The following is a 72089-nucleotide window of genomic DNA, read 5'->3' on the forward strand; positions in this document are numbered from 1 at the left end:
GTTCTCTGTCTTGGGTTCTCGGCCATACAGTTCGCTGTTGGGCCCTGGGCCTGAGTCCAGTTAGGCCCTGATGGAGAACAGTTGGGCCTGAATTAACTAAGTCCATAAATGTTAAGCCCATATCTAAATTAAGATAAACTAGCCCATTGCCATGAACTAAACAAACAAGCCCAACTTAGGGAGCCCGTCGGTAAACCAAAATACCAACTTAACTAATTATACGGTTAAATAACATATATACATATTTAACAGTTAGCCGAGCTCAGTTAAAGAAGGGAATAACAATTAACGGCTAATGCAACAGGATCCAGGTGAGTTTCTAGCCTCATTTCCTTGTTATCTTTTCGGGGCTGTGTGCATACTCGATGTGATAGTTAATAAACTTACCTTAATTGGTATGTGTATGCCATGTATGATTTATGTGATAGATATTATGTTATGTATGTGAACGAAAGTTTGTCGGTACGTGAACGATCTTCGGATATTGCACGTATTGACAAGGGAGGTATGCATATGAAAGATGAATGTGTATGATATAAATATATGTACAACATATGAGTATGTAATAATGATTAAAGGAAGTATATGTATGTTGCGGGTATGTAAAGACAGTATGTACGAAGATGAAGAAGCAAGGGATCAGACCCTAATAATATCTGAGATAGATAAGAAATGGATCATACCCTAATAATATCTGAGATAGAGAAGTAAAGAGGGACCAGACCCTAATAATATCTGATACAGATAAGAAATGGATCAGATTCTAATAATATCTTAGATGGACAAAGGAAAGAGGGATTAGACCCTAATAATATCTGAGATAGAAAAGAAAATGGATTAGACCCTAATAATATCTGAGATAGAATGGACAATAAACATAAAGTATGAAAGTAATAAAGTATGTACGTATGTATGAAAGTATGAAATGAAAGTAAATTAGTAAAGTAATTATTATGTATCTTCGGATGTATGATGGAAGGTAAGTGTATGTATTGTCTGATGTATGATTAACTTGAACTCACTCAGCGTAGCTGACTTTTAGTATGCACGCAGGTGAGTAGAATGAGACAGCTGGCTTGAGCGGGGACACGTGGCAGAAGAATGAGGGTCTGGCATCTGAAGACCTACTATGTTTTATAAGTTATGTTTTGATTTTAAAAAGACAAGAAGAATGTTTAAAGACATGTTTATGATTTGATGTGTAATGTTTTATGAAAGTTTTATATTCCGCGTAAGGTTTTAATTAACTCTGATATAAATAACTGTGTTTATGAGTAAATCCAACGACCAAATGTAAGGCACCGGCAACGGGGCCTTACAATTATTATTATTATTATTATTATTATTATTATTATTATTATTACTATTACTATTATTATTATTATTTAAAAGGATAAAAGAAATAAACTTAAAATTTTTGTTTATTTTTGTTCATTACAAAAACATATTGTTCATTTTGGTCTTAGCTTGCAGTTTGGTCTTGTGGTGTTACTTTGTATGTGATGTTAGTTGGGACATACGCCTTTGGACATCCAGATGATCCAGACAACTTTCGAACAACTATTTCCGTGAGTATCATTTCAAACTTTTAAGAATCATTTTAACAAAGTTCAGTTGTGTAATTAAGCTCGGCTTGATTTATGACAGCGAATACTTGGTGTTCAGTACGCAATTCTGGATGAGGTAGAAATTTTTTTGGAACACAAACATCTTCTTTGTCAGATATTTGTTGCCAACCTTAATAAGGTTTCTAATTTCATATTTCATATATGAGTCGAGGTGCCAAAATGGATGGGTTGGATAACGGGTAAATAGATAGTGGCCTGCTCAAAATCGGTGTCACACCCTCAAATTCCACTAACGGAGTTTTACCGTCAGAGGGTGTGAACTAACAGGATCGGATTCATTAGTTATAATCAAATCATAAAACAAAGTTTCAAAACCATCAAAACGTTTACGAGTATTTAAATGCGGAAGCGTAAAAACCATAAAACAAAATGTTGCGTCACGCAGGACGACTTAAACCCAATGATAACAGTTTTAAATTAGTTTGCATAACAAAAGCGTTTTCAAGCAATGCATGATCCTATACCGCGCGCCCGCCTCGGCTACCTGAGAATAACATACTAAAAGTGTCAACACGGGGTTGGTGAGTTCACAAGTTTATATAAAATAAAGCGTTTAGCGTTTTGCGTTCAGCGTTTTGCGTTCAGCGTTTTGCGTTACCAGATAGTGTTATGTCAATTATATATCTATAGGTAGCTAGCCTATAAAACAAGTATTACTAAGTGTTCGACACCGAAGCTGACTGTTTATCATTTGCCTTGCCACCAGGTCTATCCCGACCATGGTATGTGTTTAGCCAAGATTACACCCACTCGACCTCCAGTCGAGTTTAGCGTTGGGTGGGGTTTGTCAAACCCAGTAGTACTACTCAACAATGACTCGCTATTATCCAATATTAAACGGTTCGATGTGAATGAAGGACTTTAGTTATTGCGTTTGCCACTTAGTCTTTACAAGTGATATATAATCTATATTAACAAAATCTTAAATGCGTTTTCGGAGTATGTTATCTCCCAGAGTGAAAAGCGTTTGAAAATAGTTTAAAAGGTGTAAGTGAACTCACTGTTTGCGAAGAATTCCCAAAATAAATCACCAAGTGATGCGCGTCACAGAAAACTCTCTCTAGCGTTCTAAAACAACAAGGAGATTTTTCTAAGTATCGGAACTAATATCGACTCTCTAGACCCGGCACATAATTCCTAAGCACAAGATACGTTTCGTGTTTATTTGTGAATCGTGTGTGACTTAACAAGTACATTTGTGATAAGACACATGTGTGAACAATTATTTACGTGTCATGTATTAATAACGTATATCACTAGCAACTATTCCCCGCAGGGGCAATTTGGTCAAAATACCACACTTATTTAGCAACTATTCCCCGCAGGGGCAATTTGGTCAAATCATAACAATTAACTAGCAACTAGCACTGTTCATGCATTTTCACAAAGTTCGGCAGTTAACTTTACCGAGACAGAATTCTACTTGAAAGATTATACAATTCCACCGATCATGGCATCTCAATTAATTCATCAAAAATCATCACAAAAGCATACATGTATTAGGTTTCCAGAACATGTTTTATTTTACTTTTATTCCTCATAGGTTTCTCACAATGATCAAAACATTACAGCAAACTCAGAACAGTCAAATTCATGCGCAACAGAATTTTATTTGAAATTCCCGTTAAATGAAAAATCCAACAGATGCAAGACCACTTAGGTTAGGTTCCTAACTCAACAAGTCAAATTCCAGAAGTGGAACCAACCCAATAGGTCTCGTAGTTCATGAGATATAATATTTACAATACAACCTAACAGCAGGTCTAACAACTCAGCTTTGCACAATGTTTTTGTAAAATCATAAAGGTTAACTTTTACACGTCCAAAAATTGCAAATTTATATTATTTAGAAACTAGACTCAACCTAGTTTACTTTAGTATCAATAATCTCAACCAATTCTTACATTAACATTTAGTTACAGTTGTCTAACCATAACTTACAATCTGTCCAGTACCAGTTTTGACCTTTAATCGCATTTAAATCGTTTGACCAACCAAAACACCTCCAAATTAGGCGTGGTTGGACTTTCTGAAAACTAGACTCAGAGTACTACCTTGTAGACTCATAATTAGCTCAGTTTGCTTTTATACTCAACAAGTTACACACCGTTCAATTTTAACAATCACTGCTGTCAAACTCAGCAAGCATAAACAATCATCTAACATGCATCCTAAGCATATGACATAACTCAAAACACGCAATAAACATTATTAATCATAAAAATCAGTAGTAACCCTTTAGGGTTTACAAACAATTAATGATTCATCAATCTTTCACCGTTCAAAATCACATATGACTATCAATATCAATCACTACACATAATCAATCATCCTCTAGCCATAATCAATCATAAAACACTTAATATATGATATTCAATAGTTAGGGTTTCATATATATACCTTAAAAACGCAGAGATAACCAAGAGAAACGTGAGAGGTGCTTAGAAACGAGTGTAGGATGCTCCGATTATGAAGAATCAAGCTTTAACGGGTGTGATATGTGTGTGTGTGAGGCTGCCGATCGCGAGAGAGGGGAGGGGGAGGGCTGCCGTCGGGTAGAGTGAAAGAGAGAAGAGAGAGTTAGGGTTTATTATTATTAATAATAATAACATGTTACATCTAGGTCCCTCAACTACCTATTTATCACTTTTCTAGCTTAAATTAACTCGTTTGCATCTTGAGTTAGCGTTTTATACAATGTTATCACATAACACATAAGTCTAACACATAATTATCACATAATTATTGTTTTGACGTTTTTCGTTTATTCATCAATGGTTTGCGTCAATTCGTTTGCGTTTCGGTGCAATTCCCGAAAGACTACACATGTAGTAAGTGTCAAGCGTCATTTAAACCCTAGTTTAAATGTAATGAGGTGTGCGTTATAGATTCAGTGATCTTTAAGTTTGAATTGACGGAATTGAGTTAACCTGAAATTGACGATTGTCACATCATTCCCATGTTAAAGAATTTTCGTCCCGAAAATTTGAGTCAAGTCGTGATGAGTGTCTGAAAAAGTAAGAAAAATTTTCAGTTTGTCATATCATCCCCTAGTAGAAAGAAATTTCGTCCCGAAATTTAATTCATACATCCGGTGATTTCTGACGGTTTGTCGGGTTTCGTGGTTTTCTGTGTTTGGTCAGCCCTTCAAAAAGGTGAGGATACTTTTTCATCATTTGATCCTCGCGTTCCCACATGAACTCCGGTCCACGTCATGAGTTCCAACGAACCTTAACGATTGGAATTTTGCTGTGCTTGAGTGTTTTGGTTTCCCAGTCCAAAACTTCAACTGGTTCTTCAATGAAGCGTAGCTGTTCATCAATTTGCAGTTCGTCCAAAGGGACTACTTGGGTTTCATCGGATAAGCATTTCTTCAAATTGGATACGTGGAAAATATTGTGTACACTGCTGAGTTCCGCTGGTAAGTCTAGTCGGTACGCCACCGGACCAACGCGTTCCGTTATCCGGTAAGGACCAACGTATCGTGGGTTGAGTTTGTTTCACTTCCCAAAGCGAACCACACCTTTCCAAGGTGAGATTTTGAGTAACAAATGGTCATTCACTTGAAATTCGAGAGGTTTTCGGCGTTTGTCGGCGTAACTCTTTTGGCGATCTCATGCTGCTGCCATGCGGTTTCGGATTTGAACAATCTTTTCTGAAGTTTCGAGTACCAGTTCTGGACCAGTGATTTGGCTGTCACCCACCTCTGCCCAGCAGAGAGGTGATCGACACTTCCGTCCGTACAGTGCTTCAAACGGCGCTGCTTTAATACTTGCGTGGTAGCTGTTATTATACGAAAACTCTACCAAAGGTAAGTGAGGTTCCCAACTTTTTTCCGAAATCCAACACACATGCACGCAACATGTCCTCTAAGGTCTGAATAGTTCGTTCACTTTGCCCATCCGTCTGAGGATGGTATGCTGTGCTCATATCAAGGCGTGTGCCTAGGGCATTCTGTAGTGACTTCCAAAAGTGCGAAGTGAAATGGGAATCTCGATCAGAAATAATTGAGACAGGCACTCCGTGTCTAGACACTACTTCCTTCATGTAGACACGAGTCAACCTTTCCAATTTGTCCGATTCCTTAATCGCCAAAAAGTGTGCCGACTTAGTCAACCGGTCAACGATCACCCAGATGGTATCGCATCCCGTCGGTGTCTTAGGTAAACCCGTGATAAAATCCATTGAGATGTGCTCCCATTTCCACATTGGAAGTTCCAGTTGTTGCAGCAAACCAGATGGTTTCTGGTATTCTATTTTGACTCTGGCACAAGTCAAGCATTTGCTCACGTAGATGGCAATGTCGGCTTTCATGTTCGGCCACCAGTAAAGTGCCTTTAAGTCATGGTACATTTTATCTGAGCCAGGGTGGATAGAATATCGGGACTTGTGTGCTTCGTCCATCACTAGAGTTCTCAACTCTCTGTATCGTGGAACCCAAATCCGGTTCTCAAAGTATCGGACCCCGTCCGATTTGGTTTCAAGTTGTTTGTTCATGCCCCGCATGAGTTCTGATGGAAGATTTTTATCCTTCAAAGCTTCGAGTTGCGCCTCGCGAATTTGATTGGGTAAGTTGGCATGAATCGTGAGTTGCAATGCTCGCACTCGTCTGGGTTTATCTGTTTCTTTTCTGCTGAGAGCGTCGGCCACTACATTGGCCTTGCCCGGGTGGTACTTGATTGCACAATCATAATCCTTAAGCAACTCGACCCAACGACGCTGTCGCATGTTCAGCTCCTTCTGATCGTATATATGCTGGAGACTCTTGTGGTCGGTGTAAATGGTAAACTTGGTACCGTACAAGTAATGCCTCCATATCTTAAGGGCAAACACCACAGCTCCGAGTTCCAAATCATGGGTCGTGTAGTTCTTCTCGTGAACCCGCAGTTGTCGAGAGGCATAAGCTATAACCTTCTCGAGTTGCATCAGCACACAACTGAGACCTTGTATCGATGCGTCACGGTGTACCTCAAAATTCTCCGTTCCCTCGGGTAGGGCTAGAATAGGGGCGCTACAGAGTTTGGTTTTCAACAGTTGAAAAGCGGATTCTTGCGCGTCACCCCAATTGTACTTAGTACCCTTGTGAGTCAAAGCGGTGAGGGGTTGAGCAATCTTTGAAAATCCCTCGATAAAACGTCGGTAGTAGCCGGCCAGTCCTAAGAATTGCCACACCTCAGTCGGAGTCTTAGGTGATTCCCAGTTTTTGATGGCTTCTACCTTTCCGGGATCGACATGGATACCATTCTCATTAATCACATGTCCTAAAAAGTGAACCTCGCGAAGCCAAAATCCGCATTTCGAGAGTTTTGCGTACAGTTGTTCCTTCTTCAATAATTCCAGAATTACCCTTAAGTGTTCCTCGTGGTCAGCCTTGTCCTTGGAGTAGACGAGAATATCATCAATGAAAACAATCACAAACTTGTCGAGGTACGCCTTGCATACGCGATTCATGAGATCCATAAATACGGCTGGTGCGTTAGTTAAGCCAAAAGGCATAACCGAAAACTCGTAGTGACCATACCGTGTTCTGAAAGCCTTCTTTGAGATATCTTCTTCGCGCACTCTTAGTTGATGGTAACCAGATCGCAGATCGATCTTCGAGTAGTAACTCGATCCTTGAAGCTGGTCAAACAGATCATCAATTCGAGGTAAAGGATAACGGTTCTTGACCGTCACCTTGTTCAACTCCCGGTAGTCGATGCACATGCGGAAAGTCCCGTCTTTCTTTCGGACAAATAAGACAGGGGCTCCCCATGGCGATGAGCTAGGTCGGATAAAACCCTTATCCAACAAATCTTGCAACTGAGTGGACAGTTCCTGAAGCTCCGCCGGTGCGAGCCGGTACGGGGCTCGGGCTATGGGTGCTGCACCGGGTGTCAACTCGATTTGGAATTCGACTTGTCGTATAGGAGGGAGTCCAGGCAAATCCTCCGGGAAAACTTCCGGAAAATCTCGCACAATCGGTATATCTTCAATTCGCTTCTCCTCCGCGGGTTTTTCAACAATATGCGCCAAAATTGCCGAGTGACCCTTTCGTAGATACTTCTGCGCCTTCATGAGGGTAATGACGCTGGTGGTCATGCCGTTTCTCTTGCCCCGGATCGAAATGATCTCGCTGGAAGGGGTAGTAATGTGGACTATCTTGTCGTGACATATAATCTCCGCTCGGTTCTCAGATAACCACTCCATGCCGACAACGACATCGAAACTTCCAAGCGTAAAAAGTATAAGGTCGATATCATAAATATGACTTGACAGTTTTAACTTACATCCCGCAAGTACATGAGTCGTTTCTATAGACTTTCCGTCGGCTAATTCTACTGGAAACTTAGCATCTAACGGGGTTGGAGTTAAGTCTAAGAGTTGACTAAAGGCTTTCGACACAAAACTCCTATCAGCTCCAGTGTTAAACAAAACAGAAGCAAAACAGTCGTTCACAGGAAACTTACCTGTCACCACATACGGATCATTACGGGCTTGACCCGACCCAATGACGAAAGCTCTTCCTTTACCATTGCTTCCGCCACCGCTGCTGCCTCCATTGTTCTCGTTCTGTTTTAGCTTGGGGAAATCTTTCCTGAAATGACCCTCTTGACCACATTCGAAACATCCCTTCGTCATCATAGGTGGTTTAGGAGCACCCTTTGCTGCAAGGTCTCCTCTACATTCCTTTGCCTGATGACCCATCTTTCCGCATCTCAGACACTTGACACGGTCACACGGGCCAGCATGATGATAGTTGCACCTGTTGCACTTAGGATATTTCCCAGCATATCCGCTCGAACCCTGCCCGCCACCGTTGTTATTGTTGTTGTGACCCTGATTGTTGAAGCCCCGAGTGAATTCGGGCTTACGGTAGTGTTGTTACTGTGGGGGGTTCGAGGATGAGGATCTGGTGTTGTCAAACTTTCTCTTTCCATTGCTCGGGTTGTTGTTGTTGCTGTTGTCAGTACTCGGGTTGTCACGGGCTTTAGTGGTTGAACCCCTAGGTGGTAACGCACCTTGGGTCACTGTTTGATCCGTTAGTTTGTGAACTAACCGAATCGCTTGTTGAATCGTGGCTGGTCTGGAAGACGTCACCATGCCCTGAATTTGCGGTGCTAACCCATCAATATACATTTCAATCCTCTTACTCGGCAGGTCTACCATCCGTGGACACATCACAGCTAACTCGTGAGAACGGGTGGTGTAGGCTTCGATTTCCGAACCCACCATCTTCAATGACCAAAACTCAGATTCCAACTTTGCAATCTCCTCTCTCGGACAGTACTCTTCTCGCATCATATTCTTGAACTCCTCTCAGTTCATAGCGTTAGCTAGTTCCAATCCAAGAATTTGCACATTTGCACATCGTCTGAGGACACCTCTGAGTGTGCCTCTGGCTCAGCCGGTTCTTCCTCCGGTTCCTTTTCGGGTTCCTCCTCGGGATCTTCCTCGGGATCCTCCTCAGGCTCCTCTTCGGGATCTTCTTCGGGTTCCTCTTCGGGCTCTGCCTCAGGTTCGGCTGCGTTCTGAGTAATTTGCATTTGTAAGACATCGCAACGCTCTAAAGCTATCTCGGTTCGGGTCCTTGCTACTTGGAGTTGCTCTTACAAGTCTATCATCTCGGCTTGCCTCTTTCTCATAATCTTCATCTGTTGATCACTAGCCTCTTGCATTTCCTTCATTGCCGCTGTCAGGCGGGAAATTTCCTCTTTAGTTTCGGTTCCATCTCTTATCAGTCCGGGAATTATCCGCTCTCGCCGAGCGCATAAAACCCACGTTACGCTCTAAACAAGAGACAACAGCTGCGAGAACTCGCTCCACAGGTTCGGTAATGGGTGGTAGGGTGTTAGGGTAAGCAGGATGGTTCGGGTGAGGTAGCGGGGGAACTTGTTCACGATAGACCATACGTCTGATCATATTAGGGTACCAATCTCAGCTAACTTCGTTTTCGTACATGCCTCCGGATAAGCGATACCTCTTCGGTGCAGGAGCTTCGAGCTCCGGGACTACTCGGGGTGGCGATGAGTTGGGAAGATGCGGTTCCTTTCCAGGGGCGTGAGACATCGGGTCGGATGATGATGACGATGGCGTCGACATCCTTACAGGTAAGCCGTGTATGCGCGCGTATGAGTGAAAGAGGTAAAGAGATAAGATAACAAAGACTACACAAACTTATGCAGTGCGTATCATTATAACAAATGGGTCGTCGCGGTTATAGTCTAGTATGCATGCAGCTTCTAGTTCGCTATAACCTGGCTTTGATACCAATCTGTCACACCCACAAATTCCACTAACGGAGTTTTACCGTCAGAGGGTGTGAACTAACAGGATCGGATTCATTAGTTATAATCAAACCATAAAACAAAGTTTCAAAACCATGAAAACGTTTACGAGTATTTAAATGCGGAAGCGTAAAAACCATAAAACAAAATGTTGCGTCACGCAGGACGACTTAAACCCAATGATAACAGTTTTAAATTAGTTTGCATAACAAAAGCGTTTTCAAGCAATGCATGATCCTATACCGCGCGCCCGCCTCGGCTACCTGAGAATAACATACTAAAAGTGTCAACACGGGGTTGGTGAGTTCACAAGTTTATATAAAATAAAGCGTTTAGCGTTTTGCGTTCAGCGTTTTGCGTTCAGCGTTTTGCGTTACCAGATAGTGTTATGTCAATTATATATCTATAGGTAGCTAGCCTATAAAACAAGTATTACTAAGTGTTCGACACCGAAGCTGACTGTTTATCATTTGCCTTGCCACCAGGTCTATCCCGACCATGGTATGTGTTTAGCCAAGATTACACCCACTCGACCTCCAGTCGAGTTTAGCGTTGGGTGGGGTTTGTCAAACCCAGTAGTACTACTCAACAATGACTAGCTATTATCCAATATTAAACGGTTCGATGTGAATGAAGGACTTTAGTTATTGCGTTTGCCACTTAGTCTTTACAAGTGATATATAATCTATATTAACAAAATCTTAAATGCGTTTTCGGAGTATGTTATCTCCCAGAGTGAAAAGCGTTTGAAAACAGTTTAAAAGGTGTAAGTGAACTCATTGTTTGCGAAGAATTCCCAAAATAAATCACCAAGTGATGCGCGTCACAGAAAACTCTCTCTAGCGTTCTAAAACACAAGGAGATTTTTCTAAGTATCGGAACTAATATCGAGTCTCTAGACCTGGCACATAATTCCTAAGCACAAGATACGTTTCGTGTTTATTTGTGAATCGTGTGTGACTTAACAAGTACATTTGTGATACGATACATATGTGAACAATTATTTACGTGTCATGTATTAATAACGTATATCACTAGCAACTATTCCCCGCAGGGGCAATTTGGTCAAAATACCACACTTATTTAGCAACTATTCCCCGCAGGGGCAATTTGGTCAAATCATAACAATTAACTAGCAACTAGCACTTTTCATGCATTTTCACAAAGTTCGGCAGTTAACTTTACCGAGACAGAATTCTACTTGAAAGATTATACTATTCCACCGATCATAGCATCTCAATTAATTCATCAAATATCATCACAAAAGCTTACATGTATTAGGTTTCCAGAACATGTTTTATTTTACTTTTATTCCCCATAGGTTTCTCACAATGATCAAAACATTACAGCAAACTCATAACAGTCAAATTCATGCGCAACAGAATGTTATTTGAAATTCCCGTTAAATGAAAAATCCAACAAATACAAGACCACTTAGGTTAGGTTCCTAACTCAACAAGTCAACTTCCAGAAGTGGAACCAACCCAATTGGTCTCGTAGTTCATGAGATATAATAAAAGACGAAATATATCGCAAAATATAATACAATGGTGAATAAAATATAACATAATGTTGAGTATTACAAACAATATCAAGAAAAAAAGGCACAATGCCAAAGAAAAAAACACAATCAATAATGAAGATTGATTATGTTTTTATATTTTCAGTGTCTTTTTTGTCTTCAACATTGTGTCTTTTTTCTAAGAACGAGAAAGACGGTGGAAACATTTTTATGTTTTTATATTTTCAGTTTTTTTATTAAATTTTAAGTTATGACTTTTTAATTAGTTTTTTAAGGGATGCTTTACGTGTCTACACATCCTTCTCATTCTTTTTATTTTTTTTTTTATAGAATAACTTGACCCGATAATAATATGTTTTTAAACATGTTAAATATACCATAGTTATTTATACAACGCATGCAAAATAGTCCAAACAATTTAGATGCCAAAAAAGGTGGTATTTTGTGAGCCTACAAAAACCAAAAGAATCAAGGAAAAAAAACCTATCCTAAAAATTATTTTCAAGCTCCCACTTGCTTTAACACTCGATTTATGGCAACGAGACTCCTTTTTCAAAAAATATCCGAGAGCTTAATATCCCGGTTATATTGGTTTTATTTAGTCAGAATAACATAAATGGTCCTTTATGTTTGCACTGAATTTCAGTGGTTATCCTTTATTTTTAAAAGTAACATATTTTATACTTTACGTTTTCAAATGTTACACCGTTTGTCCTTTAGCCCTAACCCAGTTAGTTGATATCGTTAAGTTTGGTCAAGTGCCTTGCACGTGAGGGTAACTTGGGCATTTTACCAACTTATTAAAAAAACATTTTAAAATATAAAAGAATAATATATAACATATAAATTCAAAAATCTCTCTCTCTCTCTCTCTCATACACCACACCACCATCGTTTCTCCGGCGAGCCTCCACAGCCACCGAAACCCCTACCCCAACAACCTCTCTCTTTCCCTTTTAAACATTGGCCGTAAAATCACCACCATCGGAAACTGTCGCCGCACCGTCGTCGTACCCACCTCCCCCATGACCTACTTACATTAAATCTACCACAACAACCTTTTATCACTTTTCGAGTTTCCTATTATAAACCCCTTTGTCCGACCTTTCTGTCTCCCATCGACAACACCATCTGAAAACCTATGGCCATAAACACCGTCGTGCCTTTGCGGTGAACTCTTGGTGGCGACTGCGGTGTCACTTGTAAATGGATTTGCAGATCTAAAACTCATTTCTCAAATAATAGATCCGAAACGACTTAAGGAGTCTGTCGTAGTGGCTGACGAAGGTTTGAGTTGGTTGCAAGGTTATGGGTTATCACCGGAAAAAAAGACCTCTTTATACAGGTCCGAAACGACGACGGTGCTGCGGCGGTTTCTGGTGGTGGTGGTTTCCGGCCAATGTTTAAAAGGGAAGGAGAGAGGTTGGTGGGGTAGGAGTTTCGGTGGCATGTTGAGGCTCGCCGGAGAAACGGTGGTGATGATGGTGTATGAACGAGAGAGAGAGAGATAATTTTGCATTTATATTATATATATATATATATATATATATATATTCTTTTATTTTTTAAAATGTGTTTTTAATAAGTTGGTAAAATGACCAAGTTACCCTCACGTGCAAGGCACATGACCAGACTTAACGATAAAAACTAATTTGGTTAGGGCTAAAGGAGAAACAGTGCAACATTTGAAAACGTAAAGTATAAAATATGTTACTTTTAAAGATAAAGGACAACCATTGAAATTCAGTGCAAATATAAAGGACAATTTCTGTAATTCTGTCTTCTATTTATTTGAAAATTACTGTCATGGGACAATTGTGAAAAAAAATGAGTTTGATGTCCCATGGTCATAAATACTAGTTAGCACATCAATCTTTACTTAAAAAACCCCTCATATTATATATATATATATATAGTAAGTATACAATCAAACCCATCATACATATAACACATCAACACAAGTGAAGATAGAAACCAACTCCTCTACATAGAGATGTTCAAAACGGTTTGGGACTAGGAACCAGAACTGGTTCCTAACCGGTTCCTATATTCAAAACCCCATTATAAACCGGTTCCAGGCTCGAACCGGTTAGGGAACTGAACCGGTTCTCCCACCCTCGGACCCCTAACATATCTAACCGGTTCTTACCGGTTCCTAAACCGGTTCCTACACTGTAACCGGTTCCAACCGGTTACAGTGTAAAAAAAAAATTTTTTTTTCGTTTTTCGTTTGTGATTTGGATTCTAAACTACGATTCGTATTTGTATAGCATGAAAAATAAACAAAACAATTAACATAAAATTCATTTTATTTACTTTAAGAAGTTCAAAAAAAAAAAAAAAGGTTACATGTTTTAAAATCTTCAAAAACAAACTAACAAAACATTAAACTTATAAATATAAAGTTGTGACATATTATTTCTAGAAAAGCTTTCTTGTTCGTCGTAGTTATTGAGCGGCGACTTCTTCCTCGGAATTACTTGTAGAAATGCCTTCTTGTTCGTCGTGCACTCGAACATCAAGTGGTGTTTCATCTTCTAGAGTGGTTACGTGTTGAATACGATCGATTGAGTCCAAGTGATCCTTTAGGCAAATGCACATCTCCACCGACTCCGAATTTAGTCTTGTTCTTTTCACCGATATTACCCTGCCACTAAGAGAAAAAGCGGATTCCGAAGCTACCGTAGAAGCTTGGACGGTTAGTAAATCACGGCCATGGTGGCAAGAATCGGAAACTCGGTTTCCTTTACCTTCCACCAAGCCAAAACATCAAAAGTGCCATATTCCTCTTCGGATAAACCGGTAGAGTAATCATTTGCACTATACCTTCCTAGTTCGCTTGAAGGGGTGTTACCCCTTTGTTTTTTAGCCGTTACGTTGCGAACGGTGTTCATAAGGCTAATCATGGGATCTCGTACTCTAGTAGCACTTGAACCTGATGAAGACCCCCCCCCCCCCGGCATAGGCATGTGTATGTTTGACCCATATTTATTTAAATAAAAGTCATACATAACTTTAAAATTCAAGTTAAAATAATTTTTTGCCTCTGTTGAAAAGTTTGGGTCAATTTCATGCATATCTAAGGCTGAAAAAATTTCGTCTATCACACATTCAACCCCCGTAACATTTAACATTGGGTTTAAAGCGGCGACGCAAGTAAAAACCGGTGGCAATTCAAGAAAGTATTTTTTTAATTTAAACTTCATTGGTAATATGATGTTTGAAAACATTGAACTTTTATTTTCAAATTCTTTAAGATTGTTAACCATTAAAAATAACTCCGAAAGAACCAAGGGACTTGTCGGATAATACGTTCCCGATAGTTTCGTAGTTGATGTTTTAAAAACTTCAAGAAAAGTCGATAAGTCATTGATAATTTCCCATTTCTCATTTGAAAAGGGGATTGCCAAATCATTCTCGGCAAGACTAGAATGAAACATTTGTAAAGTTTCTCTTTGTTCCAAAGCACTTTGAAACATTGTGCAAGTGGAATTCCATCGATGAGGTACATCCCAATTAGCTCCCAAAGCTTTTCTTCCCGTATCTTTACAAAATTTTCTATAATCCATTTGTCTTTTTTTACTTTTCTTAAAAACTTCATGTAGCATTAGTCTAAAATCGTTTATAACCGATGTAACCTCATCCGAAGCAAGTCCGTCTTGCACGATTAAATTAATGATATGTGCAACACACCTTGAGTGAAAAAATACACCATTGCAAATCGGCGTATATTTTAATTTTAATTTATCAACCGCCGATGTATTATTCGACGCGTTATCAAATTCCATTGAAAATATTTTATTTTCTAGTTTATAAGTTTTTATAACATAATCTAAAATTTCAAACAAATTATCTCCCGTATGTGGATACTCAAAGAGTTCGAAAGCAATGGTGCGTTTCATCATTTCCCACGATGACGGGTCTACCCAATGAGCGGTGACACAAAGATAAGATTCGGGTAGACCATGTGGAGCCGACCAAACATCACTAGTTAAGTTTATTCCCGTATTTATATTTTCAAAATATGCAATTAGTACCTCTTTGGCCTTCTTCCACAATTTTAAACAATAACGTTTAAGAGTATGACGACTTACGTGAGTGTATTGTGGTTGAAGCGTATCTCGAATCATGGCGGTTAAGCGAGGGTTGTCGAAGTGGCTAAACGGCAAAGCTTCTTGAATCACAAACTTCGCCATACGATCTTGAACTCGATCAATTTGGTATGTAAATATTCCGCCTTCACTATCCATTTGCGTTTGTTGCGAATCGACGTTCTTTTTCAACGCCTTGCAATACGGTTTTTCGATGTGTTTCTTCAAATTTGAATTCGAAAGTGGGTTTAAATAAACCCCACAAAACTTGCACCGAGCCTTCAATGAATGGTCACTCAATTCAACCAAATCCCAATTGCACCAAATCTCTTGATTACGATTATGAGGTACAATACGAGCGAAACTTGGTTCGGCGTTGGAACCTTGACCAACCGATGATTGTGAGGCAGCCATAACAACAAATATGAATATAGAAGAAGAAAAAACAAGAGATTAGAGAACTCAAAACGTTGTAATAGCGTTTTTTTGTATTTTTTTGCGTTCGGGTTTGCGTTTTGAGTGTTGTGATGAACCCATGACACCAAATACCTATTTATACTAGTAGTGGGGTGCTTGGGGAGCCAAAAAACGGCTATTTTTGACCCCAACGGCCAAAAAACGATTTCCAACGGCTTAATCGATCCAACGGCTAGAACCGGTTCCTAACCGGTTCCGGTTCCTACCCGCCCCCACTCAGAAACGCAAGAACCGGTCACGGATCATCGGGTTGAATCAGATAGGGTCCGGTTCCTACCAAAAACGGGTAGGAACCGGTTCGGTTCCGGTTCGGTTCCAGGAACCGGTTTTTTTGATCAACTCTACCTCTACATACCAAACATGATAATGAATGCTACAGTTAATAGGTAGCCAATGAAGGGCCTCGGTTTGTTGGATGTAGATGGCATGTTCGCAAAGGGAGGGTTCGCGCCAAAAGCTCCAAGTCCCATTGGATCAGGGATTCCTATATTGGACCCTGGTACTGGTACTGCTGGTGGAGGTGGATATTGTGCCCTACACAAATAAACATACAACAAATTAATATTACAAGATAGAGTAAACGTCATTTTCGTTCTTGTGGTTTGGCAAAAAATATGAATTTAGTTCAAAAGGTTTATTTTTTGCATATGAACCCTCCACGTTTCCCAGTTCTTGTCAATTACATCCAAATCACTAACCCGGTTAAATTTTATCGTTAAGTCAGGGGTAGACATGTCTTTTCACTCTCTCTTTATTATAATACTTATTGCAGTGAACCGTGATTTTCGTCCTTGTGGTTTGTTCGAATATGCGGTTTTAGTCCAGTAGTTTCAAGTTTGCAATTTTCATTCTTGTAAGTTCATTTCACTTGCAGTTAAACTCGAATTCCCTAATCTTGTTAAGTTTGGTCGTTAAACCCATAAGTGTGTCCTTCACCATAGGGGCAGTTTTGTTCCCTCTTTTTTTCCTTTTTCCCCAAATACACCGCAGCCCCTCACGTGAGCAGGGTTGTGAATTCGGACTGAGGTTTATTTGGGAAGAAAAATGAAAAAACTGATCGTCACATGAGGGGCACGCAAATGGGTTAACGACCAGACTTAACGAGGTTAATAAATTCGGGTTTAATTGCAAGTGACATGAAACTCACGGACGAAAATTGCAAACTCGAAACTATTGGACTAAAACCGCATATTTGGACAAACCCCAAGGATGAAAACCGCAGTTCACTGAAATAAGTATTATAATAAAGAAAGAGTAAAAATACATGTCTACCCCTGACTTAACGATTAATTTTAACGGGGTTAGTGACTTGGATGTAATTGGCAAGAACTGGGAAACGTGGAGGGTCCATATGCAAAAAAAAAAAAACTTTTTGGACTAAAATCGCAATATTTGTCAAACCACAAGAACGAAACTGACACTTTACTCTACAAGAAGATATAACTTCATCAAACTGCGCATCCTTCCAAAAAAAAAACATTAATTACCTTGGACCAGAAGATGATGTTGTAGGGGGTGCGGTGGGCAAAGATGTTGGATTAACAGGTGCTTGTGTTGTAACTGGTGCTGCTGCTGATGATGATAACGGGTAAACACATGAACCTGTGCCTGTGTTTGAACCATATATAGTCAACGTTAGAAAGGCAAAAAGGCATCCTAAATAGCTTTATATAAAAATTCTAGTTATTAATATGGTTACAACAAAACTAGGGACAATTTATACATATATCCATATAAAACTTAAAATATCATAGGGGAGGGATATTTTGAGAACCATGTTGAGTTTTAAGAACTTAAGAACTCAATTCTAGGCCACGCATTTCTAGGCCACACATTTAATTAAATGGATTGAAATATGTGGTTGAGATTAAATCTGGCAAAAAAGTCAAAGTAGGAGAGAGAATAAATATGTAAGTTGTTATACTAACTTTTATGTCCGTTACACATGTGTAAAAAGTCGACTCGGTGCGTAAAAAATTCTGTAATTTTTTTACGTGTATGTAACTTACATATATTACGCATGTGTAAAAAAAATTCGAAAAAAAAAATTGTTACACTGAGTTCTTTCGAGTTCTTAAAACTCAAAGAGGTTCTTAATTGAAATCTCCCCAAATATAATATATGTCTAATGTCTTACAAAGTATTAAAAATATAAAATATACTCTGTTCAATAAAAACAATTTTATAAATGATCATTTTACCCTTGTTTTCTAAACCTTTAAAATATCATATACGCCCATCTCTATCTTCAAATATTTTCATTTACTCATTTTTAACTTCAGGTTTTTTTTTACCCAAAAAAAATAGATTTCTCAAATGTTGTATCTTTCTTGTTTTCTTTTGCACCGTACATACATTCAAGTTCGATTATGTGATTCGAATCCATATTCGATAGTCCAATTATTTGTTCTCGAGAGAACACAAGAAGAGAGCTGATTGTACGGTTCACTTGCTTATATCATTGATGTTGATCAAAATCAAACAAAAGCAAGATTAAACACATATAATTGAAGGGGTAGAATGGTCATAAAGTAAAAGTTAATTAAAAGTTGGATATATATATATATATATATATATATATATATATATATATATATATATATATATATATTCGAGCCGGGGGTCTTACTGGAAGCAGCCTATCCATCCCTATGGGGTATAGGTAAAGCTGTCTATATCTTATCCTCCTCAGACCTTACCATAGTTTTGCTATTGGTGGGATATACTGAGTACGATGATATATATATATATATAATATATAAACGAAGACCCAAAAATCCTACGTGTCGCGATGTGGTCGTTCACCCCCTTTTATGGAAGCCACCAGATTGTTTGATTTTTAAATGGAGGCTTCTCATGCATTTGACCCGAATTCACGTGTATGGGTCTTACCAAACCCACATATTCCTTAAACGGGTTATAACATCTCATTAAATTGAAACTTAATCTCACCAAATATTTGATGTAAAAATCCAATAAAACAGGGATATATTATAAATTAATATATGATTTTTTAAATATATTATTATAAATAAGAAACAAATAGAAAAAAAAAATAAACGGGTCTTGGGTCTCACCAAACTCATATAGCTTTTAAACCTGGTTATAACATCTCATTTATTTGTAAAATATTTTATCATCAAAACATAAGTATATTCTTAACTTACATACATTAATAAAATTAAAAATAAAAAAATTAAAAACAAATAATATAAAACAACCCTCGTAATAAAATTAAAATTCAAAAAAATACATAAATACTAAAAAAAAATAATACAAAACAACCCCCGTAATACGGGGGGACAAAAACTAGTGTGTGTGTGTATATATATATAACGAAAGCTCCCAAAATTCTCTCAAATCACCAGAATGTTTTATTTTTAAATGAAGGTTTCTCATGCATTTGACCCGAATTCATGAGTATGGGTCTCACCAAACCTAGATAGACCTTAAACGGGTTATAATATCTCATTATATTAAAAAAGAATCTTATCAAATATGATATGAAAATCCTATAAAACAGGGATATACTAAAAATTAATATACATCTTTTTAAAAAAGATATTATTTATAATTAAGAAATAATTTTATAGTAAAATAAATAAATAAGCGGGTCATGGGTCTCGCTAAACATAGATAGCTTTTAAACCGGTAAAACTGTTGGAAAATATGTGAATGGATATTTCGTGGTTTTATTAAATATGACTCTTCAAGTGGTGAATTAAATACTATACTCTTAATTGATGTTTTATGTCTCTTAACTTGAGTATTTTTGTCACTTTATTAGAGGTTTAAATTCTAATATTAAGTCTTTAATTAATAAGAGACTTTTCATTCATGCATGGCTCTATATAAGAGTTCTTTTGTGTCTCATTCAATAGTGAGAAAAAGAATTCTTAGAGAAGAGAGAACACTTGAAGACCCCATATGCGAGAACCTATAGAGAGGAGTACTCTCTACCAGTTTCCGTCACCATCTTATTCTTACTTATTTCTTTTCAAGAACACAAATATACCTAGTGCAATCTCGGGTGCGAGTGTCATCTCCGGCAGTACACACACTGTTTCTGTTGTTGTACTCTGGGAGATAGACGACTCTTTAGTAGAGACCTGAAATCTGTTTCAAGAGAAGCGTATTTAATACATGCCTCAACCACGCTCAATATATATTGTTTCGTACATCTTTTGTTGCAGTCAACGGAGTTGGGTCAAGAACAAGAATATATAGCCATAACAAAGAAAACTAAGTCAAAGGTGAAGATATTCAATGGGTAGACGACTCAAGTCAAGAAGTTTATGTTGAAGCTTTTACCAAATACGTCAGTTTAAATATTCATATTTATATAAGTTGTGTTTTATATTTATTTCTTTTTCGCTTTTGTACACAGTATTTCCCTTATATAATGAGAGTATCGTTATATTAATTTTGTTTTAAATAAAAAGTGAACCTATGTCCTACAATCTTAAAACCTTATTTATAAGGATTTTTTGTTCACAAAAGAACTGATATAAAAATTATTGAATTTTTTTTTCTGAAACTTTTAAAAAATAAATTTGGGAAATATCATGTGTAGTACAACATTGATTTTAGATATTTTAAAAGATTGGAGTACAATCATGTATCTAAAAAAATACCGTGTTACATAACGAAATGTTTGATTGCCCTTTTGGTTTAGAAACGATTTTTGTAATCGTTTGTAGTCTAACAACAATTTTAGAAACGGTTTTTGGATAACTGTTAAGGTTTTACTTATTTATTTTTAAACAATTTTTGTAATTATTTATGTCTAACAATTGTGTTAGAAATGGTTTTGAGTAAACCGTTCATTTTAAAACGATTTTTGTAATCGGCTGTTTTTTAAAGTCGTGTTAGAAACGGTACATAAAAAAACATCTGTTTAAAACCAATTTTGTAATTGGTTACTTTTCTAACTTATGGGTTAGACTGGATGTATTGGTATACAACATATGTTTAAATATCTAATGTAACATCCGGCCCCTCGCACCACCAATATTGTCCGCTCTGCCCACGAAGAGCTCACGGATTTGTTTTTGGTTGCCCAGATAGAGACTTCCCAGGAGGTCACCCATCCTAGTACTATTTTCACCTAAGCACGCTTAACTGTTGAGTTTTCATGTGCTCCACAGCCAACTAAGCCCAAAACGCGTTGTTGATTAAAAAGGCAGGACATTTACTTATGAACCAAGGATCTCTCTTGTCCACGGCCGATGTGGGATTTGTCTAAGAGTGGGACGATGTTGTGTTTGCCAAGGGTGTTACAAACAACCCCCCCCCCCTTTGGACTCATCGTCCTCGATGAGGCGTGTCCCATCATCCAGAACGACGCAAGAGTGGCTCTGAAACCACGTGTAACATACTTGGCAAACACAACATCGTCCCACTCTTAGGAAAATCCCACATCGGTCGTGGACAAGAGAGATCCTTGGTTCATAAGTAAATGTCCTGCCTCTTCAATCACCAACGCGTTTTGGGCTTAGTTGGCTGTGGAGCACATGAAAATTCCTCGGTTAAGCGTGCTTAGGTGGAAGTAGTACTAAGATGGGTGACCTCCTGGGAAGTCTCCATCTGGGCAACCAAAAACAAATCCGTGAGCTCTTTGTGGGCAGAGCGGACAATATTGGTGGTGCGAGGGGCCGGATGTTACAGATTGGTATCAGAGCCGTAACTATAAGATAGGTTGTTAGACGTATCGGCCTAGTATAGTTATAGTTTATTTTAGGGCCCCGAATTGCATGTATACCCTATGTGCTATGTACCCGCACTTTTATTAAAAGTTCATTCATACGCTCGAATTTATAATGTTTTATAGCGTCACCTGTACACATAGAATACACACAAACTCCAAGGCTTATGCCTAAACATTTATTTCATTTTCTATTTATTTATTTATTTTATTAAAAAACACGATTTTCAATCCTCTTATAGATGGTTCTACGTGACGGGTATGTCGTAACTGGAAGGGTGACACACTTGTTTTTCGAACCCTTGACACCAAGGTTTTTAAACCTAAGGATAAGCAATGCGCATAAATCCCAATCAGACACGGGACCCGGTTGCTTAAATGGAGGGTTCGAAAAGGGTGCTGGAACCTATTAGGCCAAATCATACCACACCAAACGTCATATGAACCATAACTTTAAGTTGTCAAACGTGGCCATTTTCCTTTGTGAAAAGAGAATGGTTGCACTCTTGCTCTTAAATTGCAAACAACTTATGATTTCAATATAATTTTCATGTGATTTTAGTATTATTTTATTAAAATGGTTTAAGTATTCCACTACTCGAAATCGTCACTTGATAACTCACGCGCGTAGTACTCTCTTGTCAGCATGTCTTCTCATTTTCCTCGTCATCCCGCAATAAACTCCAGCCGCAAGATGACAGCCCAGATCACTAAGCAACTGGTTGTTGTGCTCCCGGAAATGGTGGCTCAAATGCACCAAACCATTGCTTCCAATCCGAACTCAGCCACTTCGGGTTCGAACTCCAACTCTTGTCGATACAAGACCCTCACATATACGAAACCTCTTACGTTTGATGGCTCTGAAGGTGCCACTGCCCTACTGGAATGGTACCAAAGTATGGAGAGTACTTTCCTCCATATCGAATGTCCCGAGGACAAGAAGACACGTTTTGTTTCAAGTGTCTTCAATAAAAGAGCCTTAACTTAGTGGGTGCAAGAAAATCCACTTGTGGTGCTGATGCAGCCATGGCCTTGCCATGGGAGGAACTTAAGGGAATCATGACCGAAGAGTTCTGTCCACCCAATGAACTCATGAATCTTGAGGTGGAATTTTGGAATCTTAAGCAAGAGGGTGGTGATAACGCTACTTACACCGATCGCTTCAACAAGCTTAGCGTCTTGTTGCTACATCTGGTCACCCCTCTTTCTCATGGGATTATCAAGTATGTTCGGGGTTTGCCAAGGCATATCCAAGACTCAGTGCAAAGCAGTGCTCCCAAAACTCTTCGCGAGGAGGTTGTCCTTGCTGCATCCTTATATGACAACCACGTTAAGGTGGAAGCCTCAAAGGCAGCAAGAAGACTGTTGAGAAAACAGAGGCTGAACCTTCCAAAGAGGTCAAGGCCGAAGCCACACCCAAACCAAACCGCAACAACAACAACAACCATTCCAAAAAACGAAAGCTAAACTATGCCTTAACCCAACAAAACCCACCTCAACCTCAATACCAACAAATCCAAACCCAAAACCTTCAAGTTCCACCCCCAAAGAAACCCTACAACGGACCACACCCGTTTTGCCAAATCTGCCAACGACACCACCAACTCGGCATCCCTTGCCAACAATGCACCCATTGTGGCCGTTTTGGACACCTGCTAGGCACATGTTTCGAATTCATGCGTACCCAACCGACCCTCACCAAACCACCCCGCACTCCCCACGCTTTCAACCAAAACCGTGTTTTAACTCAAGCTCAACCCATTGCTCAAGCCTACCCCACCCCTCGAGCGTGTTTCAATTGTGGAGATCCTAGTCATTTTCGCAGCGTGTGTCCCAGACTCGCATATCAAGTCCAAATGGCCGCTCTGCCTATGTACCCTGCTCAAGCCTATCAAGTTCAGGCCTTTCAACCAGTTCCGTAACTTATGCCCAACCAGGCTGTTCAACCATTTCAAGCCAATCAAGTCTTGACTTCTCAAGCTACACCAGTCGTCCCCAATGCTCGCGGGAGGGCATTCTTGATCAATGCAAATCAAGCTCAACATAACAATGATGTGGTGAACGGTACGTTTTTGGTTAATAACGTTTATGCATTCATTTTATTCGATACCAGTGCCGATATGAGTTTTATGTCATTTGATTTTGAGCCTAAGCTTTCGTTGTCTCGTTCAAAACTCGAAAGTTCCTTTACGGTTGAAGTCGCGAATGGTAAAACTATCTTAATTGACTCGGTTATTCGTGGTTGTACTCTAAATCTCAACGACTATGATTTTTCTATCGACCTCATTCTTATGCAACTCGGAAGTTTTGATATCATAGTAGGCATTGATTGGCTAGCTCAACATCGTGCCGAAGTCGTGTGCTTTGAGAAGTATATTCGTATCCCACTAGACGAGATCAGATTTTGCGTATTTTCGACGGAAAGCCCTCCAAGGGGCTTAAGCTTATGTCGTGTACTCAATCCCAAAAATACTTACGTAAAATATATGTGGCTTTTCTTGCCAACGTCTTGGAAAAGAAACAAGAAAAGAAGACAATGAAAGACATTCCGGTAGTTCGTGATTTTCCCGAGGTTTTCCCTGAAGATGTTTCTGGTTTACCTCCTACTCGTGAAGTGGAGTTTCGTATTGATCTTGTGCCTGGGGCGAACCCTGTCGCCAAAGATCCTTATCGTCTCGCACCTTCGGAAATGCAAGAGCTAGCGAGTCAACTCCAAGAACTCTCTAGCAAAGTTTTCATCCGCCCAAGTTCGTCACCTTGGGGCGCACCTATTCTTTTCGTTAAAAAGAAGGATGGTTCCTTTCAAATGTGTATCGATTATCGTGAACTCAATAAACTCACGATTAAGAATCGTTACCCTTTGCCTAGAATTGACGACCTTTTCGATCAACTTCAAATGTGCATCTTGTTTTTAAAAAATCGATCTTCGTTCGGGTTATCATCACCAATTGCGTGTTCATGAGGATGATATACCCAAAACCGCTTTCCGAACTCGTTACGGTCATTACGAATTTATGGTTATGCCTTTCGGCTTGACCAATGCGCCTGCGGTGTTTATGGACCTCATGAACCGCGTATGCAAGCCTTATCTTGACAAGTTCGTGATCGTATTTATCGACGACATTCTTATTTACTCGAAATCTAAAGTTGAGCATGAGAAGCATTTATATGATATCCTCTTGATGTTGAAGAAAGAAGAACTTTTTGCCAAGTTTTCCAAATGTGAGTTTTGGTTAAAAGAAGTCCAATTCCTTGGTCATATCATTAACGAAAAAGGTATTCATGATCGTATTTATCGACGACATTCTTATTTACTCGAAATCTAAAGTTGAGCATGAGAAGCATTTATATGATATCCTCTTGATGTTGAAGAAAGAAGAACTTTTTGCCAAGTTTTCCAAATGTGAGTTTTGGTTAAAAGAAGTCCAATTCCTTGGTCATATCATTAACGAAAAAGGTATTCATGTTGATCCTGTTAAAATCCGTTAAACATTGGAAGACCCCGACTTCACCTACGAAAGTTTGATCCTTTCTTGGTCTCGCTGGTTATTACCGTCGTTTCATTGTGAACTTTTCCAAGATCGCTTTACCCCTCACCGCTTTAACTCATAAGGGTAAACCTTATGAGTGGAGGGCTAAGCAAGATGAAGCTTTTCAAACCTGAAGCGTATGCTTTGTGACGCTCCTATCCTAGCCCTTCCCGAAGGAAACGAGGATTTTGTTGTCTATTGTGATGGCTCGAATCACAGTCTCGATTGTGTTCTCATGCAACGAGGCAAGGTCATCACCTATGCATCACGATAACTTAAGGTTCATGAAAAGAATTATACAACACACGACCTTGAGCTCGGTGTTGTTGTATTCGCGTTGAAAATTTGGAGACACTATTTGTATGGAACGAAATGTGTGGTATTCACCGACCACGAGAGCCTCCAACATATTTTTGACCAAAAAGATTTAAACATGAGGCAACGACGATGGGCCGAACTTCTTAGTGACTACAATTGCGAAATACGTTACCATCCCGGTAAAGCAAACGTAGTAGCTGATGCCCTTAGTCGCAAAACCCATGTCAAAAGTATTCTTCTTCTAAGCGTTGTTATCCAGACCGATCTTCAGTTACGTATCTTTGAGGCCCAACACATCTCTGTCACTGAAGGCAATTTGTACAAAGAGATGTTGTGCGGTGCTGAACTCCAACTCGAAACCCATCGTGATGGTTTACTCTATTTTCTTGACCGCCTTTGGGTCCCAGATCGTGACAATCTTCGCACATTTATAATGGACGAAGCTCACAAGTCACGATTTCTATCCACCCTGGTCCGGATAAAATGTATTTCGACCTTCGAACTACTTTCTGGTGGCCCGACATGAAGAAAGATATCGCTATCTATGTCGGAAAATGTTTAACATATGCTAAGGTAAAAGCCGAGCATCAAAAACCTGCTGGTTTGCTCGTGCAATCTTTTATTCCAGTCTGTAAGTGGGAGAACATTACGATGGACTTTGTCACAAAACTTCCAACCACTAAGAGGCAACATGATAGTATTTGGGTAATCGTTGATCGATTAACCAAATCAGCCCATTTCATTCCCATTCGGGAAAAGTTTTCGATCGAACAGCTCGCTCAAATCTATGTCAATGAGATTGTTTGTCGCCATGGTATACCTTTGAGTATTATATCTGACCGTGATGGTCGTTTCGTGTCTCATTTTTGGAATTTGCTTCAAATCGCTTTGGGAACCCGTCTAGATCTTAGCACCGCTTATCATCCTCAAACGGATGGTCAGTCTGAAAGAACCATTCAAACCCTTGAGGACATGCTAAGAACTTGTGTGCTTGATTTTTGTGGTAATTGGGATACTCATCTTCCGTTGGTTGAGTTTTCATACAATAACAGTGATCATTCGAGCATCAAAATGGCTCCATTCGAAGCGCTCTATGGCCATAAATGCCGTTCTCCTATTTGTTGGAATGAGATCGGTGAGACTCAGCTCACTGGACCCGAAATGGTACAAGATACCACCTACAAAATAGCTCAAATTCGTAATAATCTGCTTACTGCTAGAAGTCACCAAAAGTCTTACGCTGATAAGCGACGACGACCCTTGGAATTCGAAGTCGGCGACCTTGTCCTCCTTAAGGTTTCACCTTGGAAAGGAGTAGTCCGTTTCGGTATGAAGGGTAAACTAGCCCCCCGTTTTGTTGGTCCATTCAAAAACCTTGAACGAATCGAAGATGTTGCTTATCGCCTCGAGCTCCCGCAAGAGTTTCAAGGCATCCATCCCGTGTTTCATGTTTCGAACCTTCGAAAGTGTCTAGCCGATGAGAACCTTCATATCCCTCTCAATGAGGTACGTATCGATAAGACAATGTACTTTGTTGAGAGACCGGTGGAAATAGTGGATCGAATGGATAAGGAAACCAAGCGTAGCCGAATACCTTTGGTCAAGGTTCGTTGGGAATCTAAGCGCGGGGCGGAGGTCACTTGGGAACGTGAAGACCAAATGAGAATAAGTATCCGCATCTTTTTGCTACGGATGTTAATTCATAATTTTGGGACGAAATTTCCTAAAAGTTGGGAATGTTGTGACATTCATCAAATTCGATTTAGTCTTTGTACTCGTTTATGTTATTCGGTTTTATCTTCATTTACGCGTGACTCGTATTAAAATATTTTTAATTGTTTAAAGTATCCATTACGTGCGCTTATAACCCTTACAATATACTGTTTACCACAATTGATCACCAAATCAATCTTGAGGGACCTTTTAGCAATATAACAAAACCATTATTCCCCCCCCCCCTCCTTTTTCCCTTCTTCCCGTCGCACCATCAGACCCCCCCCCCCCCTCCCTTTCCATTTTTTTTGATTCAGTTGACCCAGAAATCACGGAATTTGATTAATTAGCTTGATCCTTATCATACACGCTCCACCTTGTTATGGTATGACGCGTAATTAACAACTGATTTGTATTGAATCGTATCAATTTCATTAACTCCTTGAGCGCGGCTGTTTTTGATCTTGTTAGCTTATAAATACAAGTCCAAAATGCAATTAAATGAGCATACACCACCTCCTCACAATCACGAAGCAAACCCCTAAGGTAATTGCAGCCAATAAACTGTTATAGACCTCGTTTGATTCCATCTTCTGGCCGCGAACCCTAGCTCATCGTTCTCCTACCTTTCGTAACCAATTAAGGTAATTAAATATAGCATCCAGGTCGTTTTTTTACAGTCTTGAAAACCCCTCTATTGATTTTGATTAACAGAGAGCATAAGACCCTCGATTGAATTTTAGGGTTCTTGAGGTTATGATGTGATTTGGGTTAATGGTTAAGTATTTTATATCTCACAGTTTAAACAAGTTAATCACTGGCATGGTTGGCTAGTTTCTTTCGTGATAACACTTAGACCCGGTCAGGGGCATGGGTTCGAATCCCCCTGGTCCGGTTTTGTGTGTTTTTTTATTTATTTTAATTTTTTTCATTTCTTTTTATTTAAAACTTTAATAATATCAAAAACCAATACTTTCTTTCACTAAACCGAATCCCGTTAAACTTATAAAATAGAAATCCTTAAAATGTTTTCACACACACACACACACACACATATATATATATATATATAATTCGGTAATTATATTTTTAAATATTAAACCTTATAGTTTCGTTTAATAATCAAATATGATTTTTTTTTCTTTTACTATATTGATTAAACTAATGAACTATTATTTCAGTTTATCAATTATTTCATAAAATATAATAAACCCTTTAACAATCCCCAAATCTATTATAAACCTATTTTTGTTTATATTCATACTTAGTTCGTTCTTTTCGCTTTAGATATTTATGTTGTTTATACCTTATAACTAGGACAAATTATCGGAACTTCTTGCGGAACCATCTAGTTTCTTATATCGTTACTATCTCCTTGTTACCGTATTCCCTATTCCAAGTGAGTTATTTATAACCCCGTTTTATCGTTTCTTATATCGTTACTATCTCCATGTCACAAGTTTTATCTCGTTAGTTATGTGCTTATTTATAAACCGATTCACAATTAGCGTACATGTTAATATTATTCTTGCATATTGTTTATGATTATACGTGAACTTGCTTGCAACGTGTTTACTATTCTTATGGTGGAAGTTACGCAAACGCATACACATACACATAGTGGGAGGGTCCGACGGGACGTACCTACACCGTCTAACTTTACGACTTCGGTTGTTCGTAAGGTGGTTCTCATTTCCCCTATTACTACGGCCTCGGCCAAAGGAATGGGAGGACGACATTAATTGGTTCATTTACTTTACGCTTGAATATTTATTACATTACGAATGTTGAATTGTGCCTTTCATATGTACGTATACTCAAAAACATATGAAAACTCACCAACTTAATTGTTGACAAATATATTATTTTCAACGTGCTACAGGTTGAATCGATGGCATGCTAAGGATGAAAATCATTAGTATACCTTAGGATATTTGAATAAAGAACTTATTTATTGTTTGGATGAAGTGTTTCTTTTTTTAATTATTAATAATTGTGTACTTGTTACGTTATGAAATGAAATGATATAATTATTACCGCTTTAATAGTGTTACGAGCTATGAGTGATCTGTACGTTACACCCGGGCGTATTCCGCTTAAATCCGGGGTGTTACATCTAACATGCGTGCTAGATACGGTTTATTATATATATATATATATAAGCATATGTGCTTAAAACGTTTTATCTAAACGTTAATTTTTGATGTGCGTGTTTGAAATATTGCACAAAAAACTTTCACGTGTCTCTACTCACATTCCTCCCATTAAGTTACCTATAATTCAAGCATTAACTCGATGTTAGTGGAGAGACTTTTGGGCTATACATTAGAAAAACCTACGATTTAAAGGTTTTATCTCAACGTTTAATGATTCATGTATGAATAATGTTTCCTATAACGTGCATATTGGATTGTTTATGTTCTAACATGTTTGTTAGAAATTGTTCATTTTATAAACCATACTGATCGGAAATGTTTTATGTAAACATTCAATTTTCTAGCGTGTGCGTTAGAAACATTTAGAAATGGTTTATTTTATAAACTCTATCTTTGGAAAACATTATATGTAAAAGTTCAGTTTATATTGTGCGCATTATAACATATTTTTTTAAAACATGTGTGCTAGAAACTGTTTTAGTACATGGATTTTAAATCTTAACCATATAAAACTGTTTGATGTGTCAGGTTTTGATATTTGATTTTATAAACCCCTATTGATATTATTATTATTATTATATATTGCAAAACTAAGGAAATGATTTAGAATGATTTTAAACAAAGTTTTGCGTATTTTAAATTTTAGAAAATGGTTCGTTACTTTTGCTAAAAGTAGTGTATGTTAAACTAAGATAACGTTCTCAATGATACTTTATGGTGGAAAACAACTTCGTGTTGTGTGAACAAGATAGATTGTTCAAGCTTTGCTACTTAAGTGTAGTAATTGTAACAGCTTGATGTTATTTTGAACATATTTGTTTAAGAGTATGATTTCAAAATTGAAACGAGGATATGAGGATATGTGTGCATGGATTTCTGTTTGAGGGAGTACCTTAATACATAAAATTATATCGTTGAGATGATTTTGATTGGATGATGAAAGTGTTGAAATTAATAACACTATTTGATGTCTAAATGTCGTATGTGTATCCATTGATTGAATTTTTAAAAGGTGTGTTACACTTTATGTTGTAGTTTCGGTTGTATTATTTTTTTTTGTGTTCAATATCTTCGGATAACACATGCAGTTTTACAACCAAATACAACAATATTTATTGTGACATGTAAAATTATTTTATAGGATTTTTTTAAACGAATTGTTTTTTTAAAAAAATATAATTTTAAATTGATAGTTCAAAAGAATTTTGCATAAGAAACAACTTGTGAGTTGTTACGTTTACTAAAGTCTATGACGACACATCAAATGTATAACCACATCATGAGAGGGTCATGAAATAACGTGGTGAGTGTATTAAGATGAAATACATAAGATTATTATATTCAAATCCTTCAAATATACTAAGTATGAATCATAACATATGAATTAATATATGTTAATGACAAGTTAAACTTCTTGAAACTTCGCTAAGTGTGAATTAGAACATATAAATTATTTCTTGGAAATTCGCTAAGTGTGAATTATAACATATGAACTAATATATGTTAAAAAGAAATTAAACTTCTTGGAAATTCAATAAGTGTGAATTATATAACATTTGAACTAATATATTTTAACAAGAAATTAAACTTCTTGAAAATTCAATACGTATAAATTATAACATATGAATTAATATATGTTGATGGTGTATTTAACACCTTGGAGATTCACTATAAGTGAATTGTTATGTAATATCGTTAATGAGATATTTATATCATTGGATATTCATCTTTGAAAATTCACCGAGTGTCAATCATAAGAGATCTATTATGTTATTATTGTAATTGAATTTAAGTAAATCTTAATAGATTTATTATTATATGATTACAATAGCGATGAATAGATAGATGTTCCTACTCCCATCCATTTTTGAACTATGTGAAAGTTTGTCTTTTATTTGAGATAGTATCTCAATAAATAGTTTCAAGAGACAACAACGAAATGTATAAATCACTTTATGCTAGTGTGAATTCCAAGAGTTGAGTGTCAATCTAGTTGACTTATCTCAACATAATAATGATTGTAGACAAGTGGCGTTTATCTTGTTGGTAATAAATGTATTCATCAAAATGATTCGGATTAAGACTTATAAGTCAATGGTGAAGCCTTGAATATCAAAGACAAAAAAGTTATGCTCCTTAAATGAATGAAAAAAAAATTATATATGTTCTATATACAATAACTTGTGAGACCTTCCTGAATATTAAGGTTTGGGGATTGTGAATAGGTCTCATAATTATATCTAAACAAAGGGTTGAGTGTTTCAAAGTGATATTATAATGGCTGTGAAGGATCAAAATGATGCATCTTTTGTTCACATGCTAAAGTATTGTAGTCTAAAGCATGCTAGACTAATACTTGTTAATTATGGTGCTTTATGGAGACTAATTAACGCGAAAATTTGAAGCATCAACAACACAAGAATTGTGTATAGACAAATTTAAAGAAATTTTCATTCAATATAAAGTAACAATATAACTTATGAGGATCTTGAGAAGACCTCAACTTTCTAGGGTTTCCTTAGAGAGTGATTTAGAATCCTTCTAAGTTGGGGATGTTTGATAACAAACTTTTGACAAGTGTTACTTTATTAGTAAGCAATGATGAACTCATTGATACAAAGACATGGTCTTGTTCAAATCATGAGTGCCAAGTTGTCTTCATAAGTAAAGTTAAACAGACTATATCAAAATGCAAGAAATGTGTGTGTGTGTGGGGGGAGTCATTTAAGAAACTACTATTTAAAAGTGTGAAGAAATGGTACTTGATATGATTTATCAAACTTGTGTAGAAAAGAAGAACCTTTGTTTACCCCATTATTTATCCAAGAGCACTTAAATGTGAAGGTGTATTGCATTTGAACTTGGAAGGTTTATCAATGAGGACTATTGTAATCCAATCTAACATTAGAAACACACGACTTAGTGGAGGACAAAAACGTCGTTGTGCATAATGGAGATGTGTTTGCCTTAATGATAAGCGTATCTTACAAGACAAATATTATAACCAGATTCAGGTGGCCACTGAGGTTATAGTCTTAGAAAGTTGACAATAGGCAAAATTAACTTATAAATTAAGAACACATCACGACAACTGATCTCAACTATGCAAGTTATCTGTAGTGACTAGACAGAGTCAAAGATAATGTTATGGATCCAACAACCTGAGGGTTTAATAGAGATCAAGTTGTGGAATGAGACTAAAGCCCATGAAAAAGGGTATATAAAGGAAACCTAACTTAGTTGACTGGAGATCCCAAGATCTAAGTTCAATAGGACAACCTAATTATATATCTAAGGGTGGTCACTATGGGGGCGCAGCTTATGTATAAGTTGACACATAAGATGATATATATATATATATATCCTCCTAAATTATAAAGGGAGTCTAATTACTTCCTAGTCCATTCCTATAACAACAGTGACATGTTGTGAGGCTAAGCATAATATATGGTTAATGATTTATGTAAATCATTATAACCTTAATGCTTTTAATGATTTGTGGATAATCACTTATATGAAAGAGAAGCGGGGTCGCTTCGAATGAAATTGTGGGGTGCGCAGTTCCTAGAGCTTTCACAGAACCAGTCTAGTGTTCCAAGACCATAATGGACACGACAATGAGGGGATGTGCCCGGCTAGGGAGAGTATTGTGTGACGTTTATTGTTGTCAACACAAATAGGGGTTTGTTCAATGACATCAAGTCTATAGACCGCTAGGAGACTAAATATGCTTCGCAAAGGAAGGTTCAAAGCTAACACCTACCTATCCCGCAATACTCAACTGTCGAGGTTTCATTGGATATTTTGTATGTTTTGATCAATCTCCATTCATGTGGTGGATTGTTGGAAAATATGGTGAATGGATATTTGGTGGTTTTATTAAATATGACTCTTCAAGTGGTGAATTAAAGACTATACTCTTAATTGATGTTTTATGTCTCCCAACTTGAGTATTTATGTCACTTTATTAGAGGTTTAAATTATAATATTAAGTCTTTAATTAATAAGAGACTTTTCATCCATGCATGACTCTATATAAGAGTTCTTTTGTGTCTCATTCAATAGTGAGAAAAAGAATTCTTAGAGAAGAGAGAACACTTGAAGACCCCATATGTGAGAACCTATAGAGAGGAGTACTCTCTACTCGTTTCCGTCACCATCTTATTCTTCCTTATTTCTTTTCAAGAACACCAATATACCTAGTGCAATCTCGGGTGCGAGTGCCATCTCCTGCAGTACACACACTGTTTCGGATGTTGTACCCTGGGAGACAGGCGGCTCTTTAGTAGAGACCCGAAATCTGTTTTAAGGTAAGCGTATTTAATACGTGCCTCAACCACGTTCAATATATATTGTTTCGTTCATCTTTTGTTGCAGTCAACGAAGTTGGGTTAAGAACAAGAATCTATAGCCATAACAAGGAAAACTAAGTCGAAGGTGAAGATATTCAATAGGTAGACGACTCAAGTCAAGAAGTTTATGTTGAAGCTTTTACCAAAGACGTCGGCTTGAATATTCATATTTATATAAGTTGTGCTTTATATTTATTTCTTTTTCGCTTTTGTACACGGTATTTCCCTTATATAACGAGAGTATCGATATATTAATTTTATTTTAAATAAAAAGTGAACCTATGTCCTATAATAACATCTCATTTATGAAATTCTTTTATCATTAAATCTTAAATATATTATTAACTTCCTTACAATAAATAAAACTAAAATTCAAAAAAATATATAAATATTATATACGAATAATGTAAAACAACATATGAGGATGTAAATAAATTACAATACATGTTGCGTGCAAAAATAAAAGGAAAAGAAAAGAAAAATTATAAAACTATAAATTTTAATCTTAAATATATATAAACGAATCCTTTAAAAGCTCTATGGTTGCTTCTTACATTCTCTAAAGCCACCAGATTGTTTTGTTTGTAAATGAAGACTTCTCATGTATTTGACCCGAATTCATGGGTATATGTCTCACCAAACCCAGATAACATTAAACGGGTTATAACATCTCATTATATTAAAATTTAATCTCACCAGATATTTGATATGAAAATCCTATAAAATAGAGATATACTAAAAATTAATATCCAACATTTTTAAGAAAAATATATTACTTATATTAAGAAACAATTTTGTAGTAAAAAGAATAAAATAAATGGGTCATTGGTCTCACCAAACACATAGTTTTTAAACATGTTATAACATCTCATTTATTTGTGAACCTCTTTTATCATCATACCCTAAGTAATTATTAACTTTCTTACAATAAATAAAATTAAAATCTAAAAAAATATATATATTAGACACGAAAAAGAAACACAACCTCCGTACTACTAGTGGGGATAAAAACTACATATATATATATATATATATATATATATATGAAATTAATACATAAAACTATGTGGTTGTTTGGGATTCCTTATTTTTGCTCCTTATAACTTATGGGTTATAAGTTATAAGGTGTTTGGAAAAGTTGTATATTGTGAGTGTATAAGGTATAAGTTATACCTTAAATAAGGTATAAGGAGGTAAAATAAGAAATCTCAGACACCCCTTATATTTACTAAAAGAAAAGAAAGACTTACTTGGATTGGTGGAGGTTATAGCAGCAGCACCTCCAAAATCACAACTTTTGGGGGGCGGGTTCTTTTGGTAATAACTGTTGAAGGCATATGAAGCATGATTTTGAAGGGTGGCTGGTTCATAACAGCTGGAACCCTGCTGGATACTGGCACAATCAGCACCCCCGGTGCCACATGCATAATCAAGAGCGGCCTGTGATGTTCCACTCTTTGCTATGCACCACTGGCCCGATCCTGTTGGTGTTGTACTCGGGGTAGTCACCGGCACAGGTGGATTTACAGGGTTGGTGACCGGTGGATTCACAGGGTTGGTGACTGGAGGTGAGGGTATGGGTGTCGTTGGGGGGTCAAGTTGTGTGATTCTATAGCGGAAATACTCTATCAGTGCGGAATGACTGTTTTCGTTTTTTCTCCCAAATAACCTCAGAATGCTTGGCATGAGGAAGAGGAATGTATGAGCTTCTAACTGCTAAACCCAGTTGGTAGAAAGTCATACAAAGGTTGAAGAATCAAAGACTTGTGTCAAGTTGATATGACACCTAACCTATGAGCTCCGTCAGATTTTTAATTTCTTAAAAAAAAGTGCACTAAGTTACGCTCCAAAACTAGCTAAGTAAATATAAGTTTGAAATGTTAGAAACTTGACTAATGTAATGTGTAGTGATTTTGTAAACTAAAACCCACCCTGCTTATTTTGCCTAAAACTCTCAAAAGTAAATCCAAATTGAAATTCAAGAGGGTTACCTGTGTTGCATAAAAAGAGCATGAAGAAGAAGAAGAAGAAGAAGAAGAAGAAGAAGGAAGGTCCTTGAGCCATGATCTAGCACGTGGAACATGAGTACAAGTAGTAGTTATATAATTATATCCGTTGGATAGTGTGTATGAGTATGATGATGATAAAGTTGAGAGGAAAGCAAAAGAGGGAAAAATATGTCAAGGAAGCTCAAAAGTGATTACTTTGGTACCAAGACTCAAAATTATTTCAAATTTTTCAATCTATCAAACAACTTTAACTTTTATTTCACACACAATAAAATAGTAATTTTCATTTTAAAATCTATCCAAACAAAACTTCATATATTTCTAGCATCGCTATCATTTTCCACTTATTTGTCCTTTAGAAAACATTATCAATTAAAAAAAATATCTTAAAAGTTATTGGAAAATGACTAATTTTCTATCATTTGTCTAGAGCATCCAATGCAAACATATCGTATCTTTTTAATGCTTGTAGACACTCCCTCAACACATATGGGTCCAGTTATTGATGTTGTTTATGTCAAATATGAAATACAGTGCATCAACAGTTGTTGCTAAACCTTAGTCACAACATGGACCTTAGTTGGCATTGATGTTGTATGTTTTGCAACAATAAATATAGTTACTGCAGATGAATTCAACAGCTTTCTTGTTGTTCTTGAAACGTTTTTTTCAATCTCTCTAAATCTATTTTAGTATCAGCAAGAACATTATTTAGCTTTGTTAGTCCCAGATTAGGAACATTAGTTTTAGCTATAGCACATTTGCTCTATTAACCTTTTTTATGTTGCAAATTATTTAAGAACTTGTTTAAAAGGTTGTAGAAGCAATCATTGGCAATATGACTACATAAAACATACCTTTACTCTCTTGTTTTGCAATTTTTGAGTCTTGGGGGAATGGTGTTCATAGTTTTTTCAATCACTTCCTTCTTCTTTGGAGCACTAACGTGTTGACGAACATCACATTTTGAAGCTTGTGTAGCAAGCATCGTTGACAAGACAAGCATCACATTTTGGAGCTTGTGTAGCGAGCATTTTGTTGCTTCTATTGATCTTGAACAAATGTAAAAATTTTAAAATAATTTAGTTGCACCTTTCTATGTTTTTTCCTAATTCCTCTTTTGTTTTGGGCACTTCGACAATTTTTTCTTTAGCTTTGATGATGATGGTAATGACTTGCTACTAATCATTTCAAAATTCTATATATATTTTTAAATTTTTCTTTTTATCAAAATAACTTTGCCAGTTAAAAATTATACTAAATAAGTTTTTTTTTTCTTTACAAAAATATATATATACAAGTTTTGTTTTGAAAATTGTTTAGAACCCTTTTAATCATTAACTTAAGGGAATGGAAAATTTTTTTTTTCTTATTTTGTTCAACTTACATGCATAATGCATAGAGATAATATAAAATGACGAAAAATAAAACCACATAATATCATATGCACAAAAACAAAAATATGAACTATAAGCGAGACTCTAACTCAATCACATGGACAAAAACCATATCTAACTATATTTTTTTCCTCATAACTCATTTATAGTCCGTACTAATGCGCTCTAACAATTAGTTTTATTTAAACAAAATAATCTTTGGATATTTTTTCCTTTTGGAAAATAGTTGGAAAGTTCGTAAAGATGTGAAGACATGTTAGATTTCAAAATGCTTTTGAAAAGTGCAAGATTTCTATCATCTTTCCGAACACTGTCATGATGGATTGTTAAATTAGATGATATTTGTTTCTATTAACCGGTATTTCTTTGTATTACAAGATGATTGAATAATCCTTCATTTCTACACTGCTACGAAAATACATAAAACAAGTGTCAGCCCGTAGGCAAGCAAAACCAAGCAAGGATTTTAGGCCCACAAATTTGTTTCTAAACAGCTAATATAATTAAACGAAAAAGAACTAGACATATTGTAACAGCCTTTAGGCTCACACTTAAGGCATCTAAATCCATAAACAACATTAAATTAAAAAAATTGGTTTTTATTGGTCCCAACTATCTTCTTTTGGTCACCGCCGGTCCCAACTAACGAATTGGTTGCTGACGGTCCCAACTTTTAACATATATGTTCCTAACGGTCCGCGGCTAACAGAATTCTAACGTCGTTAGTTTCAGGTCACCAGAAAAACATTTTTGGTCGGAAAACGCACATTTTTTCCCGAAAACTCAACAATTTTGTCATGGTAACTTTGTATCGTACTTTTATGAACTTTTTTCTAGTAAAAGTCCCAATTATTGAGGTTGCCGAAACCCTAGAACCATCGTCGGAATCAGTTGATGGTGCTTAAGTGATGGTGGTTGGTTGATGGTGAGTCAATTGGTGGTGGTTGTGGTGTTCAGGTGGTGTTTTCCGACAAAAAAATTCACTTTCCCGGCCAAAAGTTTTTCCGGCGACATGAAACTAACGGCATTAGAATTCTATTAGCCACGGAGCGTTAGAAACATATACATTAAAAGTTGAGACCATCAGTGACCAATTCGTTAGTTGGGACCGACAATGACTAAAAGGCAATAGTTGGGACCAATAAAAACCAATTTTCCTAGATATTATATAACAAGTAATGTAAACTCAAAATTATGTATTAGTTTGATGAGAAACTTATGTGCTACTTATCTATAGGTCAAGAGTTTGATAGCAGATCTAAGTAGTTTTTTTCTCATCAAAGGGCTATAAAATCTTACTTCGATTTAAGGTTTCAAAATCGTTAAGCCAGCCTTGCATAAAAGGCTTTCATTTTTAATAATTTATTTTTCTTCAAATCCTTTCAATATTTATCAAAGAAAAAGCAAAGATAAGAAAAATGATGCATGAACTAAGAATTAACAACCTAAAAGAAAGTCAGCAATATGTGGATTCACATGCACACCATCAACCTTTTTAAATTACTCTCCACTTTCTGAAATTCTTTTCAAAGCTAAAAACTTGCATAAGAGCATTCTCATCCCACCTCCTATCACCAAACCAAAAATTACACTAAAACTTACTTTATTTTCTCTCTCCATTTCAATTAAATAATATTTTTTATACATTTTATCATTACCTTTTCTCTTTCCTTCACTCACAACCACTTTCAAAATATATTAAAAAATTATATGGGATGAACAGTAACTTTTCAAATATACAGAAAAATCACTACTTTTTCTAAAATATAAAAACTCTTCACTCACAACACCTTGAATCACTCTCTAAATTATAAAAACACCCCTCACATAATATGAGGGGTTGGATGAGAATGCTCTAATCTATTCTTTTTAAACATTACTAACAGCAATTAAGTCACTGAAAAAAGGATCAATCACCAATTCTTTCGCAGACTTGTACCCGTTTAAACGCTTTTTAAACAAATGTAACTCCCGGTCGTCTCTAGATGTTCGATCCTATCAAATTTAACATCATATTAGATATATAATCTTAATTTATTCAATTATTCACAAGGACTTACATATTCTTTCTTCTGCAACAAGATGCCAACCAGGTACTGCAGCCACAACACATTCGTCTTCGGGAAACTGTATGCATCATCAAATGAAAGTGGTTGTTTTGGTTGATATAAAACTTTCAACCCATTTGATTGTAAATGTGCAAGTTGTATATCTATGGGCCCAACAGGTACCAAAGAGTTTTTAATGCATAAAATAAGCAAAATGCCAAGGTAATTGTTGTATGCTTTTAATGCATAAAATAGGCAAAAATTTGGCCCAGATTTTTTTATTCATAAAATAAGCAAAATGCCAAGTTAATTGTTGTATGCTTTTAATGCATAAAAAAAGCAAAATTTTGGCCCAAATTTTTTTTGGAAAAGTGCTCGGTTTCAATTCAGTTTTCCCATATAAGCTTAAAGCTTTTGGGCCAAAAAAAATGAATTTGCGTCTAAAACTTTTTGCTTAAATCTTTTTGTTAATAAACGGTTAATCGATTTTTATACATTTCAGGTAAAATATTTGGGTTACACTATTTATTAAATTCTTATAAATTATTTAACATTCAAAATTAAAAATAAAAATCCATAAGTTCGCTTTAGCTCGGTTTAAAATTTCAGTTTCATGCATTCCCCTACCAGTTAGCGTGGTAGTAAATTCCTAGTTTCATACCTTCCCTCCCAGCAATTTGCTGCAACTTGTTTCATTTTCCGATAAGTTTCTGACTGCACACAATATCAAAGAATTGAAACTTTAGAATAAAACAAAGACACATATAATATAGTGGTTACTTGTGTTTGAAGCTACCTGTTTATCTCCTTTTGGGCCTTCAAATAGTCCTGGATCCACAGACAGATCCAAAAACAGAATACTTTCGCCTGCCAACACCACATATATGGCATGTAAAAAGCACATTACTTGGATTAGGGTGTGCATGAAGCCGAATAAACTGACTCGGAACCGAAAAAACCAACCTGAATTAGAAACCAACTGTGCGGTTTTGTTTTTTATAGAAAAAATCGAAACATTGGTTTAGTTTCAGTTGTGTTTTGTGAAAAACTTAACCGAATCGATAAACCGATTTGTTGAATTACTTTTTTGTTGAATCGTTTATGTTCTATAACCTTGGATATTTGTTGTATTTTTAACGCTAATCGGCTTTGTTAATTTTTTAAAAATCATAGGCCCAATTTCAAAATATCATGGGCCAAATTTCTTTGGCCCAAAAATTACTAGCCCGATTAGCAAAACCGAAAAAACACCGAATCTAAAACTGAATTGAACTTGAAAACCGAAACTTTGGTTTTCAGTTATGTTTTAACCCAAAGCCGCACCGAACTTCAACACGCACACCCCTAACTTGGATTATAGTTAATTAGTTATACAACAAACAACAAGAGTACCTGTATTAATCCTAGAGAGTGTAAAATCAATTATCGATGCAGACAGTCCGTATGTCTTGAAACACATTGGTTTCCCATCAAGAATGAAGTTCAATGTTTCAGAACCTTTTCGTCTCAGCAAGATGTTGCCCCTACGTAGTAAACAGTTGACAAAAACTTTAATGCTAACAATAAATATATAACTGAAAACGGTTAATTAAAGTTACTGTTTACCAGTGCAAATCTCTGTGTTCAAACTCAAAAGCAGCTTCTGCCACTGCCAACGCCCCAGTAACCTGAATACATGTTTGTTTTCCGTTAGACCAAAACTAGTGTCACAAGATTGCTATGCAATTAATGCAGAAAAATATCGGATACCAGTCGATATGTGAGATATCGGTGGGATCTCGGTAATTTTAATATCATGCAGAATTTATATATACTCTCCTACCACTAACAAATTAACCTTTTGCAACTTACAAAAGACTAACAATTGTAGCAACTGGGAATTGATTAAGACTTAAAACATCAACATTAAACACTAGGAACTGGCAATTAAAACTTAAAAGACTGATATAAGGAAAATCGGTGATATACGTCCCAATATCACCAATAATATCAGGACCGATATTTGCACAGATATTTTACCAAGGGCCCGATAACCAATATATCAGTGATAATGTGATATATCGGCGATATCGACTGCATAGCAAGATTGTCCCAAAAGAGATAAAATTGACTCATTAGTCATTAATGAACATACCTGAAGTAACAAACTGCGTGCTTCATTGAAGTTGAGTAGCACAAAGCTCTCAAGATCATGTCCTCCGTGTTCTTGAACAAATACAACAAAACGCTGTAGTAAATATGCATAGGTTTGTTAGAAGTTTTTTCCTTCAATAAATGGTAACAGAATCCTCATAGTAATTATTTGAAACCTGCTTCTTAGCAAACTCGGTAGGATGATCGTTCTCCGAGAAATGCTTCTTGTCCCATTCTTCCCATGCTCTAATCATGGCATCATCATAAACACCATCACATACCCTTAAACTGCATAAAATGTGTGCAATTATCAGTTGTTAATGTACTCCTGTTGGCCATAATAATCATATAAATTACTAAGCCAGACAAATAAAAACACCCATGAACAAACAAATACTACATCAGGCGATTGCCGACTAAAGAATTAACAAATAAAATTAAAAAATCCATTCACCTATAAGCTGTATTCTGTACTATATATTTAAAAAAAAATATTAATACCTAAAGATGACCAAGATCACTAAGGATCATCCTTAACAGATAGATAAAGGCATAAAATTATGAGTTACAAGATAAGGATTACTTGTTTGGTCATATGAATATAAAATTCTGAAATTAAAACTAATAAATAAACAAATTCACATTACAACAAATAAACATATTTCTAAAACTCGGTATAAGATCATATAGAGAACTAAGAGAACATAACAGATTTCACTCTGCTGGTGTTTTAAACCATTCAAATTAATTATCTCACCATCAAGCAGCTGCAAATCAATGCCCAAATAGTTTTTTTTTCTAGTAGCCCCATCTTGGGTGTGTATGTATTGCAATACCATTCTAATACTTAAAGAGAAAACTTGATTTTGGTGTAATTTTTAAAAATATAATAATGTACAAAAAAGTAAAAAAGATCGACAAAAGTTGATAAAAAGTCAAAATTGGTTTTCTTCCAATTATAGGATTTTGTGTCTTTTTACCCGAACCTCATTCTATATACTCTGTGAATAAAAGATTCAAAGGAAGAATTACCTTAACGTCCGTATGAATGTAGGACAAACATTATGAAAATGAGTATCATTTCCCCTTAAATCATTGAGGGTCAGAGAAAGCATAACTTCCTCAAGCAATTCTTCGGCTTTTTGAATTTCTCCATTGACTAATGAGTCGCCATCAAATGGAACGACTTTGCACACAGTTTCACCGGCAATAAATACTTCCCCATATGTACCTTCACCTACCTTGGTTATACTTTTGTATTCACAACACACCCATGTTCCTTTTAAAACTTAGCTCATTTTAAATGTAAATAAACTAAATGGTTTGAAACGAAAAAACCAACCAATACTCAGATATCACATCTGAAAACGTCGATGGAGACGACTGCCCACAAACTTTCAACAGCTCCAATAACGGGTCCCACTCTTGCTCCGACAGAGAATCTCGTGATGCCAAAGAAAGATTCCAAATGGCAAAACCTAAATCTTCAGAATCTTTGTCTGCTTCTGTTTCTTCAATTCAGAACCAATGAAAGTTGAGTTATATTTAGTTTGACCTTCAAAATCCCGGGACATCTCTGGAGTTTCCAGGATCTTCGGTTACGCAGCCACTTCCTCAAGACTGTCGATATATGGGATGGAAGAAGACTGTTGTTGGTGCCCATAACCCATGTCTTCTAACAGTTGAAATGCATCAACCTCATCGAAGTATGCACGCTCCTTTTCATAGCTATGAGGAGGCTGTACGCCTTTTGCCTACATAAATTTGTTTCAGAAGAATAATAAATTTAAAAAGAAAGAAAGAAAGGTAGTACTTTAGCAAGAGGAGGTTTGTTGTTTTTTCTTATTGGTTTCTCCTTTTCGGGTCTATAGTGATCACAGGCAATACTTGTTCTTCCTCTGGAAATAATAAAGAAGATTAAATGTAACAAACAGAATGGAATGAATTATTATGTTTTAAAATGTAACTCACGCGAATGGAACAACTCGCTTGCTTCCTGTAAGCAAGCAATAAGTTCTAAATACTTCAAACTTACTATTAATAATCAGATTGGATTAGTAAGAAATGACTGACGCAGTTGGTGGGTTTTCCTTTTGGGGGTTTCGCCGCTGGCGTCTGTTTGTTGATCATCGGATTCGGTGGCTATGATTTGCGACCAGAGATCATCTGCACCCTTATTATCACCTGAAAAGGTTTAATACATAATAAAAATAAAACTAGTATAGTGACTACAAACAGACTGAAATCTACGAAATTCATTTCATTTACCTGCCATGTATAGGATATGATGCGCAATTAACTGAAGCCTGAACTCTATGAATTGAAAAGACAGATCTAGTTTTAGTTTTATTTTGAATTCAGAACGACAAGAGTATCAAGGGTCTTTGTTTAATTGTATTTTGGTATTAGATAATGTATAGGGATATTTTAGTCATTAATGTAAAGGTCCATTTGTTATAGAGTCTTTAACGAATGTGATCCTCGTGTTTTAGACCTCATTCTCTAAGCATGTTAGCGAATGAGTGTTCATTCGTTAGGTATGTCTAACGAGGGAACCCTTCGTCTATATATACCCTTTAATATTATCAAGTAATTAATAGTTCTTATTTTATCCTCTCGTGTATTGATTTGGCTTAAATCATTGATTTCGATTTTAGCGGGAAAGTATTCCAAAGTATTAATGTATTTTGACTGTTTTGAGTCAAAATTGGACTGGTATAAGGATAAATTAGGTGTTCGGAATGGATTGAATAGGTTCGGAATGAGTTTACGAGTGGATTGGTGTGATTTGGTTGAGTTTGGACGAGTTTGGATTAGTTTGAATATGTGTGGATTAAGCTTGGATTTGGAATTGTTGAAGATGATGAATGCTCACTCGTTAGTTTCTTGAGCACATTCGTTATCTTTGAATCACGTTCGTTAGACGGTTAAAAGGTTGTTGTGACCCGTTTCGAACAACCCATTAGTTCAACTGTTCACCCATTCGTTACACTATTCACTCATACGTTAAAGTTTCTCATTTGTTACCTTATTTGTTCCTTGTTACACTTCATTCGTTACATTCTCATTCGTTATTGTTCAAAAGTTTTCGTGTTTACACATTCGTTAATTCACATTCGTTACCTCAGTTTCTAAAAAATGTCACTTATGAACTTTCAAATTGTTAACATCATGGCAAATTTTTATAGTTTGGCCTCGCAAAACGTAACCATGCAACAAATGTTAAATGTTGATGTTGAGATCGGGTCTCATGCTAAATGCATGAGGCTCAATAAGTTGTGTGATTTTCCTAAATGGGAACCAAGGTTTAAAGCTCATTTGGGAGCAGTTCATCCCGAGTGTATGCAAAGTTTGGATAATGACTATGTACCGTTGATAGTTAATTCTGTTACACTTGGTAATATTGGGAAGTTGTTCTCTCAAATGTCAGTCGAGGAAAAGAAAGCCTATGAATTGAGACAAAGGCTTATTCTAAATTGACTATGGCATTACCCGAAAATATTTTCACCTGCTTAGTCATATCAAAATTTGTGCTCATTTGTATCAAGCCCTGAAATTAAGAAGCATGGGTAATACAAAAGAGAGTAAAAAGTCAATGTTAAAGTATCAATTCAGAAACATTAACCTCATTCAAGGAGAAACTGTTGGAGAACTGATAACAAGTTTTTGTCATTTAACTGTTGAGATGAACAAATTTACTATGCTTCCAGTTCACAATGATCTAATTGACACGTTGAATAATTCCTTACCTCCTTCTTATTCAACTTATCTGATGGTTCTCACATAGAACGGGTATTTCAAGAATGAAGAACTATTTGCAATGGATTTTGTTCAAAAGTTTGAAGAAAGGGATTTTGATTTAAAATGTCAAAGTTCATCCAATGGTAATCAAGATCCTACTTTATATGGTGGAATAAATCCAGTTAGCAAGAGTGCATCTACACCAATTACTACCTTTTATTCTCAAACAACTCAAGACATTCCTCAAGAAGCTGTTGCTGAACCTAATGTATTTCCAAGTTCAACTGGTTGTAATATTGGTTCAATTCCTCATGTCACACCATCACCTAATGCAAACATAAAATATGTATAAATGCATTTTGCTTTCATGAGAGCTTTTATGGCTTCCTATAAACAGATGGTGTGTGACATATGTCAATTTTTATTTATTTGTATTTGTATATGTACTCGTTAAACCGGCCCGTTTTGTCGTTTCAATGTATTATTATTATTTGTTGTTCGTCATTTATATATTCTTCACGATGATTTATGGTATAGTTCGTTCGTTTCGTTCGTGTTAGAGCATTATTGTCTAATGCTAGGTCTTATGGGCTAAATATGTTATTATTGTATTGATAAGAGGTTGAAATTGTCAATATAGAATTCTGTTAAAGGACTGTGTAAGTTTAACTAGCATATAAGACTTATACGTGGCATATAAGTCTTATACGCCAAACCACTTATACGGTCCTATAGGTAAGTGTATAAATAGCCTTTAACATGTCATATTTGTAACAGTTATTGGTTATCTGATCAGAGAGAGATCGTCAGTTTGTACTTTAAATGTTATATCAATATAAGCTGATTATGAGTGAATGTGTTATCAATTCCTTAATTATATGTTTCCGCCATATGATATAGTATAGTAATCACAAATTTTATCAATCCGTATTGTATCGCTCTACACGTATATGATGATGTATATGATCCGTAACAAGTTCTTTCAAGTGGTATCAGAGCTTTTGGCTCGTGTTTGCTACTAAATTTAACACATAAACTTGAATATTTGAAGATTACAAAGTCAAGTTCATACCCGATCACTATCTCTTCAATTCCTCACTCATTTACGGACAACTTTAAAATTTCTTTGGTGATGATACTCGTTTATACTGGTTAATCATTTCTGCATGAGTGGATTGATTCAATTCATGCAAATAATCATGTTACAGATCGTGAAGTTTGAATAGAAAACTCAGCGTATAAGTTGGTTACTGATATCCGTATAAGTTGGATGTGGTCCGCATAAGTTGGGTTATACGGTGTATCTTGCTTTCCATATAAGTTGCCTTGACCGTATAAGCTTCTGGTTATACGTTGCTAAGTGTTATACGTTGAAGTTTGGTCAACGTATAAGTGGTTACACGCTTCATTAGACATATACGCTGATACTTACACGCCACATAAAACATATACGCCAGTAGTGCTGTTTTTCTTGATTTTCGTGCAACGATGGAAGATTTAAATGCTTTTGTGACACACCCGCCACCGATACTCCATAATATCAATTTGGAGAATGAAATAGGAACGTCTACTAAGCCCCCGGAGCTTTTAAGGATGGAAGATTATCCAAGTTGGGATGATAAGTTTGAGACCTATGTTCAAGCTGTGAATTATGATGCTTGGGAAGCAGTTGAGGTGGAATACATTATTCCACAAAATGAAAATGGTACATGATATACGTCTATTTATACATCTCGATTCCCTTGTAAAGTTATGTTTACTTAATGTTTTGAGTTTGGTTTGATTCATGTTTCGTTAATTTTTTATTATTTAAGGTCTTGAGTCAAGTTTATTTGATATTTATCGTGTTTTTAATGTCACACCCCGATCTTGATGGCGGAATAATCGAGGCGCGGCGACTAAGTCGTGATTGTTGAGCACAATAGTATAAAAGTCTAAATGCTTAAACATAACCAAAATGTCAAATATTACACCATCCAGGTAACATGAAACAAACTGTTTTAATACAAAATATCAAGTTTCCAAACAACTCCTAGACTAGCCTTCATCTCTCTAAGGCCTCTAAACTTGCTAGGGATTTCTTGCTGCATTATTTCCTGAAAACATGTAACAAACTGTCAACTACATAAAGTAGATGAGTGAATTCATAGGTTTAAAGAAAAAGAGTTTATACACAAACATACTAGTATAGGTTGTAGGGGTTTATATATAGGGTGTACCTGCGGCTAACCCACCACTCCTACAACTTATACTACTATGTTTGGATATAATACCCGGTTTTAAGATGGTTTGTAAAAAAAGGTCTCTTGGTTTTCCCAAAGAGGTTTTTGTAGTAAGTAAAACATGAAATGTTCTCCTGGACTCTCAGCGGGCTTATTATTCTCCCATTAGAGTCGTTTGTGATAAGATTACTCAAAGATTTGTGGTCTCCCAACGGTACATGTAGCACATAGCAGTTAAGCATAAATAAGGACATATAGATTTGAGCATGCTAAGTTTACTAGATAAACCAACACCAAGATCCCACTGTTTACTAGTATCCAAGATGATGGTGAATAAATGATGATGATGATGAATGATGATGAATCCCAATGATCACACAAGACTTGATTGAACCCACGCAAGACTTAAACCAAGACTACCTCGTTCTTGTCATCCAAGACTCAGCTAGGTTCTACCGAGAGTAGGATAGACTCCCCAAAGAATCCTGGGTTCCCTTGGTCCCTACCGAGACTAGTATAGGTCCTCAAGAGTTATGGATTTCACCGAGACTAGTATGAAATCCCATGAGTTACGAGTGCCACCGAGAATAGAATGCCACTCATGGTCGCGAGTTCTACCGAGAGTAGAATAGACTCTCGGGTCCAATTCAACTCATGATGCTTTGATCTCTAGATTTCCATGCTGACACAATGACTATGATGATATGAATATGATTCCCATTCCCATGATGTCAATGTTCATAGAATTTCCCATACTCATTGATTTCCGATGTTCTTAGATCTCCATAAGTTGATGGGTTTTCCCCATGTTCATAGATTTCCAAAGTTTATAGATTCTTAAAAAGCTTGTGGATTTCCGCACGTGTGTAGAAATCCAAAAGTTTATAGTTTAAAGAGTGTTTGCATAAATGATTTTATCCAAACGTGTAAAGTTACCATGTTTCCACCCCATAGTTTTGAAAATCTTAAATAGGGGCTATGAACTCACCTTGATCTCGGGTTAGGATGGTGCTACAATAGATCTCCTTAGCCTAGAGTTGAACATATATATAAGGTTAACAACGTGCTATAAGTCTAAGAAAACGAGCTTACGCGGCCTCGAGCAAAAACTGGGTTTTAAAGACGAAACAGCTTGGTTCTGGCTTGATTCGATCGAATAGGAACACGTTCGATCGAATGGACACACATTCGATCGAATCTGAGGCACACTCGATCGAACTAGAAACACATTTGGTCGAACCAGTTGGAAAAACTCGTTCGGTCGAACATGGAACTTGTTCGATCGAATAGACACTCGTTCGATCGAATACGAAACTCATTCGGTCGAATGAGTTGGAGACCATTCGGTTGCTTTCCTATTCGATCGACTGGACTGATTCGATCGACTGGTTCGATCGAATGAGTTGAAGACCATTCGGTTGCTTTCCTATTCGATCGACTGGACTGATTCGATCGACTGGTTCGATCGAATGAGTCTGATTCGACTCCTTCAAGCTGGGCGACGGAGAAACCTACGGGTTTTTCAGATTTTCCAGATTTTTGACCCAAAATCGAAGTTTTTGACATGGAAATGCTCGGGATTGAAAGGGCTATCGATTCCTAGTGATTTTAAACACAAAAGCCTGCATTTTGACACCAAAACAAGACGGTTTTTGACCCGAAAACTCTAGAAACGAAAATGGGTGTTTTTGCTCGATTTGAGGCCGAAAATGGTTATGAAAATGGATGATTTTCAAGAAGATCTTACCAAGAATAACAACAAACAGATTTGTGGACTCGGATTTGAAGTTTGAAGACTTTCTCTCTCTAGTTTCTCTCTCTAGAATGAGAGTGTTTGGGTGGGAAGTGTTGGTGGAAATGAAAGAGATGGTGTAAGAATACTTGATTTTCCGCTTAAATACTCGGGTGACTCGGGTTCGGGTTTAGGCTACTGACGGGTCAAGATTAGTCGAGTTCATAAGTTTTTAAACAAACTAAAACTTTTTCAGCAAAACTTTTATAAAACCATTTTCCGAATAATTATTTGAAATCTTTTTTTTTTTTTTTTTTAAATAAGAACATTTAAATTTTTCGAAAGCATTAAAAATTAATATTTTTCAGGCGTAAATGTCGTTTTTATAAAATAAACATTTTAAATGATAAAAGTAGATTTTTTCCAATGATATGGGTTCCGAACTTATCGTCCAGAATCCCAAAGTCTATAGTTTCCGATGATTTCACGATCCTAGTTTACCAATCGAATTTCAGGGTGTTACATCCTCCCCAATTTAGAGGAATTTCGTCCCGAAATTTAGAACATAGTATAGTTGATGCAATGATGTTTTAGATTAAATGATCCCATGATGACCACTATTTTCCACTACAAGGCATCACCTTCAAGCTTTACATCAGACATATTCATTTCGGATTGAAGGGGTTTATATATAGGGTGTACCAGCGGCTAACCCACCACTCCTTCAATCTCCAATGGATAATTCCCTCAATAACTCTTGAATTTAACGCCTCACAGCTGCCACGCTAACTATGAGTCCCTAATTCCAAGTCTCGCTTCAGACATAATCAACTTGTGCCGAAGGGGTTTATATATAGGGTGTACCAGCGGCTAACCCACCACTCCTTCAACATTCATTGATTAATTCCCTACACGAAGCTTGAGTTCACGACTCATAGTTACACAATAGCATATTGTTTATACACGTATACACCTGTGAACTTGATGTAATTATATTCCGGACTATAATTACGAGTTCACCTTGTATCAATGTATAAACTCCATTGTGTGCGGCTAGAAAAATCGACACGACACCACACACACACACACAACCATGCTCCATGAATGCTAGAATGATGACAAATTTTGGCTCAATGATACATAGTTTACCCCAATGTTTACATGATTAAGTATGCACAACTTGTGTTTTCCAGCACGAGTCATGGGTAGTCAAATTTGGTGTTATGCAAATAAGAGAATATTTATAAGCAAATAGGAACAACATGATACTTCATTGATTGATATTTGTCCCTGATTACACGATTACGATTACATAGACTCCAAGATTTCTAGAATTACAAAGATGATGACTATGCGAACAGATGAGGGTATTCCTCCTTCATCTTATCCTCTCGCTCCCATGTGAACTCGGGTCCACGATGGTTGTTCCAACGTACCTTGACTATGGGTATCCGGCTTCGCTTAGTCCTTTTGACTTCTCGATCTAGGATCTCGACAGGTTCCTCAACAAAGTGTAGTTTGTCGTCGATGTGAACCGTGTCGATCGGGATTTGAGCGGTCTCGTCAACGAGGCACTTTTTGAGTTGCGACACATGAAAAACGTTGTGAACACGGCTGAGTTCTGGAGGCAATTCCAAGCGATAGGCTACGGGTCCGACCTTTTCGATGATCTTGAAAGGTCCTACGTACCTTGGAGCAAACTTTCCCTTTTTCCCGAAGCGAACAATGCCCTTCCAGGGGGAAACTTTGAGCATTACGTGATCGCCTATTTGGAACTCCAGAGGTTTGCGGCGTTTGTCAGCGTAAAACTTGTGTCGACAGCGGGCGTCCTTAAGTCTTTGCTGAATGATGGCGATACTGTCAGTGGTTTCCTGTATCAGTTCCGGGCCGAGGATTTGAGAATCTCCGGTCTCGGACCAACACAGTGGAGAACGACATTTCCTGCCATAGAGTGCCTCGAATGGTGCGCATTTGATGGTAGCATGATAGCTGTTATTGTATGAGAACTCTGCAAGAGGAAGGTGAGTCTCCCAGCTACTACCGAATTCAAGGATACAGGCTCTGAGCATATCCTCCAGGGTTTGTATGGTCCTTTCGCTCTGTCCGTCCGTTTCAGGATGATAGGCAGAGCTAAGTTTCACACTTGTCCCAAAGGCTTTCTGAAATGACTTCCAGAACCTTGACGCAAAAGAGGGGTCACGGTCAGACGTGATGCCCTTAGGCACACCGTGACGGGTTACGATCTCACGAATGTAAATCCGCGCCAGCTTCTCCGTAGTGTAGTCCTCGCGGACAGGGAGAAAGTGGGCAGACTTGGTCAAGTAATCCACGATAACCCAAATCGTGTCATAACCGCTGGGTGTCCGCGGGAGTTTGGTAATGAAGTCCATAGCGACTTCGTCCCACTTCCACTGCGGTATGATCGGTTTTTGTAACAGGCCAGATGGTCTCTGATGTTCAGTCTTGATCCGCGAGCATGTTAGACACCTACCGACGTACAAAGCTATGACTTTCTTCATACCCGGCCACCAGAAGTGAGACTTGAGATTCTGATACATTTTATCACTGCCCGGGTGAATAGAGTATCTGGATTTGTGCGCTTCATTCAGGATAAGTTCTCGAAGTGGTTCAGAGTTTGGAATCCACATGCGATTTAAGTAGTAAAGTATACCATCAGACTTGGTTTCAAACTTCCGTTCGGCACCGCAAGATAGCATATTTTTGAGATCACCACCAGCAATCGCTTGCTTTTGAGCTTCAAGAACCAAGGAGGGAAGATTGGACTGAATACGGATCGCATGCAACTGGGTCCTTTCCTTGCGACTTAACGCGTCAGCCACTACGTTAGCCTTTCCAGGGTGGTAGCGGATTTCGCAGTCGTAGTCACTTAGGAGTTCAACCCATCGACGTTGTCGCATGTTTAGCTCCCTTTGGTTGAGGATGTGTTGTAGGCTCTTGTGGTCGGTGAAGATGACACATTTCGTACCGTATAGGTAGTGTCTCCATATTTTTAAGGCAAAGACCACAGCACCCAATTCCAAGTCGTGGGTGACATAATTCCTCTCATGACTCTTGAGTTGGCGCGAGGCATAAGCGATGACCTTACCGCGTTGCATTAAGACGCAGCCTAGACCTTGGCTCGAGGCGTCGCAATAAACAACAAAATCATCGTTACCCTCAGGAAGTGACAGGATTGGTGCATGACAGAGTTTATGTTTCAATGTTTGGAAAGCCTCTTCTTGCTCTTGGTTCCAAATGAATGGTTCCCCTTTTTGAGTTAACATTGTGAGAGGCAATACGATCTTTGAAAAGTTCGAGATGAATCGACGGTAGTACCCAGCTAAACCAAGAAATGAACGAATTTCGGTTGGCGTTGTAGGCGCTCCCCAATTTTTGATGGCTTCAATCTTGGCAGGGTCGACATGAATGCCTTCCTTGTTAATGATGTGACCTAAGAATTGAACTTCCCTTAGCCAGAATTCGCATTTGGAGAATTTGGCGTAGAGTTGCTCTTTCCTCAGCAGATCCAAGGTAAGTCTGAGATGAAGCTCATGGTCGGCTTTAGAGCGGGAATAAACGAGGATATCGTCAATGAAGACGATAACAAACTGGTCCAGGTATGGACGACAAACGCGATTCATGAGATCCATGAACACCGCAGGGGCGTTCGTCAAACCAAAAGGCATGACTAGGAACTCGTAGTGTCCATAACGAGTTCTGAAAGCGGTTTTCGCGATGTCGTCCTCCATGACGCGTACTTGGTGATAACCTGAGCGTAGGTCGATCTTGGAAAAGTAAGTGGCTCCTTGCAGCTGGTCGAAAAGATCGTCAATCCTTGGTAATGGATACCGATTCTTGACCGTGAGTTTGTTAAGCTCACGATAGTCTATGCACATCCGGAAAGATCCGTCCTTCTTCTTGACGAAGAGGACTGGAGCTCCCCATGGAGATGAACTAGGACGAATAAAACCCTTGTCTAGTAGTTCCTGTAGCTGGCTCGATAATTCCTGCATTTCTGACGGAGCCAAACGATACGGAGATTTTGCCACGGGGGTTGCACCGGGAACTAATTCGATGTGGAATTCGACTTGTCGGCTAGGAGGTAGTCCGGGTAAGTCTTTAGGAAAAATGTCTGGAAATTCACGCACGACGGGGACATCAGAGAGCTTCTTCCCCAAAGATTTCTTGATGGAGACATGAGCTAGGAAGGCGAGACACTTCTTTCGAAGGCATCGCCGAGCTTTAAAGCAGGAGATTAATTTCAGACATCTGCCTGATCTTTCTCCTTGAATAATTATGGACTCGCCAGAAGAACAAGGAACGCGAATGAGCTTCTCAGCACACACCACTTCCGCGTGGTTGATGGACAACCAATCCATCCCAACAATTACATCGAAACTTCCTAATTGCATAGGGATGAGGTCAATGTTGAGAGACGTCTGATCAAACGTAAGCGTGCAATTGCGAACGATTTTGTTCACTTGGGTAGACTCTCCGTTTGCCATTTCGACAGAGAAAGCGGGGTCTAAGACAGAGGTTCCTAGATTAAGCAATGGGACCAACTCGCTAGAAATAAAACTCCTATCTGCACCCGTGTCAAATAGAATAGAAACCCAGAGATTGTTAAGGATGAACGTACCAGTAATGACGTCAGGATTTTGGCGAGCTTCAGCAGCGCCAATAGTAAAGGCTCGGCCTCGGGCCGGAGGAAGATTTGCAAGACGAGGACACCTGCTCCTGAAATGGTCCGTGGCTCCACACTCGAAACAGCTTCGAGTGTTGTTGGGTTGGGAACTGCTGCTCTGTATTGCCAGTTGATTACCTTGAAATCTGCAGCGTTCCGCTAGGTGCCCCAAACGTCCACAGTTCGTGCATTTCCAGCACGGGGTTCCGGCAGGGTGATGAAATTGGCAAGTGCCGCACTTGGGGTGAACCCCAGTGTACTCCCTCTTTGGCCTTCCAGAAGGGGTGGGAGCAGGAGCGACAGAGCTGATTGGGGTTGCGGGAGTAACCATCGCGTAACTGCTAGCCTTACGCTTTTTGATGCGGTTGATCTTTTTGGATGAGCCCTCAGCGGCCTTGCCCGTACCTTTGGCTAGGACCCCAGTCTTAACCTGGTCCTGGGTCAGTCGGGCAGCTAGTTCAATGGCCGCTTGTAGGGTTGATGGGTCAGCCCCGATAACGATTCCACGGACAGTGTCAGGTAGGCCATTGATGTAAAGCTCAATAGCCCGGGAGGGAGGGGTGACCAAGTGTGGTACGAGAAGGGAGAGCTCGTGAAAACGCTCCGTGTACCCTTGGTGATCAGCGCCCTTCATCTTGTGCACCCAAAACTCAGCTTCAAGTTTCTGCACCTCACTGCGAGGTACGAACTCGCGGGTAACCAAAGCTACAAATTCCGACCAAGTCATGGCCAAGGCAGCCTCACGCCCGCGGGTTCTTATCTCGTTGTTCCACCAGGTCAGCGCGCGTTTAGACAACATGCTTGCCGCGTGCGTGACTTTCAGTGTCTCAGGGCACGAGCTAATAACAAAGGCAGCCTCCATCTTTTCGATCCACTGGAGGAGACCAACGGCGCCTTCTGAACCGCTGAAGCTGGTGGGTTTGGTAGCCATGAAGTCCTTGTATGGCTTATTTGCTGGTTCATTTGCGTTCTGAGCTGGAATTTGGTTGGCCCCAGAGGTTCCTTCTTGCCTCAGCCCCTGGCTGATGGCTGTTACCATGCCTGGTAACACAGCCGCGATCTGCTGGGCTATAAGGTTGGCTAGATCAGCGGAGTCCAAGGGGGCGGGTGCACGTCTGGGAGGCATTCTTTGACAAAACGAAAAAAAAGACGAGCGTTAGATAGAATCAATGACACGCCAAAGATTAAGAATAGAGGACATAGATTATACCAAGAACACAGAATGACATGGCTCAAGAGATTAACAGTTAATATGCAACACATAAGCACGCAGCACGTATATAAGTGTAGACATGTGATTGTGATGCATGAGCTATCTAGAGTCAAGGATCCTAGGTTATAGTCTAGGTCGGTTTCCTAATTCCCTATAACCATTGGCTCTGATACCAATCTGTCACACCCCGATCTTGATGGCGGAATAATCGAGGCGCGGCGACTAAGTCGTGATTGTTGAGCACAATAGTATAAAAGTCTAAATGCTTAAACATAACCAAAATGTCAAATATTACACCATCCAGGTAACATGAAACAAACTGTTTTAATACAAAATATCAAGTTTCCAAACAACTCCTAGACTAGCCTTCATCTCTCTAAGGCCTCTAAACTTGCTAGGGATTTCTTGCTGCATTATTTCCTGAAAACATGTAACAAACTGTCAACTACATAAAGTAGATGAGTGAATTCATAGGTTTAAAGAAAAAGAGTTTATACACAAACATACTAGTATAGGTTGTAGGGGTTTATATATAGGGTGTACCTGCGGCTAACCCACCACTCCTACAACTTATACTACTATGTTTGGATATAATACCCGGTTTTAAGATGGTTTGTAAAAAAAGGTCTCTTGGTTTTCCCAAAGAGGTTTTTGTAGTAAGTAAAACATGAAATGTTCTCCTGGACTCTCAGCGGGCTTATTATTCTCCCATTAGAGTCGTTTGTGATAAGATTACTCAAAGATTTGTGGTCTCCCAACGGTACATGTAGCACATAGCAGTTAAGCATAAATAAGGACATATAGATTTGAGCATGCTAAGTTTACTAGATAAACCAACACCAAGATCCCACTGTTTACTAGTATCCAAGATGATGGTGAATAAATGATGATGATGATGAATGATGATGAATCCCAATGATCACACAAGACTTGATTGAACCCACGCAAGACTTAAACCAAGACTACCTCGTTCTTGTCATCCAAGACTCAGCTAGGTTCTACCGAGAGTAGGATAGACTCCCCAAAGAATCCTGGGTTCCCTTGGTCCCTACCGAGACTAGTATAGGTCCTCAAGAGTTATGGATTTCACCGAGACTAGTATGAAATCCCATGAGTTACGAGTGCCACCGAGAATAGAATGCCACTCATGGTCGCGAGTTCTACCGAGAGTAGAATAGACTCTCGGGTCCAATTCAACTCATGATGCTTTGATCTCTAGATTTCCATGCTGACACAATGACTATGATGATATGAATATGATTCCCATTCCCATGATGTCAATGTTCATAGAATTTCCCATACTCATTGATTTCCGATGTTCTTAGATCTCCATAAGTTGATGGGTTTTCCCCATGTTCATAGATTTCCAAAGTTTATAGATTCTTAAAAAGCTTGTGGATTTCCGCACGTGTGTAGAAATCCAAAAGTTTATAGTTTAAAGAGTGTTTGCATAAATGATTTTATCCAAACGTGTAAAGTTACCATGTTTCCACCCCATAGTTTTGAAAATCTTAAATAGGGGCTATGAACTCACCTTGATCTCGGGTTAGGATGGTGCTACAATAGATCTCCTTAGCCTAGAGTTGAACATATATATAAGGTTAACAACGTGCTATAAGTCTAAGAAAACGAGCTTACGCGGCCTCGAGCAAAAACTGGGTTTTAAAGACGAAACAGCTTGGTTCTGGCTTGATTCGATCGAATAGGAACACGTTCGATCGAATGGACACACATTCGATCGAATCTGAGGCACACTCGATCGAACTAGAAACACATTTGGTCGAACCAGTTGGAAAAACTCGTTCGGTCGAACATGGAACTTGTTCGATCGAATAGACACTCGTTCGATCGAATACGAAACTCATTCGGTCGAATGAGTTGGAGACCATTCGGTTGCTTTCCTATTCGATCGACTGGACTGATTCGATCGACTGGTTCGATCGAATGAGTTGAAGACCATTCGGTTGCTTTCCTATTCGATCGACTGGACTGATTCGATCGACTGGTTCGATCGAATGAGTCTGATTCGACTCCTTCAAGCTGGGCGACGGAGAAACCTACGGGTTTTTCAGATTTTCCAGATTTTTGACCCAAAATCGAAGTTTTTGACATGGAAATGCTCGGGATTGAAAGGGCTATCGATTCCTAGTGATTTTAAACACAAAAGCCTGCATTTTGACACCAAAACAAGACGGTTTTTGACCCGAAAACTCTAGAAACGAAAATGGGTGTTTTTGCTCGATTTGAGGCCGAAAATGGTTATGAAAATGGATGATTTTCAAGAAGATCTTACCAAGAATAACAACAAACAGATTTGTGGACTCGGATTTGAAGTTTGAAGACTTTCTCTCTCTAGTTTCTCTCTCTAGAATGAGAGTGTTTGGGTGGGAAGTGTTGGTGGAAATGAAAGAGATGGTGTAAGAATACTTGATTTTCCGCTTAAATACTCGGGTGACTCGGGTTCGGGTTTAGGCTACTGACGGGTCAAGATTAGTCGAGTTCATAAGTTTTTAAACAAACTAAAACTTTTTCAGCAAAACTTTTATAAAACCATTTTCCGAATAATTATTTGAAATCTTTTTTTTTTTTTTTTTTAAATAAGAACATTTAAATTTTTCGAAAGCATTAAAAATTAATATTTTTCAGGCGTAAATGTCGTTTTTATAAAATAAACATTTTAAATGATAAAAGTAGATTTTTTCCAATGATATGGGTTCCGAACTTATCGTCCAGAATCCCAAAGTCTATAGTTTCCGATGATTTCACGATCCTAGTTTACCAATCGAATTTCAGGGTGTTACATTTAATCTTTTGGTGTCTTGCATGTTAAATCCAATTCTTTCTATCATTTCATAATATGTTTGAGTTTGTTTTGCTCGTTAATGATTATATGATTACTTCACTAATGTTTTGTTATGTTTTCATATATGTGGTGGCTTGGAGAAACAAGGGAAGCAAGTTCTAGAAGGTTCTAAGCGTTACTTGGAGTTTAAGGAAGATAATTATTAAGATTTAACAAGATTAAACAAGAAAAAAAAGAAAAATCCGAAATCCCACCCCAGGAGGGCGCCGCGCCGCGCTAAGGCAGAAGGCAATATGCCTTCGCGGGGCGCCTAGGCCTTCTGGTCAGCCATCTTTGCAAGTCAAAGCCAGTTACTCGCATATATAAACATCTCTTGCAAACCTAGCCGAGTTAGACATAATTGGAGCCGATTTTCCAAGGGTTTGTGAAGGTTTTGAGACTAGGATTCAAGGAGGATCTTCAAGCTTTCATCCGGGTGTTCAAGGATCAATCGCAAAGGGTTTTATCGCTCTAATTTTTGTTCCTTGTTCATTATTTATCATGTCTTTCCTCTTTGTTTTTAATACTTGTTTAGGATTGTTTTCAATAATGATTCTAGGCTAGACTTCATGTCTACCTAGGTTTGATGAACATGTTTGAGACTTGATTTTTGCTTTGGACTAATGTTTTGATTATGGTTTCGTTATTTTAATAGTAAAAGACTTGATTTTGCTTTCATGATGCATATGAATGTTTATTATCTTGATTGATTGTTAAGTATAACTTCACATAGATCTTATATCTCTTGAGTGTATTCTTTAGATTTAGGGTTTATGTTTAATCATTACTTGGTGTTTTGAGTATTGTGATTGAATGAGCCCATTAGATAATAGAAGCTAGTTGACAATTGGTTAGGGTTTTGAATGTTTTGCTAAATTCCAATAGCTGTAAGGTGAGGAATTGTTCATGTGTCTTGGTCAATCGCATGCTAGGATAGATAGTGACAATATTATTGCTTAGTGTGTTGATCCTTGTTCATGATGTCATGTTAGATTATCAAGTAATCTATGGTTTAGTGTTTCGTAAGATTGCTTGCTTTAGATACTATTAATTAACCCTATTTGATAACTTTGCGGAAATCAATTTAACTGATTGCTTAATAAACTAATATTCATTCTTTGGGGATTTCGTTTGATTCAGTCAAGGGTCCTTTAGGGTTTGTTAGATGAATACTTATAGAAATCAGTTTCCATATCATATTATTTGTCCATTGCTTGATGATTGTTGATACATGGGATTCTTACCTAGGTAGATTCCTTTTCTGATAGGTTTCGATCTTGTGTTTAATTGCTTATTTCTTGTTTACTTGTTTATTTGCTTTCTTAGTTTAAATCTTAGTTTAAAAACCCCCTTTAAACATTAATAATAAATAGTCGTGTCGTAAGTCGAGTCTAATTAGTTAATTAACGTAATTTATAGAGTCCTGTGGGTTCGATATTCCGGACTTACTTAGCTTTAGTACAATTGACCGGTTCACTTGCCGGTGTTTTGTGTAGTTGAGTCATAAGTCTAGTTTTTATTACTTGTTTAGTTTAGTTAATATTTAATTGACTGTTTCCACCATATCAAGTTTTTGGCGCCGTTGCCGGGGATTCTTGGAAATTGCGTTATTATTAATTGGACTTATTTGCTATATACGTGCTATTTGTTTTATTTTCGTTTGAGTCGTTGGAGTCTAATTAAATTTTAGTTTAACTTAGTTTTCATTTTTATTCTTAGTCTACTCACTTAGTCCGTTGCATCTTTAAGGTTTATGCCACATCTTCGTTCGCAAGGACCACCACTAGCTGATCTTGAATTTTCTCCATCGTCACAAAATTCATCTCCGCACAGTTCACCACCTTAAAGTCCGAGAAGTCAACCAGATGTTCAGATGGCCGACGACAGAACAATTGCTGCTCAAGCCTTCGATGGCTTAACCGGAAACCAGTCATGCATCGTCGTTCCCGCAATCAACAATCCCAACTCATGGAAAATTCCGTCATACGTCATGAACAACATCGTTCAAACTAATCAGTTCACGGGGCGTGATGACGAGGATGCACCGGCTCATATTAACTGACTTTATCGTGTTCTTAAAACTTTTAATTTACAAGGTGCTACCGAAGATGCTATTTTCTTACATCTGTTTCCGTTTTCACTTGCAAGGAAAGCATCTACTTGGCTTGACACGCAGCCACCTGGCACGTTCACCACTTGGGAAGAACTACGTTCTACATTTATCAAGAGATACTTCCCACCGGCTAAAGCGGCTATTCTTCGCGATCAGATTCACTCGTTTCACATGGAACCGGGGGAGCGATATTATCATGCATGGGAGCGTTTTCAGAGCTTGCTGTCTCGATGCTCACAGAATGGTCTCACACCATGGGCTCTCGTGGAAAAAATTTACAATGGGTTGAACTACGAAACCCAAGTTCGGTTCGACACAGCCGTGGGAGGAAGTCTACTGGCTAGGAAGAATGTAGTCAAATGTAACGAGATGTTTGAGAGCTTCGCTCAATCAGACCTTGCAAAAGAGACACATCGCGGGAATTCCACTCCCGTCAGCAGTACATCCTCATCCGCTCGAGGTGTACACCAGGTTAATCTGGATACGAGTGTGGCTGCTGCTTTGGAATAACTAACTCGAGAGGTTAAGGAGCTGAAGGCCAAGGTGGACAGGTGTGAGTTTTGTAGGGGTGGACATGGTACGTTGGAGTGCCCGATGATGAATCAACAGGTCGATTTTGTTGCTGGTCAGACTAGGTTTCACAACAATTACAACAACAATAATCAGAGTTGGAACACCTACAAGAACCCAAATCAGAATAATGCTAATTGGCGTCCGTCGGGTGCACCACCCGGATTTCAAAATTCTTATGCTCCAGGACAATGTCAATATTATTATAATAATAACACCGATGGTACTAATGGTCAAAGTAATGTGCAGGATTCAAATGGTGGAATGGGGCGTTTGGAAGAGATGATGAAGCTAATCATGGAGAGAGATCAAGTTACACTGAAAAAGTTAGCCGAACACGATTTGCTTTTTAAGAATCAACAATCTTCTATTCTCGATATTCAAAGAACTGTTGGTGATATTGCTCATCATTTAGAAGAAAGGCCCCCAGGTCAGTTTTCGGGTATCCCTCAAACTAATCCGGCTGCTCAATTGAACGCCATCTCCACTCGTAGTGGTAGGGTTTTTGGTCAGGAGGTAGTTAGTAGAGAAATTAGGTAAGATAGGGATGATGAGTTGATAGATGAGGAGATATAGATAGAGGCTCCAAGTAAGTCACATAGTACAACACCAATCATAGAGCCACAAGTTAAGAAAAACACCGAGAAGAAGCCGGTTGGAGCCCGGCCACCACCACACACCATTGAGCTAGCCTATGTCCCGTATCCCGCTCGTCTAAAGATTCAAAAGTATACGAAAGATTACGGGCATTTTCTTAATATATTTAGCCAATTGAATGTTAACCTCCCGTTCGTCGAGATTCTTCAGCATATGCCTAAATACGTCAAATTTTTGAAAGACCTTCTTAAAAGAAATGATAAGTTGGAGGAGCTGTCGACTGTCCCCCTAAATGGAGAGTGTTCCGCAGTAGTCCTCAATAAAGTTCCGGAGAAATTACCCGACCCCGGTGTTTTTTCCATTCCATGCCTTTTCGGAAGTGATACGACGTGTCAAGCATTAGTCGATCTAGGAGCTAGTATAAATCTCATGCCATATTCTTTATATGAAAAGCTAGACCTAGGAGAGCTCACCCCTACTCGTATGACGTTGTCTTTAGCCGATCGTTCCGTTAAGTATCCGAGGGGTGTCGTAGAGAATTTGCTCGTTAAGGTAGATAATTTGGTTTTCCCCGTAGATTTTGTTGTTTTAGATATGGAGGCCGACGAGAGAGTTCCTATCATTTTAGGTCGTCCATTCCTACGTACTGCTAGGGCAATTATTGATGTGTTTGAAGGTAAGATTACTCTTAGAGCCGGTGATGATAGTGCCACCTATTTGGCTAAGTCCATGAGACATCCGAGTGGTCAAGACGGTCTTATTGATCCATGTCACCCAGTTTACTCGATAGAATCATTTAGCTCGGGCATGGGCCCTAGTCTTGACGATTCCCATTCCGTAAGTTTAAGTGTGGGGAAGGAGCGAGAGGTTTCTAGTTCTCGGGAAATGGTGAAGCATGTGGGAGAAACGAGTGGTGGTAAGCATAAGTTTGAGAAGGTTCGTGGAGTTAGAAAGAAAAAGACCAATATTGACGACTGGTCGGATCGTGATTCGGTATCTTTAATGGCATTGGAGTTCTACCGAGGTGGAGGAAGCTCCACTCGGTCCGCCACATGATTCGCATAAACATAGTTTCTTGAGTGAAAACTCAAGTTTAGAGTTTGTATATTTTCCTTTATTTTAGTTTTTATTTTCTTAGTTTCGTTGAGACATCGAGTCGCTAATGTAGTCTTTTGTAGTTCGTCGTTGTTTTTGCATTTTTGAGTTTTGCTAGGTAAAAGAGAGACTGTATGAGCTAGAGATGATCCCCAATGAAGACTTTAATGAAAAAGACAAGTGTGGGGATAGAGCAGCCGAGCCGTATACTTTTTATTTATTTATTTGCTGCTAATTATTCATGATTTATTTGTTGGTTGGTGAAATACTTTAATTGCTTAATATCTATCGTTTTGATAAGATATATTTCTAGATATTGTTTGTTGAATTTTTGCCGCTTACGTTCGTGAGAGAAGGAGTTACCATTTGCTGAGCACGTTCGTAGTTGGAGGGCATTCATGGAAGAAGAGTTTGGCATCATGTTTCATTCATATTTTACCAGCTAAGTCTTTTCCATTTATCTAGCTAATTAACTTTTTATTTTGTTTTTATAATTTTTAGAGTCTTAGTTTTTGTAGTCCGACTTTATTTTATTTTTGTTTTAAGTCGTCCTTATCCTTGCATTGAGGACAATGCAAAATTTAAGTGTGGGGATATGATATTTGAGTCGTAGTTTAAATTGGGTTTATGTTTAAAATATAAAAAAAATTAAAAAAAAATAAAAAATAAAAAAAATTTGAAAAATGTTTTAAAAATGTCCATTGAATTTAGTTTTTTGCGTAAAAGTGGGAGATGATGATATTTATTGGGAAATGGTTTTTCAAACTACTAATAATATGAGATAAATAAAGAAAACGCACTTAACTTGGGATGTGTCGGTAGGCTCAGCCTTGAAAATGAAAGGGCAATTTGATAAAATGGTTAAAACGGAACTCTTTTGTGGGTAAAGTGTTTTGTCCGTGGAAAATAAGTAATGAAAGGTCAGCCATACTCAAGCCTCAATTTTTGGTATGAAAAGTGGAAATATTATAAGTTTTAAAATCTGAATACGTTATCATATGATGCTTGGGTAGGTTTAACGTTAGAGTATGCCGTGTAGCCTGTGATATAAACTTAAAACTGCTAGTTTAGTGTTTTACACCTCATTGGCGTATGGTTTTATAACCTTAAATCTTGTATTGATGGGATGCTTCGGGTCCGGAGACAATGGGTCTGTATGTAATCTATTCATCTGGGTATTCACAATTCCTAAGTGGGGGTGTGGATACTTAAAATTAAGCCAAAAAGAGCAAACCCTTTTAAGTCTATAAACATGATCACAAGAGTACAAAAGTACAAATTCACTATAGACTTAATCATCCAAGCTGTTAGCCATGTGGGGTCCCCTTGCTCGCGTCTCATTACCATTAAGAAACGGACCACAAGGGACACGCCACATGTAAGCCCTACAGATGAAATTTTGCATGCTCACCTATGGTGATGGTTTCGGGGTATTGCTTGATAACGGGGGTATGTCATGTTGTGGGGAACACTAGCTATTAATTAATTGAACCTCAATCGTATCTAATGGCTGCTTGATAGACTTTGATGATTAAGCTTAGGTGGATAAACAATACCCTTGATCGTCTTAACTATTCATGAAAAAAAATAGAGCAACAAAAGTTTTAATTCTGCTAATTTTGAGGTTTAAGTCAAGTTGGGGTGGCCTGGTCCGGTAAAAGCTGAAAATAAGCGGGTCTTAATTGTGTAAACCACTGAGTAATATAATCGTCGGATCTTATTTGTCCTGGTAAAGATTAAGGCATGGGTTTAAGTGGACAACAATATCGGTAATCGCGGGTTTTGCGTTCTTCTGAGCTTTAAAAATTAACCTATATGTTTGTTAGACTGTAATTTTCCGATTCTGATCCAACTGCATTAGACTTTTTCAGGGACGAAAAAAGAGTAAGTGTGGGGATATTTGATATACGTCTATTTATACATCTCGATTCCATTGTAAAGTTATGTTTACTTAATGTTTTGAGTTTGGTTTGATTCATGTTTCGTTAATCTTTTATTATTTAAGGTCTTGAGTCAAGTTTATTTGATATTTATAGTGTTTTTAATCTTTTGGTGTCTTGCATGTTAAATCCAATTCTTTCTATCATTTCATAATATGTTTGAGTTTGTTTTGCTCGTTAATGATTATATGATTACTTCACTAATGTTTTGTTATGTTTTCATATATGTGGTGGCTTGGAGAAACAAGGGAAGCAAGTTCTAGAAGGTTCTAAGCGTTACTTGGAGTTTAAGGAAGATAATTATCAAGATTTAACAAGATTAAACAATAAAAAAAAAGAAAAATCTGAAATCCCACCCCAGGAGGGCGCCGCGCCGCGCTAAGGCAGAAGGCAATATGCCTTCGCTGGGCGCCTAGGCCTTCTGGTCAGCCATCTTTGCTAGTCCAAGCCCGTTACTCGCACATCTCTTGCAAACCTAGCCGAGTTAGACATAATTGGAGCAGAAGCTTAGGGTCATTATACATTCATAATCTCAGCCATAAATCATAAGTATTCATTCATAAACTTTATCTTTAAACTTTGTTTCTTGTTCAAGAACCCTAACTTGTTTAGTTTGATCTTTTTGTTGGATTGTTTTGAAAGTTACTTAGAGATTGACTTGTGTTTGATTGTTCTTGATCATTGAATGAGTTTTATTATGTTTATGTTGAGTTATATGATGTTTAATTTGATATATTGCTGCTGTCCAAAATCAATGAGTAGCTAATCTTGTTTGTTCTACCTAGGTTTGATGAATATTGTTAGGTTTTGACTAGTAATATGGATTGTTAATGATCATGGCTTAAATTGTTAATGTAAAGTTTGATTTAACAGTAAATTAGATTGTGTTTAGTGGCTGTGTTTTGTTTGATTATACCTAATAACCTCGTGCTTTAATTAATTGAATCGGTTTTGATTAGTTGTTGCATGTTTAATGCTCTTTACTTTGTGTTTAGGGTTTATTTGCGGGAAGTACAACCGTAGGGATAAGTGGGTAAATTAATTAGATAAAATAAGTTGTGAAACACCTTCTTAGAGACCGAGAGGTGTTAAGAAGTAACCTCGTCTCATTACTTTTACTTGTTAGAATTAAGATCGCGCGAGAGCGGGTTTTGTTCTTGTCGGGTTTGGGTGTTTGAGCGATTAGTTGGTCTAGTTTAAGTTAAGTTGAATTGTTCCTCTATCCTTGGTTGCGTAGTATTCGTTTCCATTAGGCTAGTGTGTCGGTGAGACCGAGAGGTGAGTCGGCATTAGAACACGTTAATAATTTGTTTTCCTGGTTTGTTCTTAAAATCAACTAAGATAAGTTAGAGTTTGTTAGTGAGACCGAGAGGTGATCTGACCTTCTTGAGCGAACCTTAATTGTGTCATCCTTTAGAACCGGTGTCGTGAGAGTTTTCAATCCATTGCCTTGTCATCTCCTTCAATATGATTCTTACCTAGGTAGACGTTTTTATCACTGTAGTCAAAGTTTCCGAAGTTTTGTCAAAAGTTTTCATTTAGTTAAGTTAAGTAGTTAAATTAAATCTAAAAAAAAATCAATTAAATATTTTGGTGAGTCTTGGTTAGAGTTTAGTGATTATAAACGTTTTCACGTGTCTTCGAGTTCGATATCCGGACTTTCCTCATCTGTGCTATACGTGACCGGTACACTTGCCGTTTGTGTGAACTAGGATAGTTGTTTGGTTTTTAAAGCTTAGTTGCGACTTGTGTTTTATTTATATATATATTTTTGCACATCAATACATGAGATTCTTACCTAGGTAGATTCCTTTTCTGATTGGTTTCAATCTTGTGTTTAATTGCTTATTTCTTGTTTACTTGTTTATTTGCTTTCTTAGTTTAAATCTTAGTTTAAAAACCCCCTTTAAACATTAATAATAAATAGTCGTGTCGTAAGTCGAGTCTAATTAGTTAATTAACGTAATTTATAGAGTCCTGTGGGTTTGATATTCCGGACTTACTTAGCTTTAGAACAATTGACCGGTTCACTTGCCGGTGTTTTGTGTAGTTGAGTCATAAGTCTAGTTTTTATTACTTGTTTAGTTTAGTTAATATTTAATTGATTATTTCCACCACATCAGTACAAGTCACCGACTATCTCAAATTCCTGAAGCTGACAAAGAAAGATTTCTTCGTGAGAAGAAGATGATGAATTTGTTTCAACAATCGATCAAGTCTGAGATTTTTCAATTGTTACAACATAATGGATCATGCCACTCAATTTGGGAAGCATTGCTTAATAAATATAGAGGAAATCCTTACATGAGAAAATCTAAGATGGCTTTGTTGAAGAAAGAGTTTGACATATTTACCATGGTCAACGTGAATCTATGCCTCAATTGACTAAGAGATACTGTCATCTTGTGAATGAGATGAAGAGATTGAGAATTGATAAGGAAATGTTTGAATATATTGATAAGCTTGCTGATTCTATATCTGATGATTGAGAAACTTTCATTATGATACAATAACCGATTGCTTAGGCAAGATTGACTTTAGCCCGATTCATTGAAAAGTTGGAAGCACATGAACTTGAGATCCGCAAGAAACAGAAGATGAAGAATACATCAGTAACTCAAGACATCGGGTTATACTTTAATTCATCACAATCCGTGATTGCTCCTAGCCTGAAGATTCAAACTGCTTTTGTCAATGGTGGGAGTAGTTCTCAATCAACTCAAGATCAACCTCCTAACATACCACACTATACAAGCACTTACATTGGAACCAATTCAACCAACACTTCTCCTGATCAATCTCCAAAGCCCACAAGTTCATCATCTGATGTTGTTCATGTCACACCCCGACCAAAGGAGGAACATGTCAGGGCATAACGTATTGATTGGACAGTAGCTCAGAAGACACTAATTAAAGCGTTAATAATTATTTAACTTCATTAACATTAAACAAGTACACAAATTCAATAATCGTAACAAATACATCATAATTTTTTTATTTGAATAAATATCCTAAGGGATAACAAATATCTTCAATCTTGATCAATGTAAATTACTTGTACCTGCAGCATGTATAAAAATAGAGTTTGTCAACACGAATTTTGGTGAGAATACATAAGTTTTAGTTGAGATATATATAGATAAAAAAAAACCACAATTCATATGTTAATGTTGAGCATTACAATTCCTATGAAAATATAAACAACTAAATAGATGTGGACCCGTTCCTATTGATAAAAAATCAATGTACTTGGGTAAATGTATAATCATACTAGATGAGAATAGATGAGGATGAGATACCAACCACCAAACATAAAATAAACACTTAAGCAAATAGAGCATAATCATAGAGCATGCAATAATCACACATAAAAATATATTGAATTGTGTTTTGGAATAGATGTAGAAATAAAATATGAGTATAATTGAATAAGGTATACATGCTACCCCCAAAAATATAAAAGATGGAAAAATGGGTATGTAAACTCACCTTTATAAATAAGGTAGATGGCAACAGTTACGGCAAAGATAAGTTAATTAGTTCCACGAGGAGCCTCGATGAAAATCCTAATTTAAAGTTATAACTAAATACAACTAAAATAAATATTTAAACGGTATGAATGAACAAGACACGATATCATGGGTTTATAACGGATTTGAGATCTTCAAGGCGTCAAATATATGTTAGATTAATTTTGTTGAATATAAACATTATAGATCATAACATTAATAGGGATACAACATTAATTTTATACAAGTTACTTATCCACAAATAAAAACCAAATATATTTATATATTAAATTTGAAATTCATTTGACGATCAATTTATTTTGACGTGTTAAAATAACTTTTTATCTTAATTATTTATTTATAATCATATTATGTTTAATCGAGAAATACAAGTATTTATAAATACAAAGTTGGGTATATATATATATAAATATAACGTTATGTACATATATACGGAAAAGTTCTGACGATAATTTATTTTGTGAGTTTATGTGTTCGATTCGTTAAATGGTAAAAACAATACTAGTTGTTTTATTATATATAGTATAAATAATAATATTTAATTAAAACAAAAGAAATATAAAAAAATACCAAATCCGGCTCCAATGGGACTCTAAATCGTGTCAAACCGGTCCAGAAGCTTAACACATTTTACACCAACCAACTAGGCTAGTGTGTAACCTGTTTTAAGAATGGAAACTAATAACTATAAACAAAGATTGGAAAAAGCCCAAAATCACTATAAACCCTAAATTGAACAAACACCAAAATTAACAATCTTATACCCTCTGTCCATTAAAATTGGCGGAGGGGTTTTGACGAGCAAACAAATCCGAACATAACCCATATCCTAATTACATGGAACGATTATGAATTGAAGGGGAACACGGGTTTATGGCTTCGACAAATAACACAAATCAAACACGATCTATAGTAGCTTCTTGGTTACAATTGGCATAGGGTTTAGCTTCATGACAAAAAGAGGAGTGTGTGGTACGAGTTAATTGAATTAAGATTGTGTGTTTATAGTGTTTTGTTGTCGTTTGGCCCGTGGATCGTGATGAGCGAATTTGGTATACAAAGTTGTAGTTTCCAGGATTAAACGAAAATGTAAACGCGTTTCTGGTTAATTAATAATTTGGTGATGTCAATTCCTTTATTTTTGGCGTGTATTATGTATCAAGAAAACAACAAAAAAAAAGGGTGGGGGTGGGGGGGTTTGTCTTGGACGCCGACGGGAAGAAGCAGGGAGAGGAAAAATGTTTGGGTAATTTGCAGATAGGTCCTTAGACTTTATAGTTGGGTGCACAAGAGGGTATAATTTAGTTAAGGGTGAATTTTGTTCATAAACCATAGTTAAATCAGTAGATAACAAAAATAAATCAATAAAAGACAAATGCATATGTTTAAACGACGCGATAATTTATTTAACATTGAACGTTAAAATAATTAATGAGACAAAAGATAAAATAAAAAGAAAAAAAATAATCATAATAATAAATGTGTTGGGTTTCGGTTTTGAAAAATGACGAATGTTACAGTTCAATGCAACATAGCTATTAATATCAAGAACAACAATGGACTGACTGTCGAAAATGTCAGGTCGTTACGGATCGGATCTTAATCATTCATGTCATAACTCGCACAAAATTAATCGTGTTGACAAGCGAGTTAATGACGGGTTACTATGTTTAGAAAGATGACCGTTTGTTAAAGGCGGAATCAATAACAAACATACGGTTGCAATGAATATTCAAAATACGAAGACACACGAAGGATTCAGTCAAAATATTTCCATTTATATAACGTTAATCATACAAATGGATAATCGATTAGGGTTTAGGAGGAATCCTAGGACAGCCGTCACACACAAAATATTCTCTTAATTAATGTGTCGGTCTTATCCTCTCTGTCTCTCGTATTGCCCCCTTTTTTGGCGGCGTGCCCTAATTATTCTATTTATAGGCCTGCCAACCTAGGACAGTTGTCATTCCTTGTAGAAACCCTATCCGATAGTACGTATTCAATTTACATATTCAAAAATTATACTAAGTGTAAAACAAGTCTTCCGGGTAGGCTTTTCATTAAACTTCAGTCTCCGAGTACGCAGTGTACTCGGCCTTCCTTCAGACTTGGTAAACATAGAGGTGTACTCGGAATCAGTTTCCGGGTAGAATTTACTTAACAAATATTTTACCAAGTAAAATATTTACCGAGTAGACTTCAATCTTCTTGGACTTATCAAACTTTGCTCGACAAATCCTTACGAGCAACCTTGTTCTTCTATGATCCTGTTCGGCTCATTGTCAGTTGAATAACTTATTGATAAGGCGTACTCGGGAGTATATACCTTGCTTGAGCAGAACCTTACTCGATATAACTTAGAGATATTCCATCAACCCATCAAGTGTACTCGGACCATAATTATTAAAGAATACCTTGCCCGGTCTTCCAATTACTTGGCTTCTTGGACTTGGTTTGACCAAACCTTACTCGGAAGAGTAAAATACTTGGTCTTGAAGAACAACCCTGCTTGACAAAGTGAACCTTACTCGGATAAGCCAAATTAATGAACCTTACTCGGAAATCACTAAAAAGCATACCTTGTTCGGATATCCACTTAAGAAGATTATTTGAAGTAAACCGTGCCCGGAAGGCAAAATCTCGTACTCGGCTAAGTAAAAGCTTACTCGAAGGTCCAAGGTGTACCCGGGTTCAATACTTAGCAGTTTCTGAGGAGGTTGAGAAGATTCCAATCTTCCATATTCTTCATTTTGGTCAAATCTCCTCATTTGGGTCAAACTCTTGACCCAACAATCTCCCCCTAGATTGGAACACCTCAGCTGACCCAAAACACACTATGGTTACTTACACTTAGCAAAATACACATCAAATTTCATAATTGAATTACATAAGTAAAAATTACATAATCAAAGATTTGTCCGAAGACATTACAAAGCAAAGCCTCGTCTATCTCATTTGTCTTTTCCTCTCATTGTAGGCTGCTTGTCTTCTCAGCTGGATCACAGATGCTGCTCTTTCTCTGAATATATTGAGCACTTGGTAGTGAGTGTGTCCTTCTGGTATCACCAAGTCTCTTATATCAGTAAGATCATCATTATGTAGGCATGTCAGATCTGCATCCTTCTTTATTGTCGCCAAGGCCTTCCCATCTGAGTTCCTCAGCACATAGTAGCCAGTGTCTTCTTTGTATTCAATATCTGTAATGACACCGTTCTTCTGTACTGTGTAATTTGGCCTTCTTATCCTTCTTCCCAAGCTTATACAAGTCTCCATGTTGGACAGAGGATTTTGATCTCGGACTCTCATCTGGTAGTTCAGTTCAGCCCTGTCCATTTTCTTCAGTTTTTCTGACTTCTTTGACTTGTGAAGTTGGATCAGTCTCCAACTTCTCTTTTCTTTCAAAAATTTGAACCCATCAGCAGCCTGTTCTTGCAGATACTTAGATAAGTCATTCATTTGTCTTCCTGCTGATCTTTTTCTATCCCTGAAATCATATAAGTGAAGTGACTCCATTCTTCTTAGTTGTTCTTCGTTGTATTCTCTGAAGTCACTTCTTACAACAATCTCCCGTAACTGCCTACTTTCCATTATGACTTTCAAAGAATCAGTAACTGAGTCATAGTAAAGCTCTCTTGGTAGATCCACACCAGACTGTGGTCCATATGATCTTTGTTGTGCAGAGCTACTTGACTCACCTCTTCCACCATGACCTCTTCCTCTAGGGAATCTCTGATGAAATGGAGGTCTAATAGGAATGGACTTTCTTGGCTTTTCAGGACCCAAATTAAGGAATTTTCTGTATGTGGCCTCCACCATTTCAGTTGGTAAATTTTCAAGCTCTCTCACATTCACCCCATGCTTGTGAAGCTCATTCAACATCTTTGCCATTCCCAATGTATTTGCTGATCTGGCTGGTACAAACCTGCCATCTGCATAATACCTAGGGTTTTCACCATCCCTTAAGGCCTTTTCCCATTCTGCCTTCTGGATATAAAGTAAGTCTTTCAGATCAACCTTTTCCAGGGCATTGAAATCAGCTTCAGTCATGCCTCTTTGATGTATCATTATGTTCCTGAGGATGTGTATCATTTCCTCATTCTCCCATGGCAAGAACTTCTCTTCATCATACTCAGGCTCAGGCTGTTCTGGCTGAGTGATAGGAGTTTCATCAATTTTCTCTAGTTCATTCTCTTTCTCCCTCACAGTCCTGATTCTTCTTCTCTTCACAGGTGGCTCACCATCAGTTTCTTTCATAATTGAGCTCTCATTATAGACCCTTTTTAACTCTTTCTCTTTTCTTTTGGAATACTGGTCAAATACTGCCTCTTTGCTCAGATTTCTCACAACCTCAGGCTTCATGCCTTTCTCAATCAAATACCCACACATGCCATCATATTTCTTTTTTAATTCTTCCAATTCCATCTTATCATCTTGTTTCACAAACTTTTCTGCAACTATCTCT

The 72089-nt window shown here is 37.4% G+C and overlaps 1 protein-coding gene and 1 pseudogene across 2 annotated transcripts; both read right to left on the bottom strand.

Moving 5' to 3' along the window:
* Positions 1-16332: 16332 nt before the first annotated feature.
* Positions 16333-35444, bottom strand: LOC143575021 (uncharacterized). The gene is made up of 3 exons (XM_077059491.1): positions 35009-35444; positions 17473-17593; positions 16333-16519 (listed from the first exon to the last, which is right to left on the bottom strand). Exons 1-3 carry the CDS (start codon positions 35442-35444, stop codon positions 16333-16335), a joined length of 744 nt encoding a protein of 247 aa, XP_076915606.1.
* A 3029-nt stretch (positions 35445-38473) lies between these two features.
* Positions 38474-43620, bottom strand: LOC143575022 (serine/threonine-protein kinase haspin homolog; annotated as a pseudogene). Its single transcript, XR_013142696.1, has 15 exons — positions 43614-43620; positions 43419-43529; positions 43317-43341; positions 43159-43243; positions 42691-43099; positions 42378-42611; positions 41522-41633; positions 41347-41439; positions 40818-40879; positions 40605-40735; positions 40009-40079; positions 39874-39926; positions 39225-39291; positions 39045-39159; positions 38474-38732 (listed from the first exon to the last, which is right to left on the bottom strand). The product of XR_013142696.1 is annotated as a serine/threonine-protein kinase haspin homolog (transcript).
* Between the last annotated feature and the right edge of the window lie 28469 nt (positions 43621-72089).

The sequence above is a fragment of the Bidens hawaiensis genome, unplaced genomic scaffold (genome assembly GCF_021521415.1).
Source record: "Bidens hawaiensis isolate Kalapana, Puna unplaced genomic scaffold, B.hawaiensis_p1.1 tig00027270_1, whole genome shotgun sequence".
Taxonomy (NCBI): Eukaryota; Viridiplantae; Streptophyta; class Magnoliopsida; order Asterales; family Asteraceae; genus Bidens; species Bidens hawaiensis.

Excerpts from the sequence above, each read along its gene's own strand:
- LOC143575021 (XM_077059491.1), bottom strand. The coding sequence starts at position 35,444 with ATGCCAAGCATTCTGAGGTTATTTGGGAGAAAAAACGAAAACAGTCAT. Across the intron at positions 17,594-35,008 it reads TATAACCTCCACCAATCCAA|GCACAGGTTCATGTGTTTAC; the intron begins GTAAGTCTTTCT and ends GTTCAAACACAG. Across the intron at positions 16,520-17,472 it reads ACATCATCTTCTGGTCCAAG|GGCACAATATCCACCTCCAC; the intron begins GTAATTAATGTT and ends TTATTTGTGTAG.